This window comes from Trichosurus vulpecula, chromosome 9 (assembly GCF_011100635.1).
Source record: "Trichosurus vulpecula isolate mTriVul1 chromosome 9, mTriVul1.pri, whole genome shotgun sequence".
NCBI lineage: Eukaryota > Metazoa > Chordata > Mammalia > Diprotodontia > Phalangeridae > Trichosurus > Trichosurus vulpecula.
In genome coordinates, this window is record NC_050581.1 from 87,512,259 (window position 1) to 87,584,347 (window position 72,089).

General features: G+C 40.7%; 1 pseudogene; it reads right to left on the reverse strand.

Annotated features, from left to right (window-relative positions):
• Positions 1 to 18,433: 18,433 nt before the first annotated feature.
• LOC118832179 lies at positions 18,434 to 36,925 on the reverse strand (annotated as a pseudogene).
• Between the last annotated feature and the right edge of the window lie 35,164 nt (positions 36,926 to 72,089).

Sequence of the window (72,089 nt, forward strand, 5' to 3'; positions counted from 1 at the left end):
TTTGCCATTTCCTTCTCTGGGGTCCCTATTTTATGGGAGAGGAAACTGAGGCAAGCAAGGGTTAAGTGACTTGGCCAGGGTCACATAGCTAGTGTCTGAGGCTGGATTTTAACTTGGGTTCTTCTAACTCCAGGCCCCACACTCTATTCACTGACTATTGCCTGTAGGCTGCTTTTAAAAGCAAGGAGAGGATGGACTTTTGGGAAGGTGTTATTTTGGGAAGAATCATTATGTTATGATCCTTGGGTTGTGCATTTTTGAAGGCAGGGTAGCAAAGAAGTCAGATGAATCTCTGGGAAGTCTGGCTTCCCGGGTGGCTTTCCTTGCGAGCTGGGATTTGTGTTCCCCTTTGTCATGTCCACATTCCTGGGGAAAGGATCATGCAGTAGCCTGTGCTGCAAGATGCTTCAAGTCTTAGATACAGGATACCCAGAAGGGGTGGACTGTGATATATTTGCTTCACAATCATTGACAACCCCTTCTGAGTCCTTCCCTTTTAAGTATCAGTGATGATTGAAACCAAGATTTTCTGAATTCAAATGTAGTACTTATTCCCTTATACCAGGACCTGATGGTAGAACTCAAACTTCCTTTAAACATTCAACAAATGTCTATTGAATATTTAGCTTCTGCAAGGACCTGTGCTAGATTGCTATAAAATATGGAGTGTTTCAAAAGTCTCATTACAGTTTAAAGCTTTACACTTAATAGCTTAAAACTGCTCTAAGACTTTCAGGACATCCTGCATTGAGATGACACATACTTTTTTTCAGTCAAGAAGTGGGGAAAAGATGTACTTGTTCAGTTATGTCTGACTGTGTGTGACCTCATTTGGGGTTTTCTTGGCCAAGATAGTGAAGTGGTTTGCCATTTCCTTCTCTAGCTCATTTTACAAATGAAGAAACTGAGACAAACAGGGTTAAGTGACTTGCCCAGGGTCACATAGCTAGAATCTGAGGCCAGATTTGGACTCCAGGTCCAGCACTCTATCCTCTACACCACCTAGCTGCCTCGAGAAGATGTACACAAATAACTAAAATGCAAGAAAGAGTGGGATTAATGCAAAGGAGAGGCCTAGGGCTACAAGGAATTGGAGGAAGGAGACTTGACAATCTTTAGTGTTAGTGCTTGCTCTCTCTTTAATTTATTTTTCATTACTTTGTATATCTATCCCTCATGCAATATAAGTTCCTTGAAGAGAGACTATTTCATTTTTGTCTTCATATCCCCAGAATGTCGTATGGTATCGGGAACATTCTTTTTTGGGTCCAGACCTATGATTTCATCATTCTGGTATGGAAAATCCCTCTTCCCATGCAGATAGATAATTCCTCTGCACACTATAGTTTTAGAGGGTTGCCAAGCAATGGCAGAGGCTTGTAGGTCTTTATGATGCCAGCAATTGCTTTCTGTCCACACTGTCATACTGGCTTTCTGAGAAGAAAAAGTGTTTAATAAAGGTTTTCTGTAGTGAGTTGAGTTGGAGGGAGCCTATCTTTAAGCTAACCAGTTATTACTGGCAAGCAGTGTTTGTTAGTCACAGCCAGACTAGAGGATGACCCGGCTATATGTAGGTGACCAAGCTCCATAATTTGGAAGATAGTTAAAGACATTTATCCTCAACACAATCAACTTAGACATTTATAGGCAATTTTTTTTTATACAGTGCTATGCTATACATTGGGTTACTTCCATAGACCAATGATCCCAACAATTTCATCACTCCTTCCAATGGCATAGATAACAAGCCATCTCAGAATCCTTCTCTTGTGTGATTCTTGGCATGTCCATCTGTGTATCCTCCACAGGGGACCCACATAATGTGTTGGAGGCCACTCTCTATGTGGGCATTAATGCACCATTCATACTGTCCATTGGAGTAGGAGTGTGGTATAGCAGAAAGTCTGTTAGATTGAGAATCAGAAGAGTCCTGAGTTCAAATTCCACTTTTGATGTTTACTAGCTGTGTGACCTTGGGTAAATAACTTAACCTTTCTTATCCTTAGTCTCTGTAAAATAAGGATAATAATTCTGGCAGCACTTACCTGTCCCAAGGTTGTTGTGAGAATAATATAACATTTAGATCAAGGACTTTGTGAACTTTAAAAGGATATACAACTGTTTGCTATTATCTCTCACTATATGACTGGCAAACTTCAGATGATTTTAAAAAATCTAACTTTTTGCACATATTGCATTACCATGGACATTACCATGGATTATTTATATTTACCATATGATTTTACATTGTGCTTCAGGTAATGTGCAATTGTGATTGTTCAGAGATTCAGTCTGCCCTGGTGTAGGACTGAGTGTTTTGTTTTTTTTTTGACATGGCCGCTGTGGGAATTTATTTCTGCTTGACTATGCTTATTTGTTACAAGTGATTTTGTCTTTCTTTTTCGATAGTGCAGGGGAGTGAGAAGGAGGACAGGAGAGAAAGTGGATTTTTGTTCAATGAAAAAAATTGTTTAACTTAAAGAAACATTGGTGTTAAAAAATGGGTATTTGCTTCAGAGGGCAGCTTGGGGTCATAGAAAATACTACATGGTTTTCCAAAGGTGATCCAGCTTGTTCTCATCCTCCTGTTCATTTCTGAACCCCTTTCATTGTCCATATGCAATGAATGCCTAAGATATATACCAAGGTTTTTTAGTTGTTTTCCGTTGTGTCTGACTTTGCGACCGCGTTTGGATTTTTTTGTTTTATTTTGTTTTGCTTTTTTTTTCTTGGCAAAGATGCTGGCTGGACTGGTTTGCCTTTTCCTTCTCCACTTCGTTTGATAGATAAGGAACTCAGGCAAACAGAGTTAAGTGACTAGCCCAGGGTCACACGGCCAGTAAATGTCTGAAGCCAGACTTGAATTAAAAAAGATGAATCTTCCTGACTCCAGAACCAGTACTCTATCCACTGCACCACCTTTATGTACTAATGTACCACCTCATAATGCTGTCCACTGAATTACATATCATAGTCTGAGCAATTTTTACTGTGTAGGTTGTTAGGTTGACCTTAGGGTAGCTGTGGTTCTCATTTAGGAGGCTTTCTGGTATTCCATGACTCGATGCAATCAGCATAATGCTATCCATAAGCAGGAGAATCTGGAAGACTGCCCCAATCCATAGAGAATCCATTTCATTTGGTTTTTGTGCTGGACAGCCTCCATGACAGCAGCAAACACCTTTGAAGAGCCAGTGTATCTTTGATTTATGTGTCTCTTGAAATGGATAATCAGAGGGTCATTGAACAAAGTTACCTCTGTTGTATCTTTCAAGAAATCATATATATCCCAACATGTGTTGTGGACACATCCTGTTGGAGGAAAGCCTTTAAGTTTGCATCTTGCTCTAACAAATGGTTTTGTTTGTTGTTACAATCAATACAAGCACAGTGAGGTTTTGTATTTCCTTTATCTTGTGGCCAATTTTATGACTGGGAAGATGTGTTTGAGTATACGATATTTTATGCAAAAGCCTTCCTGGTCCCTTCTGTAGCAAACAAGTGATTCGCAAAAGGGATTTACATAGAGACAGGTTGAACGAAAGGTCTCCCTGAATTTTAGACATGTACTGACTTCTGCTTGAACCTGGCCAGTGGAATTCTCCAATTTGTCCTTATGTGTTGTACAATCCTGAAGTACTGAACAATTTGATGGTTCCTGTCGTGCAAGATACAATTACTGAACCAGTTCCCAGACAAAGAACTCAATTTCATATAAAAAGTAATGCTCTGAGGTAGCCCAGTGAGGCTTCTGCCCAGATCAGACTCATGATGTTAGAAGTTCCCCATGCAGTTGGCATACTCTGCATGGATTTGATAAGGCCCCTTCCCTGTTTTTTGAAGTGTAAGATCTCTGCATTCAATCTATCAATTCAACAAAGCGTTTTTTGCTACTAAGATGTAGACTTCATTGCCTTGATGTTCCCCATGATCCCTGAGCTTAGATCCTCTGCTGTTAACAGCTTCTCATATTTTCCTCCAGGATAGCCTTGGTAGGTTTGTAGAGAATTCTCATAAAAATTTCATGGACAGGAGAAAGTAAGCATAAGGGCTGGTAATTATTGATGTCCTCTTAATTGCCTTGTTGGCAGGTAATAATGCTACAGGGGATTTTTTTTTCCTAATCATTTGATATTTTCTTTTCTTTCATATATGCTGAGAATTGACCCCTTCAATGCTCTAAAAATTTTGACGATGCCAGCATGGCTTTCTTCGTGTTCCTGATCTACTACTGCTGATTTTTTGTTCTTTGTCTTTTTAGTTGCATCTCTACTTTTTCACTGAGCATTTTGGGGATCAAGATGATCAGTGACTCCACTGATGAAAACAAGTTGTTTAGAAATGCTGACAGATCTGTTCCATTTTTGACTCTTGCCCTAATTCCATTTTCATCTTTAAATGGTCTGGGGATCATCGAGCCTAATTGGTTCTCATGCTAAAATTTCTGAAAACTTGGTGGTTTTTTTTTGTTCCTCTACTATTCCTCATGGTTCTGTGAATTGGTGCTGTTCATATCTTTCACCGTCTTCCATAGTGTTTCGCCAGCGTTTATATTCTAAGCAGGTGTTTTCTTTGGCTTCCAGGTCTCTACTTGGCAAGGAGGTCAAGGATGTGCTAGGTGAGGCATTTTCTGAGCTTATTTTACCTCTTCATAGAATTTATTATTTTACCTTGGTTAATCTTCTGTAGGAGTTTATGATGCCAATGTTTTTTCCTTTTGCCATTTCATATTTCTTGTTGTTAGTATCTTTTTTGAAGATGTTAGATCAGAGTTGTTGCAATTGTACTCTGATGATCTCATTTTATCCTTCTATTTTGGTGTTGATTTTTATTTTTGTTCTAAAATGTTGATGGTCTGTCTGCACACAGTCATATGATTTGGATTCCCTGGTTTCCTTCAAGACTTAGTTCAAATACTACCTTGCTCAGGAGGCCTTTCCTGGTCTCCCTAGCTGCTATTGCCTTCCCGCAGTCACCTTGGATCTATTCTACATGTATCTTCATCTTCCTCATTAGAAGAGAAGTTCTTCAAGGGAAGAGATTGTTTTTTCTTTTTCTTTGTATCCATAGTATTTAACACAGAGCCTGGCATATTATGTGATTAATAAATGCTTGTGGATTGATTTGAAAATCACTCATACATCCATAAAAAGCAGTTTCCTACCAGTTAAGATACAATTTCATATTTTGTGATTTTTGCATGGCGCTCGCCAAGTCCTCCACCTCCTTGTTCTCTTCTTAAAGAAAATATTTATGTTGCATACATCTGAATGTCTTATAGACTCTATACATCTTTAGCCTGTTTAATAATAGTTAGCATTTATACACTGCTTTAAGGTTCACAAAATGCTTTACAAATGTTATCTCATTTTCTCCTCACAACCACCCTGGGAGTTGGTGCTATTCTTATCCCCTTTTTACACAGAGAAAACTGAGGCAGACAAAGGTTAAGTAGCTTGCCCAGGGTTATACAGCTATCATGTAGATGAGAAGGGGTTTGAACTCAGGTCTTCCTGACTCTAGGAAGTCCACTGCTCTATCCATTGATCTATCTAGCTGTTTAGTTTCCTTCTCCTGAACCATATATTCCAAAATAGTTTTACCATCCTTTCCTATGCTCACCTTGGTATTGAAGCCACTGAATATTAAAATACATGCCGCTACTGCTCCACTGCTAGTACCTACCCCCAAGAATACATCCCATCTACTTTGTATATACCTTGTATATACATAAGTCTCTATGTGTTGTCTCCCTTATTAGAATGTGGACTCTCTCCATCAGAAGTGTGTAGCACTGTGCCTGGCACATAGTAAGTGCCTAATAAATATTTGCCCATTTTTGCCTCACCTTGCCACTCTTCTTAACTGTGCCAGTTTATACTTGTGGAAAGTTGGAGGCAGGGCCATTGTGGGAAGACATCCATGAAAACAAAAGTAGTAACTTGCTAGTCAAGTGGCTGAAATATTGTCTTGTCTTACCTTCTAACTTCTTACTTAAAAGCCTCTGTCACTAACATTTATACTGAATGGGGTCACAGTCTTTGTACTGGGTAGCAGAAACCTATTTATAGAAAATGCCTCTCCATGGACTTGGGAATGAAGAAGAAATGCTTCCAGTCTATGGTTGAGACCACACTATCTAGGGAGATGGAGGTCACCCACTCAAGCTTCCCTTTTCTGTGTGTCAGCCAAGTTCAGCCTTTTTACAGGGGTACTGTGTTTCTCCTAAAGAAGCAGGACACCAGAGTACTGGAAGATTCTGTTTCTCTATAGAGCCCCAGGCTTCCTCAAGGCAGATATTGATTATTTGCCGCATAGAGTTTTAAATCAAGAAAGATAAAACACTTTAGATGTTAACATTCTGTCTTTTTTTTAAGCAAGGCGGATTGAAGCATTTCTGAAAATGACATAGACTTAGCTTTTAGGATATAAAACAGAAGTCACCTCAGCCTTTCCTGCTTGCTTGAGGGTAAATAATAAAGGAAACAAACCCTTGAATTGTTTTGTGGTCTTGTGGGAATGCATAAAATGATGGTGAATGGTTTACAACACCATCACAAGTTGCTCCCATCAAAGCTGGTTCCCTGTTAAGCATTCTGAGTAATGATGGACACATACATTGCATCTATATGATACCAAGTAGGTAGAATTGGACGGGAAAACAGACCAATTCATTTGTAAGACTGAACTGAAAAAAGTGCATGATTTCAGCCTCCAGTCAAAACGAAAGAATGTTAACTTTGGAAGGGACCTAATTATCCAAGGCAGGACTCCATATTCTGACATAGATGACTGTCCAATCCCAATTTTTGTTGTCCTAATTTTGTTAAACTGATTCTCTTTTCCTTTCTTCCCATATTTTCTGCTACCTAGCATTCACTACATCTAGGCTGTTGGTATACTTAGCCCCATGTTTGGATATTCTTGCCTCATATTGGCTTCTCTAACATGGAACCTCTATTTGGGATCTCATGTATCATCTAGTCAGAGTGTTATAGTTCTAGAGCAGGAAGGGACCTCATCTTACAGATAAGGACAGTGAAGCTCAGGGGAAGCTAGGTGACTTACCCAAGGTCACATAGGGAATATCTGAGATAGTATTTGAACCCAAGTATTCAGACTCTGAATAAGAGCTAATACTCTTCCCACTGTACCGCATTGCTTCCAGGCATGATGAGGAAGAATAGCAATGACCCTATTGAACCAATTTTGGCAAAAAAAATTTAATTTACTCTTTTAAAAAAATAAGAAAAGAAAATAAGATTCCAAGTTTGGGAAGACAGGAATTAAGCTTTTCTGAGCTCCCTTTCGAAAGACACAAACTCGTTTCATGTGCTAGTAAAAGAATCTATACATCACTTCATGGTTGATTTTCAAGTATTATAGACAAACTAGGATTCAAAACTTAGGGACCTCCAAAGGTACTGGACTGTGTCAGGTTGATGAATTATGTAAAGCTTTATTTCCTTGTGTATTATTAATCACCCCCTAAGGAAATGAAGATGCTAATTAAATTGTGATGATTCCTACCTCCGAATGCCAAAATAACAAAACCAAATTAAATCCTTGAATTTTCTAGAGACCTGTTACCACTGAAGTGATGTTTTCAGTTCTACCTGAAGGATAGATTCTTTGGCAGACTTCTTTTAGTGTAGCCAAAAGTTTTAGCCATAAGAATTCAGATGTTTCCTCTACCACAAGGTCCAACCCCACCGCCAGCACCCAAAAGGGATCTCTTCCCCTCAAATTGTCCAACTGGATCTCTCCTGCCTCTGGCACATTTGGCTTAGTTGTTTATATGTCATATACTTAACAGGGAGGTTACAAGTTCATTAAGGGCATTGGGCTATATTGTTTTTCATCTCTGCATCCCTAGCACTAAAACTGGTACCTTATATGTAGCAAAGACTTAATAAATATCTTTGAATGTACTTACTATGTAGTATCATGTCAGTAGGGTTATATAGTTATCTGAGCTGTTGTCTCATCCTCTTCCAGATGAACAGAATCCAAGAGTTTGAAGGGACCTCAGAAGTCCTAGCCAAGAATTCTCCTCCACAGGGGACCTTGACCTTTTTTGTGTCATGGACACTTTGTGAGTCAACTGTTTTTAAATGCATAAAATAAAATTTTGTTTTTGTTCATTTTTCAGTCATGTCTGACTCTTTGTGACCCCATTTGGAGTTTTCTTGGCAAAGATACTAGAGTGGTTTGTGGTTCTTCTTCATCTCATTTAACAGATAAGGAAACTGAGACAAACAGGGTTAAGTGACTTACCCAGAGTCACACAGCTAATAAATGTCTGAGGCTAGATTTGAACCCAGGAAAATAAGTCTTTCTGACTTCAAGCTCAGCACTCATCTACTATGTCACATAGTTGCTGATAAAATAAAATACACAGGATCAAAAAGAACCCGACATATTGAAATACAATTTCATGTATACATGTATACATGTACGTGTATTGTTTCTGTGTTGGCCAGAAACCTGAGAGTCTTCCCCTGCCAGATTGATTATATACATATCTATATCTATATGTTTTTTTACTAGGTATAAGAGGCCATTCTCTGCCTCATTTCCTACCTAGCCTTAATCACTGAATGGGGGTTGCCTCAGTCAAATGGAGACCTGTTAAAGACCTTGGCTTAAAAGGGCAAAGATCTTCCACTGCATCTGGGGCCATCTCCAGTCATCCTGATCTGTATCTTGCCACTGGACCAGATGGCTCTGGAGGAGAAAGTGAGGATGGTGACTTTGTACAGCTCTCCCTCACTTAAATCCAATTGACTTGCATGTCATGGCATCGCCTCCCTGATGTCATAGTCCTTTTGGAGAATGAAGGACAAATAACAACAAACAGAGGATATATAATTAAATTGGTATAGGAATTTCCTATACCAATACAGATTGTAACCACTTATAGTTTAAAAAACATATATAGTATATATACATATATATACACACCCATACACATATGTATACATGTATATGCATGTACAGATCCATAGACCTGTCAAAAAAGAGATAAAATTACTGTTGAATAACTTATATTTGACATAGCTATCTTGGCTCTTTGTGATTACTGCTCCCTTTTCTAACTGTTCCCAAGCCATCCTTTTAATTATGTGTTCTAGAGTTATATGCAAGTAGACTATAATATAGTTGAGAGTAGGGAATATTTCTTACTGAAACCTTTTATCTTGCTCATTGCTGAACATGGTGCTCTTATATATACCCTTAATAAATACAGCGTGTCCCCAAAGTCTTAGTGTGATTTCAAGCGATTAAAGCTTAAAAGTTAAGTTACTAAACCTTAAAACTACACTAAGATTTTTGGGAGATCATATATATACACGTGTATGTGTGTGTGTGTATACTTGTATTGAATTGCGAATGAAGCCACAAGTATTCTTTCTTATGTTCATATCTTATGTATGAGCCCAGCTTCATAGGCATGCCTGATATTTGAGACATTTAGACTTTCATTTTTTTTCATTCTCTCCTCACCATAAAACAAGCAGAAATCAGTAGAGAGGGCAGCAATAACTTTAATAATTATCACTCACAAGAGCAGGGACATTCTCCTCTTTCAAAATTTCTTGTTTCTCTTTAGAGTGATGTCATCTGTTTCAGCACCTGACTGTGTATCATAATCACTTTATTTCCCTTTAATAAATGAAACATCAACACCTATGTAAGAGGAACATTTCCATCAAGGGTCATTGATTTGCTGTGTGGGGAGTGTTTAATATACCCCTGGAGTCAAGCAATCTTTGGCCATTCCAGCTGGGCCCTGAGGAAGGCTGTCCTAAGAGCAGGCTGAACCAAATAGTGGGCAGGAGGTTGGCTCATAGCTGGAGGCATTCTTCTAATAGTTGGGTCTGACTTAATGGCAAGATTAGGGCTTTCTCCCCTACCCTAGATGGAACCCCATGATTTCTAATATATTCTTTCCAATTACTCAGGAGACAAAGGGCAGCAGAAACTATCATGAAGTCACAGGATCATAAAATTTAGCACTGAAAGGGAGCTTAAAAATCTCTTTATCACTCATTTTATGAATGAGGAAACTGAGGCCCTAGGATAGCTAGAGATAGCATTCATTAATGTGCTAGACTTACTATGTGCCAGGCACTGTGCTCAAGTATAAACAAGACTGCCCTCAAGGAGCTTATACTCTAGAATGGAAATAGAGCATATTAAACAACTTCCCCAGGGTTATAACTGTGGTAAGCAAGAGAGCAGAGATTTGAACCAAGTTTCTTCTTGGTCCCCCATTCCATGGGACTGTTTTGATATGAGATCCTGTCAGAATTAGGTCCTTCTGGTGACTTAGGCACCATAGCATAAAAAAATGAATTGGCATTAGAGTCAAGAGACCCAGGTTTTGACTCGGTTTAGGGTTGCCGGGACCCTGAAATGTCAGGGTACAGGGTGGTGTTGCCTGGAATGAATTCACACACTCAAACCTCTTCCAGTCAAGTGGCAGTTTATTGCAACACCAATAGAAACAAGTGAAGTTCTAAGGGAACCTGCAAATTAATGAGGATGAGGTGGATGCTTATATACAGAAGGGACAGTGAAAGTATCTTGGTGGGATTAAGGAGTGGTAAGTAGCCTGGAGTGGGCCAGGTGAAACAGTGAAAGGACTGTCAAGTAAGCTAATTAGGTGATGTAGGTGGGCTGGGGTAGGCCAGGTGCTGTGGGCAGAGGCACCATGATCTAGGCTGTTGAAATGTATGGGAAAGTTCAAGGACTGGGTTGTTTTCAAAGACATGGTCTTTTCCTTTTAGGGGTCCAAGTCCCATCTGCCCATCAGTATGAATCCTGGTTTTGATGCTTAATAAACCCTCCAATTTATATTGCATTTTGGAGGTTCTAAAGTATATTCCTCACAATAATCCTGTGATGTAGATAGTTCAAATATTATTATCCCCATTTTCCACATGAGGATATTGAGAATCAGAGAAATAAATTGAGTTGTTGAGGTCGGTCAGAATCAGGACTCAAATTCAGGTTTCCTGACTCTTGGTCCAGCGTTCTTTCTATTACAGCATGCTTCACTTGAATCTCTCTGAGCCTCAGTTTCTTTACCCATAAAATGAGTGTAATACCTCACAAAGCACTATAATGCTTGCAAAGCATTTTTAGATATATCACCTTATTTGATAATTATAGCTGGCATTTATATAACAGTTAAGGTTTGCAAAGCGCTTTACCTTTGTTTTCTCATTTGATCCTTACAACAACCTGGTGAGGGTAGGTCCTATTATTATTCTCATATTGCAGGTGAGGAAACAGACACAGATAGTTTAATGACTTGCTCAGAGTCATATAGCTAGTAAGTGTTGGAGACAGAGCTTGAATTCTAGTCTTCCTGACATTCAGCCCAACTCTCTATCCACTTATATCACTTAGCAGCCTCACAACAACCCTGTGAGTTAGGTTCTGCAGATATTACCTTCATTTCTGAATGAGGAAACTGAGGTTAAAATCAGTGTCTGTTTGAACTCACCTAGGCTTCTCTTTTCCTCAAGTCCAGCGCCTTTTCCACTTCATACTTCACACTTACGACAACAAAAGTTGTTTCCCATTGTCCATTATTGAATCCCATTGGCTGCCCTTGGAACCCCACTGGAATAATAATGATGATGATATTGACAATAATTACACTATGTACCTTACGGGATTGTTGTGAGGAACCCACTTCATAAAGTTTTAACTATTATACAAATACATGTTAGTATTATCAAATAAACCTTGTCTAAGATGGAAGCCCAATTTATCAAAGATGGCACCGAAGTAGATAATGTTAGAGAGAGACACAAGTGTATGTGAAGAATGATGTTTTGCACCCATCATAGAATGCCCAGATCATTGTACAGGGTGTCCCTAAAGTCTGGACATGTAGGAAAAAATGCATATTTTGAAATATTTGGAATATTAACAGACTTTAGCCCCCTTGACTTCTTTTTCTGGAGTATGCTAAAGGAGAAGGTGTACTCAATGAAAATCACAGATGCAACATACTTGATTGAATGCATAAAGAGTGAATGTGCTTAAAACTGATGGCAACGTGGAGTTATTGCATCGAGTTCACATGAATCTTGCAAAGTGCATCAACCTTTGCGTCACAAATGATGGAAATCATATTGAAGATGTTATTCGTTAATAATCCAACTAAATAAAAATTTCATTCATTTCATTTCTTGAAAAATACACATTTTTGCCTGTGTGTCCAGACTTTAGAAACACCCTGTATTTTGGTATTACTGTTACCAATACACTCTTGTGTGATTTAGGGTAGGTGCCAACCCTCTATTCCAGAGACCTGGGAGATATTTCTTTCCAGTGGAAATCTTTTTGTATGCATGAGCCTCCTAGAGCATACCTCTTGATTGGCAGCCTTAGAATTTTACAAATGAGGAAACTGAGGTCCATAAAAGTTAAGTGAATTGTCCAAGGTGACACAGAAAGTGAACAGCAAGAGCTGAGATTTAGAGGTCCTTTGACATTGAATTTAATGCTCTTTCTGCCAAACCAAGTTCTTATGGAATCATTTCCTTTGAAAGAAATATGAAAGAAAGCACATAAAACACTTTTGTGATGTGTATGATTCTGTGAAAATGAAAGATTAGTCAGAAGTCTTTTTTGATTTTCTGCTATTAGGCTATGTCTTTCTTCTCAATGATATAATCAAGGAAAGAGCATGGAGAGTGACTTTAATTTGGGATGATATTTAATTTTATAATTCATAAAGAAGATAGAAATGATAGGAAGCCTGTTCTCCTTTGATCCATTCTCAGACACATAGAACAGAATAGTTGTCCATCAAAAAATGTAAATGAATCTCATGGGAAACAGGATATCAAAATTATTTGAAAAAAAAGAGAGATCTCTGCCCAGAACTGAAAGCTGGAAGCAGCTGATTGGACAGTATTAAGGGGAGACAATGATAACAAGATGTCATTTCATAGCTGAGCACTCAGAAGTCCAGAATATTCTGGGAGTTAAAATAACTTAGACAAATTCTCCACTTCAGCCTCAATTCTATTAGAAATGGGTTTGGACTTTTGGGGTGAAAGTAAGCTCCTCCCAAATAAGATGGCTCCCACACAATATGTGAAGATCGTATAAAATTTCGTGATAGAGGCAACCATAGAGATAACTGTGTTTATAGGCTCATAAACTTAGAGGAAGAGGCTTGAGAGGTCATCTAGTCCAACTTCCTCAATATACCAAAGAGGAAACTAAGACCCACAGAGATTAAGTAACTGGCTCAAGGTCACACAGAGGTGGAAGTTAAATCCAATCAACAAAGATGATGATGATGGTTGGAGTTTACATAGCATTTAAAAATTTGCAAAGCATTTTACATATGTTATCTTATTTGACCCTCACAACAACTCAGCGAGGTAAGTTGTTATTACATTTTACAGATGAAGAAACCCATTTTACAGATGAAGAAACTGAGACAGAGAGAAGTATAGGTTCAGGGTCACACAGCTAATAAAGATCTGAGGCAGGATTGGAATTCAGATTTTCCTGACTCCAAGTCCAGCATTCTATCTACTGGCCTACCTCACTGCCTAGGGAAGATTTATATAAACTGACCTAGACTGAAATTAGAAGAATCAGATGAACAAAGTACAAAATGCTCATGGATGTTCCTAGAGCATGAGCCCCTGTGCGGGCATATCCTATAGAGATTCTTTGTCATTCTGGAAACTTGGCCCACACCCTATGAATGTCAATGACAATGACTAAGACGATATCCATGAAAAGTTCACTAAAAGGCAGTTACTCCCTGAGTAACTAAAAAATCCAATAATGATCCCAGATAATGAAATATATCTCCGCTGACTAGGCAGAGGGGTAGGGAGTTAACAAGAATTAGCCTGTAGTCTAGGGGCAATATAATGGTCCTCTGGTCCATGTAGTTTCTTTCTTTACCATTTTACGGATTCAGATGAAAAGTTGATACTAAAATCAAAATATCTGGCTTAATTTATATTTTGCTTACTTCCAGTGAGAAAAATTATTTTCTGTTCATAACTCATTACTAATATTGGGGTCCAGGTTTTTTTTCTCTTTCTACTTCCTCATTTAAAAAAAAAAAAAGAAAAGAAAACTAATCCTTCCAGGTCAATCAGTCTGATGAGACTGGCCTAACCCTCCAGGAACATTCTCCTCTATCTTACACTGGCCCCAACCAACTGGGAGAGCTTATTTCTGATTAAAGGGTAAAGAGAATCTAATCTAGGTGAATTTGGGGCTTGTCCTTCAACTTAAGTGGTCTAGGCGGAGATGGATTCTTTTTTCCAGATAGCTAGAGGCAACTGGTCTCATGATCAAGTCAAGTTCTCAGCAGGAGTAGCTGAAGACTTTTAGACCACCTCCTTATAATATGTCTACCCCCCTCAGGGTTGATTTCTCCTGTCAACAGCATTCCTTTTTCTAAGAATATTTAAGGCATTCAATATTTCCATTAGGTGTCTTTGGTTACTGAGTGGAAACCATTGACCTCAATTTATAGATTATTTGCTAGCCTAATTAATAAATTGATTATTAATTACCCAGAAATTCTCTTGGGCTTTTTATTCATTTGACCAGCTAAGCCCCAACTTCCTTCACTCCCTTTTTCTCTGTACAGGCTAAGCACACAATATAAGCCTTCATGACTATTCCTGGTTTCTTTATATATGAAGAAAAAATCAGGATACAGAAGGTTTTGGTTTGTTTTCTTAATAAGAGTATATAACAGTACCCATTGTTAGACTACCTTGAATAGTAGAAGTTGGAGAGAGTATAGATCTTTTGGAATTTCCCTCAGTCTTTGAAGATGTTAAGGCAAATCAAGTTATCAAGCATTTATTAAATACCTATTGTATGCTGAGCTGGAAAAGGAAATGTATCTTTGCCAAGAAAACCCCGTAAAAAGAGGGTCACAAAGAGTTGCACACAACTAAACAACTTGACAACAACACAGGCCAGGCATTGTAATAAGCACTGGGGATACAAAGGTCAAAAATTAAAAAAAATTTTTTTAAATAGTCTTTGCCTTTAAGGAGCTCCTTCCAACTTGAATTCTTTGTCCCAAGTCCCCCAGTATGGTTTTTCCCTTCTCCCTTATAGCTCAGCTCTTTCCCCCACTCTCTCTGTTTACCCACTGTCCCCTTGGCAGTCACTGCCACACAGCTCATTAAGTCTTGTAAGGGTCTGACAACACCACCTCCTCACTGCTGCTGCTCCCCAGGTCCTGCCAACCTAGTGCTTTTCTTTGACATTTGGTGGTCTCGAAAACTGTCTTTTTCAAAGCTTTTTGAGCATGATTCAAGTCCAGCTCAAAGACTGTATTAGTTCAAAATTTCTTCTCTGGGCTTAGAGTAATGACATCCTCTGAATGACAAATCCCAGCATATCAATCAGTTCTTAAAATGCTATTACACTTGGATACTAGCAGCATATATGGATTGCCCATTGGTTATCTTTCATTTTTGCTATATAACAAACTCATCTTGTTTTTCATGTCATATTTTTATAGAATTATAGATTGGAAGCTGGAAAGTCTCTTAGAGGTCATCTAGTCTGACCTATTCATTCTGTGGATAATGAGACTGAGGACCAGACAGATTGTGACTTGCCCAAGGTCACATAGGTAATAAGCAGTAAAGCTGAGATTTTCTGATGACATCTTTTATGGAGCTTCTCCTACATAATTCCTCCTGTTGCACCCTGCTCACACCCTCTGTGTGTCTATTCCCCTTTGGGTGACCTGCAACTTCAGTTCTTTGGAAACTTTGGTATTGTATAACTCACAGCTATATAGCATCACTGGAAGTATATTGGTGTTATAAAGGTGAACCTCTGTATAAAAGCAATTCAGGGTTATTAAGAAAAACTTCACATTTCTTGCAGACAATCCAGTTTGGTCTTCTCTTCCTGTTCAGTTCTGGGCCCAATTTTGCTCATTTATAACATGCTGATAGATGAACTCTATAGGTTCCCTTTTGTGTAGTAGTCTGAACTCTGGATTAATTAATGGTGGATCTGTTAAGAACGGAGAAGAAAGAGTTCTAATGTCAATCATACCATGTGATATGAACTTAACATATTGTGTGAATAGCTGGGATATTTGTTCAATACACTTGAACACTTCTAATCAATGAAAATATGATTTGAAATAAAATACATCTTGCTTTCGTTTATAAACCCTGGGGATATTAAAAAATAACTCATATTTCTATAGCATTTGAGACTTTATAAAACAGAAGCAAAGTCACTTATCCATGGCCATATGTCTAGTAAGTAGCAGAAATAGAATTTAATTTATGTTTTTCTTAGCCACAAATTGAGTATTCCTTCCATTTACCATGCTGCCTGTATTAATTAATTCCGATTAATGTCGGACAGCATTGCATTATACTGGGAGGGGTGGGGTGGGGAAGTCCACAGGAAAAGGACAGATCTCTTCTCTTTGCTAGGGTGCTTTTTGGTTGTTCAGTTGTTTAGTCATGTCTGACTCTTCATGACCCTGTGGTCATGGGGATTTCTTTGCAAGGATACTGGAGTGATGTGCCATTTCCCTCTCCAGTGGATCCTTTTATCACGCAATCAGAGGTTACATGCCCAGAGGTTACATGCCCCCAGGTCACACAGCTAAGAAGTATCTGAGCCTGGATTTGAACTCCTGTGATTCTGACCCAAGGCCCATTGCTCTATCCACTGAGCCACCATGGGCCTCTTAAGTACTCTCAGGAGTACTTTACTCTATTAAAATTAACAGGACCATAGATTTAAATGAAGGCAGCTCTCCCCAAAGTCCTGATTCACACAATTTTTGAATTTAAACAGCAATACAATTCCTATCCTTCTTTTTATTAAAGAGCTTAATCTTTCTGAAATCTAATTTTTGGCTTCTCTGTTTGACTTTGTGAAAACATGTCTTGTGACATTAAGGTACCTGTTATGACTCACCAGAATTTCACAAACCAAAGTTTTATTATGGGACTTGTCTGCAGGATCTCAGATTCAATAACTGGTTTTGAAGATAAGGTTGAGAATGGTCCTTAATTAGCAGGGCAGCTAGTATTGGGTACAATAGGGTGAGGGATGTCTAGAAGATTTGATTTCGATGATTGAGGCACAACTGACACAGTTAGCATCACTAATGTCCTCCTCTGTTGGTTCAACATAAAACTGGCTGGGTTCTAAAGGCTTTGCAGCGGGATCCATACCGTGAATCTCAGTAGGATTTGGTCACTCCTACCAAGCTGGAAAGACTTGGAGCATGAGTTGGATGATGGATTATGTGTCCTCTGAATTATGTGTCACTTAGCTAAATACAAAGAAACTTATCAACAGAATGGTGATCAGAGGTGAGGACAATCTTTGGCCATAGAAAGTCATGAATAAAGTGTGGAAGGGTGGGGCCACATGTCCCAATGGATGTGCTACCCAAGTACTGAGGTATTTCTTTGCTGATTGTCAGAATGAAACGTTGTTCCTCAGAGGAAAACATCTACTTTAGGGATGATGCAATTTTCTTCTAGGAGGCTCTTAATAACTTTTATGTTTAAAAATTTTTAAGAATTACAAAGCACTTTTTTCACAACAAATGAGGCAGTATTGTTTCCATTTTACAGATGAGAAACTGAGGCTCAGAAAGTTAGGATGACCTGTCCAATTTCACAGCTAGTAAATGTTAAAATGGGACATAAACCCATATCTCCTAATGACTCATTTCCATTTACTATACACTCTCTTGAATTAGGCACAATGCTAAAAATGCCTATGAAGGTAGTGACTAATGTACTCCTAAGTTCAGAAAACTCCAGAATTATTTGCTAAGGGGTGGAGACTCTATTTGAAAAGATTTCATTGGATTCATCAGAAAGCAAAGTGGTGAAAAGCTTCTGAAAGTTAGGAAAGAAAAATAGATAGACTTACTGCTTATAACACATTTTTCACTGGGGCTGAGTGTTAAATGACCACCATATTGAGATGAATAGCTCCAGTCAAGTATGAAGAATGACCCCTGAGATTTCTACAACTAAGGCTTCAGTCACGGTAAGTGAAGGATTAACTAAGGTACCGACTAATATATGAATAGGGATCATAGGCTCATAGACCAAGAATTAGAAGGGATCTCAGAGACCATCTTCTCCATCCCCTACATGTATGTATCAAATCATTAAAGATATGATCCAAACAATAGGAATTTAGGCAGACTTTTTGCAGAAACTTTTTCAATATAAAACAAAAGATTGAAAATATTTCAAACCTTCACTATGTCCACTTTTTGTCTCTTCATAAGACACATGCTAGAATGTTAGATCATGTAGTGGAGTCTTTGGGAACATGTGCTTATGTGGAATAGAAATATGTCAAATCCTAGAATGCTCAACCATTCGTGGAGCTTGTCCTCAAGACACTAGAGCAGTCTGTGGCATTTCAAGCCCTCATACATCTTCTTACTCACAACATTGCCACTGACATCCTCATACCCCTGCTCAGTGTCCAGCTGCCACCATTCAGAAGCCTTCTGCATTTTCAACTTGGCCCACAAATAGAGAGCATCTTCAATCTGGGTCACATCAGCAAAGTGAGCTGTATTTAGAATGTCCAAGCACCTCACGGCATGAGCATGATGCCATTCTGCAAAGTGCCTCTGAGAGGCCTTGGGTGTTCAGTAGGCATACTTCCCACAGATCTCAAAGTTATCGTTGATAGTGATACCATGTAGTCGATACAGCCAGTAGGGAATGGGTTTGCCATCCCAACCCAAGGGCAGGTTTCTTGGGTTGTAGGTAATTTGTTCTCTTCTTCTTTATTTTCACTCTCACTTATTTGCTCTTCCTCTTCCTCCTCTCTTTCCTCTTCTGTCCCTGTTTGTGTTGCACATTTTCATGTGCGATGGTGGTGCTCCCCAAGAATCTACATACTTGTAGATCTGGGCTTCAAGAAAAGCAATGTCTTTATTTCTCTCAGTGTCCCTCTTGGTCCCTTTTCATTTGGGATTCTTATTAAATGGAGGAGTCAAGATTCCAGGGGCTTGCCTTTAACTGCTTTAGCCTCTGGGCTCCCTTTTCCAGTGCTCCAGCACATTTTGGTCCTAAAACCAAGAGCACAGGTTTTAGTCTGTCTAGGCACAAGGAGGCCAATTCCTCTCAGGAGGAAAATGCAGAGAGGTCAAGATGGGTTCCAGTGTGGGTAAAGGAACTGATTGTCTCTTTTGGCCAGCCCATTTCTTCTCAAATTCGTTCTGAATCTTCTCAAACAACTCATTCTGGTCTTGTAGGGGCTTTACCCTGTCCATGCAGACCTGGAGGTACTCAAGCAATATCTCCAGGTGCCTCTTGTACTCTTAACTTTTCCCATCTCAGCCTGGGCATGGAACAACAGGAGACAGGAATGGCCTGGGTAAGGATGGGGTGAGGTAGATCATGACAGAGAGAGCCCACACACTTTGTCATGGGGAACAGAGGGCTGTTGTTATGCCAGAGGCCGTAGCAGGGTTTTTAGGCAAGAGCATCTTAAACAGCCTGCCAAGGCCTCATCTCCACAGGAGTGAGGCAGTGGCTCCCCTAGAAGCATGCCTCAGGGCTGCCTGCTGGCAGAGAACTTGTAAGGAGACAAAAACTCCCCCTCTCCAGTTTTTGGTTTGTTTTTCCTCTTAGTTAGCTTTGGCATCTGACCTCATTTAATTTTTTTTAATGGTAAAACATTATGCCTCCTTGCTCCCAAGATGCCTTCTAGCACCAGGACCCTGTCTTGTTGGTATGTCCCATGGTATGGATAGGGCAGATCTACAAGCAGGAAGGGTTCTTTAGAGGGTCCTAGGACTGAGGAGTCAGAAGGACCGATGAGCTCTTCTAGACCAAAAATTCCTTATTGTTTTTGTGTCTCAAACCCCTTTGTCAGTCTGGCTAAGCCTGTGGACCCTCCTCAGTAGAATATCTTTAAAAGCCTAAAACATAATACATAGTGTTACAAAGGAAACCAGTTATATTGGAATATATTTATAAAAAATAAATATTTCTAACACGAGCTCACAGACACCAGGTTAAGAATCCATGTTCTAGACAAACTCCCTCAATTTACAAACTTCAGAACCCTTGTTCTTGTGACTTGCCCAAGGTCACACAGCTAGCAGAGCTTCCCACCCTCTTCTGACACCAAATGCAGCACTCTGCACTCTGCCCCAGTGTTCCTTGCATGGAGTGACTGGAGAAAATCTATCCTGTGCCAGTATAGCAAGCACATGGTCTGGACTCAATCTCACATTCCACTGCTTGCCTAGCTGTGTGACCTTGTGCAGATCATTGAACTTTTCTGAACCCCAGGTTGCTCAGCTGTGAAATGAAAAGTTTGGACTAGATTGTCTCTAAGGTCTTCTCTAGGAAGGATCCTTCCTCTCCTCTCCCAGTTAAAAACAACTCTTCCAGTTGTTCTGACAAAATATCTAACATTTTAGAAAATCCCTTACTATGCTTAGGTTGAGGAATATCTTCTGGACAACAAAGAAGGCTGGCAAGGTTGGGAGGAAAAGGTCACTATAGGAGGGGAAGAGGGCATTGAATAGATGGGGGGTAGGTGATATTCATGGGTGTCTCAGGATCTGGGTTGTGCCTTATGGTTCTGGTAAGGTTTTAGCACCATCCAGTGTGGCCCTACCCCCACCTCCAATCCCCAAGGGATGTAAACCCCCTTAAAGGTAGATATTATTTCTCTTTTGTGTTTGTATTCCCCACTCCTATCACTAGTGGGGGTATAGTGGGTTTTGTGTGTGATTTTGTTTTGGCCTAGACATGTGACTTCATGAGTATAGGGAACCCTTTACCAATGCATATCTACAACAACTTGAAATCTTATGAAATTGCTTGAAACACAGAGAAATTAGATGATCTGCCCAGGGTCATATCACCAGAGGTAAGACTTGAATCTAGGTCTTCTCTACACTGAGGCTACTCTCTTTCCATTATCCCATACCTCCTTTCAGTCTGGCCCCTAGTGAGTGTTCAACCAATGCTTGTTGAATGAATGTTGAATGGAGAGCACGGGATGACAGAACTATAACAACAGATCCAATGGACACTTCCTGTCTTTATTTTACAGATGGGAAAACTAAGGTTCATAAACTTGCCCAATTAAGTACCAGGGCAGGAGCTAAAAGCCAGTTCTTCTATTCCCAATCCCGAGTTCTTTTCGCCATCTCAGTTTGTGACAAAGGGAATATAGAAGTTCTTAATCATCTTTTTAATACATATACACAGGTGAACTTCCCCAAGGACACATTATAAGTGACAGAACCAGGACTGCAACTCCAGACCCTGACTGAATATTAGGTAGCCCTGCTTTCCTGACTTGTCCCCAATGATGAGCCCCAATATATTCCTTCCCTTCTTATTCTGCAACTGTTCCCCTTTGCTGGCAGAGAAGCAGCTTATCTCTGCCACCTCCCTTCTCTTCTTTCCTCTAAGAAAAAAATAGCCAGGACAGGTACTCTATTTTTTAAGAACAATCTATATTCTTTGAGTATTCTGAATTAAGTGAGATTTTTTCCAAGCCTCTAAATTTGCCCATCTTCCCTCCCAATACCTTCAAACCCACCTTACAGCCTTCACCTTAGGAGAAGCAGTACCATTTTTTTTTCTCCTGCTTTTATAACTCACATCCTGATGAATCAAGCTGGATTGGGTTTCCCACATTTCACAAGTTTTCCTGCTTTTAGATTTCTCTTGTCTATCAATCTCTCATCTGAAAACTAGCTGCAAATTGTCCTTCATTCACAGAAACGCTTTTCATTCACAAGTTCCCGGGTGAACCCACTGTGATAGTTTTTATCTGGGCATCTATATTTGCCTAGGCATGGTGGAAGAAACAGAGTGGGAATGATAGGGAAGAAGACATCAGAAAGAGACCACAATCAAAAGAGTGATGTGTGAATCCTAGACGACTGATCTTACCATAGAGTAATGGACAGGTTAGTACCCTAGGGAAAACAGTGATGAACAAAAGACTAGTGACCCTAGTCTTCCTTCTTTTTTTTCTTTCCTTCTCATATCAAAGGATCATAGATTTAGAGTTGGAAGAAATCTTAGAATTCATTTACTCTAATCCGTTCGTTTTGCAGATGAGGAAACTGAGACCCACAAGGCTTAAGTCACACAGTGAACTGGGATTCAAACCCAGGTCTTCTGACTCCAAATTTAGTGCTTTTTTCCTTATACCTCCTGTGGTACATGAACCAGCAGCAGCAGTAGCAGCATAAATTGGAAGTCAATCATTCCTTCCAACTCTCACCCCACCTAGACCTCTAGGGCCTTCAAAAGCCCTGAGGGATGGAAGAAGGATTTGAGAAAACCAAACCTTAGCTGATCAGACCCTGGCTAATAGGGAGGCTAGTGTTAGTTCAACCGTAGCAGGGAGAAATGGGGCCATATTCTTTCTCGACTTCTCTTTCCTTATTGTTTCTGTGTCCCAAACCCCTTTGTCAGCCTGGCTAAGTCTATGGACCCTCCTCAGTAGAATATCTTTAAAAGCCTAAAACAAAATACATAGTGTTACAAAGGGAACCCGATACATTGGAATATAAAGTATTGGCTGATGGTTCTGGCAAAGAAGGTGACATGGAGTCCATCAAGAAACATGTTACCCCTGCCTGGTATGAAGGGGCTGGCTCCTTCCATGAAGCAGTGAAAAATGAGCTTGTTGTTTATCAGCAGAGTCAAGGAATTATTTATTTTTACCACCTCCTGTAGTAAGCCCAGTCATTTCAAAACGAAGGTGAGGCTCCCTTAGCCAGAGGGAAGAGAAGGAGAGAGAGCCTACTTGACCTCCTAAGAGCCATAAAGAAATAGACTTCCTGGCACATCTGGAGGACAGGTTGGGGGTAGGGGATTCCCATCATGGTACAGGATGGCTCACCATGACCGATGAGAGTTTAAAATATTTTAACAAAGTATAAAAAGACTCCAGGGAATTCTACTTTGACTGCAAAAACACGCTAAACTCCTTAGCCTGGGATTCAGGGTTGCAAGCTGGCCTCAACCCACCTTAAAAAGAAAAGTTTTATTAATGCTTAAAAACAAACAAAAAAGCCTTTGGAATAACTTACCTTACTCTTTCCCTATCACCCAGGTATACCCTGCCATAGAATTCTTTCTTGTAACAAGGAAATGTGACAGCTAGGTAGTGCAATGGATAGAGGGTCAGGCCTGGAGTCAGAAAGACTTGAGTTCAAATGCAGCTTCAGACATTTACTAGCTGTGTGACCCTGGCCAACTCCCTTAACCCTATTTGCCTCAGTTTCCTCATCTGTAAAATGATCTGGAGAAGAAAATGGCAAACTACTCCAGTATCTTTGCCAAGAAAACCCCAAATGGGGTCATAAAGAATTGGACACAACTGAAAAAGAGCTGAACAACCAATAAGGAAATCCAGTTAAGCAAAACAACACCTATTGTGTCTAAAGGTCTACGCGTCATTTCATAATAGTAGTCCACCACCACTTTATGTGGGAAGGTGGCTTCATCAGTCGTCTTCCAGAGATGATTGATCATTGCATGGATCTGAGTTCTGCTATCTTTTAGTGGTATTTTTTTTTGCAGGGGGGAAGGCAGGGCAATTGGGGTTAAGTGACTTGCCCAAGGTCGCACAGCTAGTAAGTGTGTCAAGTGTCTGAGGCTGGATTTGAACTCAGGTCGTCCTGACTCCAGGGTTGGCGCTCTACTCACTGCACCACCTAGATGCCCCTAGTGGCATTTTTCTTCACATCATTGCCTCAATCTACCTTTCCAATCTTACATCCTACTACTTCCATATGGGAACTCTTTATCCTCAGAGTATATCTTGAAATTCTTTCTTTGGTGCTCCATTCCTCCCTCGCCCCTTGCAGACTCATACCCATAGTGAATGAGGGAATGAACAAATGAAAAAACATGTAGTAAGTGCTTACCATGTGGGAAGCATTGAGTTCAGTTTGGAGATACAAATAAAAAAGCAAGCTAGTCCCTGCTTTCAAGGTATTTTATATTCTAAATGGAGAGACAACACAATCTCCCACAGTGGCCTTTAGGGATAGTCTCCTTTGATCACCATAGCTAAAAATATTCTTTCTCTTCGTTGACCTTCTATAATATTTGACTGTACCACTTATTTGGAAGTGTTTAACAATAATAATAGTAAAAGATAATAATAGTATGTAATAGTGTTGCTCCATTAAAGTCCTAGTAACATGCCTCTTCATGGCAGAGAGGCGGCAGTGCGTTCTTGAAGGCAGTGCCTTTTCGTTACACCCCACCATCTCTCGTTGTAACAGCTGTGTCTTATGAATCTCTGAATCTCCCGCAAACACCGTGCCTTACTTATGCTAGGTGGTCTCCTAGTGTGCTTTCACATTAGGCCAGCCTTGGTAATAGAACTGGATTAGGTTGGGAAGCTTAGTTTGCGCTGCTTGTAACAAGAGGAAGTAATTCAGGGTCAGTGAAAGTGACTGAACCAGTGGCAGTGATCCATTTAAAGACCTTGTGTATTTAGGGCAAATATACCGAATGATTGAGACCCGAGACTTCTCTTACTATAAAACAAACTAGCTGAAAATTGGAATGGTCAATGCCATTCCAAGGAATTAGGGACATTTTCAGGTAGATTGGGTAAATTGAGTAGAGGTGTGAAGAAGCATGAATTAGAAGTAATGCATTTGGGGGTCAAAAGCCAACTGTGCTTGGACTCTAAACGACAGTATACACACTGCTCAGTAAGTAGGTAAGGAAGCATTCATACAAATTATTGAATCCTCACAACAAGCCTGTGTGGTACATGCCATTATTATCCATTTTGTAGAGGAGGAAAATGAAGCAGGAAGAAGTTATCATTCCCATTTTGCAGAGGAGGAAACTGAGGCAGGCAGAGGTTAAGTGGCTCGCCCGGGGTCACAGTTCTAGCAAGTAAGGCCAGATTTGATCTCAGGGCTTCCGGAATCCAGGCTCAGCTTCAAGGTTTGCAAAATGCTTTACAATATTATCTCATTTCACCTCCCAACAACCCTAGGAGGCATGTGCTGTTATCATCTTTATTTTACAAATGAGAAAACTGAGGCTCAGTGATTTGCCTTTGATCACTTGGGTAGTATCTGAAGTAGGAGTTGAACTCAGGTCTTCCTAACTTCCTATCTAGCACTCTACTGTGACCTTTAGCGGCCTCTATTATTTTATGGAATCCTAGGATTTAGATCTGGAAGGAGTCTGAAGCTCAGACAAGGGAAATGACTTTCCCAGAGTCTCATAAGCAGAGAGCCTCTGAGCTTCCTCTTGATGTCTCCCTGTCCTGAGCTGGCCCCCTTACAGGAAGCTGTCAGCCTGGGCATGGAACAACAGGAGACAGGAGTGGCCTGGGTAAGGATGGGGTGAGGTAGGTCACAACAGAGAGAGCCCACACACTTTGTCATGGGGAACAGAGGGCTATTGTTATGCCAGAGGCCATAGCAGGGTTTTTAGGTAAGAGCATCTTAAACAGCCTGCCAAGGCCTCATCTCCACAGGAGTGAGGCAGTGGCTCCCCTAGAAGCATGCCTCAGGGCTGCCTGCTGGCAGAGAACTTGTAAGGAGACAAAAACTCCCCCTCTCCAGTTCTTGGTTTGTTTTTCCTCTTAGTTAGCTTTGGCATCTGACCTCATTTAATTTTTTTTAATGGTAAAACATTATGCCTCCTTGCTCCCAAGATGCCTCCTAGCACCAGGACCCTGTCCTGTTGGTATGTCCTATGGTATGGATGGGGCAGATCTACAAGCAGGGGGAATAGGAAGGGTTCTTTAGAGGGTCCTAGGATTAAGGAGTCAGAAGGACCTTCGAGCTCTTCTAGACCAAAAATTCCTTATTGTTTCTCTGACCCAGACCTTTGTTAGTCTGGCTAAGTCTATGGACCCTCCTCAGAAGAAAATCTTTAAAAGCCTAAAACAAAATACATAGTGTTACAAAGGAAACCAGTTATATTGGAATATATTTATAAAAAATAAATATTTCTAACACGAGCTCACAGATACCAGGTTAAGAATCCATGTTCTAGACAAACTCCCTCAATTTACAAACTTCAGAACCCTTGTTCTAGTGACTTGCCCAAGGTCACACAGCTAGCAGAGCTTCCCTCCATCTTCTGACACCAAATGCAGCACTCTGCACTCCGCCCCAGTGTTCCTTGCGTGGTGTGACTGGAGAAACTCTATCCTGTGCCAGTATAGGAAGCACATGGTCTGGACTCAATCTCACATTCTACTGCTTGCCTAGCTGTGTGACCTTGTGCAGATCATTGAACTTTTCTGAACCCCAGGTTGCTCAGCTGTGAAATGAAGAGTTTGGACTAGATGTTCTCCAAGGAAAGATCTCTCTAGGAAAGATCCCTTCTCTCCTCTCCCAGTTAAAAACAACTCTTCCAGTTGCTCTGACAAAATACCTAACATTTTAGAAAATCCCTCACTAAGATGAATATCCTTAGGTCTAGGAATACCTTCTGGACAACAAAAAAGGCTGGCAAAGTTGGGAGGAAAGGGTCATTATAGGAGGGGAAGAGGACACTGAATAGACAGGGGAGGTGGAAGCAAGAGTTGCTTGCTTTTTTTTTTTTGCCTCCAGTTGGTTCTTGCTGGTATTAAGGGCTCATCTTTCTCATGTTTTTCGTTTCATGTTAACGAGAATTTCCATTCATAAATTGAAGAAGTCCCATTAAGGATTCTGCATTTTCTGCCTGTTACTGAAAGATCTTCTAAAGTGAGATAACTAGATAATGGATAAAGCACTGGGCCAGAGTCAGGAAGACCAGACACTTACTAGCTGTGTGACTCTGGGCAAGCCACTTAACCTCTGACTTTCTACTTTAGCTTCCTCAGTTTTAAAATGCAGGATTGTTATAAGGATCAAAATAGGTAATATTTACAAAGAGGGCCGAGTACAGTATCTGGCACGTAGTAGGCTGTTAACAAATTCTTATTTCCTTTTTTAAATGCTATATTCCTCAAAGGAAAGTGCTAAGTTCTGAATGGATAACCAACCTCAGAGTCTGAAAAAAAAACTCCCATTAAAGTTCCCCCCCCTTTTTTTTTGGAGTGGGGAAGGCAAGGCAATTGGAGTCAAGTGACTTGCCCAAGGTCACACAGCTAGTAAATGTGTCAAATGTCTGATGCCACATTTGAACTCAGGTCCTTCTGACTCTGGGGCTGGTGCTCTATTCACTGCACCACCTAGCTGCCTCCTAAAGTTCCCTTCTAAGACAGAAAAGTAGTGTGAGGTTGTGGAAACAACACTGGATGTGGAGACAGAAGGTCTGGCTTTGTATCTTGCCTCTAATGGCACTATGATCCTAGGTAACCAAAATTTGTTGAGCTCCTCTGCTGTGCTAGGCAATATGGATACAAAAAAGGGCAGATGAAATAATCCCTGCCATAAAGGACCTTATATTCTCTCGGGTGAGACATCTATGATACAGACATTTTTATTGGCTAGGGACACGTGAACAGTTGGGGAGATCAAGAAAGGCCTTATGTAAGTGGTGCCATTAAACCCAAGCTGCAAAGTAAAATGGGGGTTTTAAGAAGGCAGAAGTAAAGAGACAGAGCATTCCGTTCAAGGAGACAGCCAGTGATTGGGGAGTCCTGGGGGAGGAGGAGAAAGAAGAGCAGTTTGGTTGAACTAAAGACCACATGAAGCAAAGTAATATAAAGACTCTAATAAAGTGAGAAAGGTAGGGTGGAACAAAGTTATTAAGGACATTAAATGCAAAATGGAGGAGTTCGTATTCTGTAGCTGATAGAGAGTTACTGGGTTTTATTGAGCAGAAACAGATCTATCCTTTAGGAATATTGCTTTGGAAGCTGTATGGAGGGTAGACTGGAGAAGGAAGAGATTACAAGTAGGGAGACCAGGTGGGTGGCTATTGTCAGAGCCCCAGTGAGAGATAGAGATAAGGGTACAGATGGGAAATTTGTATAATTACATCCTTGGAAGTGGTTCAGATGAAATGGGATTTGAAGGGTATTTTTCAATGTTAATTATAGGTGGGCAATCTCTGAGTGGACTGAGATGTCTGAGGGGTATGGGCGGATGAATACTGGGAATGTCCAACTGGGATTATGGAGCTCCACTTAGGCTTGAAAAACTAGCCTGTTAAAGTGAAATTGCCAAAACCATGCCCTTAAGGGACTCATGCTGACTTGGGATTTTCCATCAGTTAACAACATGGTAGGAAACTAGTACATTCTTATTGATTGTCCAGTGGAAGATGGCCTATTGAGGACTGGTTTGCTGTTATGCAGTGGAAAATGAAACAACAGCATCCAATTGCATTTCAACTTAATAAGCACTTACCACTAGAGAGCAAGGCATCAGTGCTATGTGCTGAAGATACAAAGACAAAACAGAACAAACCATATAGTTCCTACCCTCAAGGTGCTTACATTGAGGAAAAAACCACTTATTTTGTCTTTGTATTTCTAGTGCTTGGCATAGTGCCTTGCATATAGCAGGTACCTGATAAATCCTTGCTGACTTGGTTTAAATTAAATTGGGGATGGGATGTGTGTGGATATGACATTTAAACAGATAAATGAAATATAATTTGAGGAAGGAAAATGCACTAACAAACAGGTGATTATAAATAAACTTTGCCTTGGAGCTCTGGTGAGAGGATGACAGATAATATAAAGGAAGGAGTTGGAAAGGAGAAACTTTTGATTATATAATTACACTCCTTGTGGGTGTATCAAGCCACACCGGCGATAGACCTTAAAGACAACCTTAACCTGAGTCTGTGTGTTTCTCTATTACTCCCAGCCTTCTAGGGGATATGGTAGAAGGAGTAACTAGAACCAGTCTGAGGGCTAACATATGCTTACTTTCCAAAGAGCTCACCTTGTATTTCTTCATTTCTCTCCCAGCACAAAATACTAGGAACACTGGCGCTCTATGTCAATTGACTGACCTCCTGTTTATTCTAAGCCTGTAATATGTAAAGTAATAAATGCGATGTTCAGAGGAAACTGTAGGGATTAAACATCATTATATGGAAGAACAATGTGGGCCTGGCACTTGCAGTAGATGAAGAAAAGCAAGAGATCATGGGAGAGATGGGTGAAAAAGAAAAGGAAGGCTGGAAACTGATAGTAATGGATTCTAGAATTTCAGAGCTTGAAGGGACAAGAGATCCAGTCCAATCCTTTATTTTATATGTGAGAAGCCTGAGCCCCTGAGAGGCAAAGCACTTTGTCCAAAGTGGCCGAGTGGAGACTAGGATCCAGGTCTCTTGGTTTCCAGTTGATACCTGGATATGTCTGGGAAAGCTGGGGATCAGCATGACAAATGCTTGCTTGGGATGGATAATAAGTTGGTTAGAATCCTGGAGGGCATCTAGTTTTTTCAGATAGCTTGTTGGAAGAGGACTTTGGGGAGGGATTGAACTTGTATGACTGACAAATAGAACAGTGACTGAGACATCTCCCAAGCTGGATAAGAAAGGTTACCTACCTACCAATCTATCTTCAACCTATCTTACTACCTATCTACCTATCTATTTAATAACCTTGTCAATTTTTAAACCATTTAAAATAGTTTTGTTGCACTCAAAACCTGAACTGAGTATGGTACTGTTGATAATTTACTATGAATGGGGGTAGGAGAAATAGAGCAGGGAGAAGTGACAAGAGACAAAGGGCTACAAAATTGTAGGCTCTTTTGAGTATAGAGGGACCTTGTCTTATTCATGATTACAGTGAGACATGGCCCATGGTAGACACTTATATAGTAGTTGAATTGAAGGACTAAGCTCCTGAGATTGTAACCAGAAATACCTCCAGCCTCCCCTCCCCAAATCCCTGGACTAGAGCAGTGGAAACATGCAGTTTGGGCCTTTTCCCACAAAGGGCTTGGGATGTTCCAGGAACATTAACGGAGGATGTTCTCTGCTCATTCTCTTGAGGGCTCAGGCTATGTGCAGGGAGCAAGGCTTCCCAGGGGCATCCCTATATACCCAGTTGGCCCATGGCTGTGAGGGAGGGTGGCATCATATGGCTATGAGTGCAGAGAAGTTAATATCTGCAGGCAATATCTGAATGTCAAGTTAGAGGGAGATTGAGTTTTTGTAATTTCCAGCAAGACAAGCTCTCAGCTTTAACTCATCTATTGTTGGAGAATTGGATCCTGCCTAAGGAAACTGCTAAGAGGCCATCCACTCCTCTTTGCTAGTAAATCACCTGACAACAAAGATCAAGGAGTCTCTGGCCTCTGGAACGCCATCCTACAGGCTTAGCTACCTCCCTCCTTCTGCAGGACTGTGCCTTTGACATTGGCACTGATGGAGGATCAGCGTTGGAAGGGACCTCGGAGACCATCTAATTCAGTCCATACCTGAGTAGGAATCCTCTCTACAATGTCATGAATACATAATCTTCCAGCTTGTACTTGAAGATGTCCAGGAATAGGGAACTCAGTACCTCCCTAGTTAGCTCAGTCTACTAGGAGGATTAGGAAGTCTTTCCTGACGTCAAGCATAAATTTACTTTTTTTTTTTTGTGGTCACTTCCACCCACTGCAGATAGATGGCACAGTGGGTAGAGCATCAGGCCTCGAATGAGGAAGACCTGATTTCAAATCCAGTCTGAGACATTTATTAGCCCTGTGACCCCAGGCAAGTCACTTAACCTCTGTCTGTCTCAGTTTCCTCATCAGGAAAATAGGGATCATAACAGCCCCTCCCTCCTAGTGTTGTTGTGAGGATCAAATGAAATGAGACGGTAAATGTAAAGTACATACAGTAAAGCTAATAATTGTAAAGTGTAAAGTAAAAGTGGCTTTACAGTGCCTGCCATCATATAAATGTTAGCTACTATTATTGTTAACACTTGTATTAATATAAATGTTAAGTACTATTATTATTAAAAATTGTAACGTGCTTAGTGCAGTGCCTGGTACATAGTAAATGCTACATAAATGTTATCTATTATTAGTTGTTCTGCTCTCTGGGGCCAAGCAGAACAGCTCTTCTACATGGCAACCCTTCGAGTGCTTATAGACAGCGGTCATGCTCTCTGGTAGTCTTCCCCTCTCCAGGTTAACCCTGGATCCTCCTGTGGCCCGACCTTGGGGACCTCCATCAGCCTGGTTGACCTCTTCTGCAGCCTCTCCAGCTTAACAATGTACTAGATGAAGTGTAGTTTCCTAGAATTGAATGTGATATTCCAAATGTGGTTGGAGTAGGGCAGAGTATCAGTGAGGTTATCATTCCCCAAGTCAATTAACAAGCGTTTATTAAACACCTACTATGTATCAGGCTGTTGTTGTTGTTGCTTGTCCTTCATTCTGGAAGAGGACCTCAACATCAGGTAGGTGCAATTAAATTGTATTTAAGTGCTGGAGGATTGTGCAAAGTCACCAACCTCACTTTCTCCTCTGGAGCCATCTGGGTAAGATATAGATCAGGACAACTGGAGATGGCCCCCTCATATGTCAGAAACTATCCCAGGAGGTAAAAAGACAAAAATTAAACAGTTCTCGCCCTCAAGGAACTTAAATTGTCCTAAATCCGTATAGTCTAAGATTTCATTCTTTGACTCATAATGAGCTTCTTTTTTGTTGTTCGGTCATTTCAGTTGCGTCTGACTCTTTGTGAACCCATTTAGGATTTTCTTGGCAAAGATCCTGGAGTGGTTTGACATTCCCTTCTCTAGATCATTTTACAGGTGAGGAAACTGAGGCAAACAAGGGTTAAGTGACTTGCCCAGGGTCACACAGCTGGTGTCTGAGGCCAGATTTGAACTTAGGTCTTCCTGACTCTAGGCCCAGTACTCTATTCACTGATCAACCTAGCTATCCACATAATAAGCATACACTTTACCAAAGCCCAGGATTTATTATTTTTTATGTAAATTGCTGTCTACCCAAACATTCCTTATCTTGTATTTGTGATGTTAATTCCACCCCCCACTTAATAGTATTTTATTTTTTCCAATTACATGTAAAGATAGTTTTCAACATTCACTTTTATAAGATTTTGAATCCCAAATTTTTTTCTCCCTTTCTCTCCTTCCCCCTCCCCAAGACAGCATGCAATTTGATATAGGCTGTACATGCACAATACCATTAGACATATTTCCACATTAGTTATGTTGTGAAGGAAGAATTAGAACAAAAGGGAAAAACCACAAGAAGTGTATTTCCCTCCATCCTATTCTCACTTCTACCCACCAATCTATTCTCTCTCTCCTTTCACTCTGTCCCTCCTCAAAAGTGTTTTCCTTCTAACTTCCCCCTCTCCCAATCTGTCCTCCCTTCTATCACTCCCCACTCTTTTTTCTTATCTCCTTCCCTCCTACTTTCTGGTATGGTAAGATAGATTTCTATACCCAATTGCATGCGTATATTATTCCCTCTTTGAGTCAATGAATCACTCCACCTCACCTCCCTCCTCTTTCCCTCCACTGTAAAAGCCTTTTCTTGCCTCTTTTATGTGACATAATTTATCCCATTCTACCTTTCCTTTTCTCTTTCTTCCAGGCATTCCTCTTTCTCACTCCTTAATTTGATTTTTAAAATATCATTCCTTCATATTCAGTGATGGTGATTTTCTTTTGAACCAAAATATAAGACCTTAAGTTTTTCCTTGTTAAACTTCATCTTCATAGGATCATAGATTTTGAGCTACAAGAAATCTTAGCGGCCATCCAGTCCTACTCTCTCACTTTATACCTAGAGAAACGGAGGCCTAAAAAGGTTAAGTGACTTGCCCAAGGTCACAGAAATACTAAGTGGCAGAGGTAGGATCTGAACTCAGGTCCTCTGATTCAAACTCCATTGATATTTCCAATACATTGTCTATTCCTAGGGCAGCTAGGTGGTGCAGTGGATAGAGCACTGGCCCTGGAGTCAGGCGGACTTGAGTTCGAATATGGCCTCAGACACTTTACTAGCTGTGCGATCTTGGCCAAGTCACTTAACTCTGCCTCAGTTTCCTCATCTGTAAAATGATCTAGAGAAGGAAATGACAAATCACTCCAGTATCTTTGCCAAGAAAACACCACCACCACAGCTTTGGGGAATTTGGAGAGGATTTTGACTCTGATGTCCAGTGTGTTAGCTTTCCCTCTCAGCTTTATATCATCTGCAAATCTGAGAAGCATGCTACCTATCTTTAATTCATTGAATGGGAGAGACTTTACTTGTATATTAGTAATATAGTTAAGTAGTAGTAGTACTTTATTTTATGAATCACTCCATCCATGAAACAACCATATTGATACTGAATTATCTATTTGCCCTGCTTTTCAGATGAAGAGACGGAGGAACAAGTAATTTGCTAGTAAAAAGGCTCTGGATTTGGGAGTATCTTATTCAATCTGTTTTCTTTGCCCATGCAGACTCTGAAGCTGAAAATAGAGGAACAGGCCTTGCCAGGAGCAATTTGCCTCAATTATTCATGGGAAATCTATATACTTCATTATCAGTTTTAAGCAAAGCAACTTAGTTGTTACTATCGATCATGCAATTTATTATCTTTATTTAAACTCTGCAGGCAATAAATAAATAAAAAGCGGACTGACGGAAAGAGAGTTTTCAGACAAAAGTAATTTCCCTGGAAAGTAATTTAATCCTTTTAAAATAGGTCCTACACACTTGGACAGGCCTCAGTGAGAATATTGTATACTTGCACATGATAAATGAAGAAGAATGTGCAGTGTGGTGTAATAGAAAGGGTAGGGGACAGAGGAGAAGTCAAAGATCAAGGGCCAGGAGACCTGAATTCCAGTCTTTGTTCTGCTACTCTGTTTAGTCTTATATCTTGGAGAGAACCACAAAAACTCTTCAGCTCCAATCCATCTATTTATTTGTGAAATGTTTGAGTTCTTAACAATTGTAGTGTTCTAAAGAAGAACGAGGCACAATCCTTCCCCTCAAGGAATTTACAATCTAGCAGGGGAGATAAAACATGTATGTAAAAGTATATAATACAAATTAGTATTATAGGTGCATAAAATGGGTGGAGGGGGGAGGGACAGGAGGGAGAGAATTTGGAATTAGAAATAAAATTTAACAGAAAAGAAAAAGAAAGTTGATAAAAAAACAAAGTGTGATAAGCATTCTGAGGAAGAAGAGCCCACTTTTAGTTGGGGAAAAAAGAGAAGCTTCATGGAGAAAATAGTTATTTTTTTTCCTGGGCCATGAAAGATGGGCAAAGAGAAGCCTTGTGATGGGAAACTATCTGGATATATGAGTAGTATGGACAAAGGTAGGGAGGTAGGAAAGCATGGGGCTAGAAGGTCTGTTGTAGTGGAGCAAATAGTGGAGCAAAATAGTGGAGTTTTGCTGCGGCTTAGGGTAAATGAAGTAATAGGAGATGAGATTAGAAATGTAAATTGCAAGCAAATTGTGGAAGGCCTTGAGTATTACACTAAAGAATTTGGACTTTTCTTTGGTAGGTGATATGAAGGCACTGAAGACTTTGGGGCTGGGGGTGGGGATTAACATAATTAAAGTTGAATAATGGGACAGTGATTCTGGAAGGGGTGTGTCTGATAGATTGGAGAGGGGAAGAAACTACAGATCAGAGAAGTGGTTAGGCAGCTGTTGTAGCAGCAGTCTGATGAATGCCTTATCCAGGCAGGTAAGAATGGAACAGGGGCCAAAAATAAAAGAAATGGTAAAAGGAGAATAATGCTTGTTATTAGCTGTGTGACACTGAACAAGTGTCTTAAGTGCTGTTTGTCTCAGTTTCCTCAATTATAAAATGAGCTCCAATACCACCAACCTCCCAGGGTCATTATGAGCACCAAATAAGATAATAATTAGAAGCACTTAGTTCAGTGCCTGGTATATAGTAGGTGCTTAATAAATGCTTGTTTCCTTCCTTCCTACTCATATACTCACAACCTTAGTGCAGTCCTTTGCTGCTTCTAATACTTCTAACTTGGGCCTTTGCTACAGCCTCCTTATTGGTCTCCCCTCTTCAGTCTTTTCCCTACTTCAATCCATCCCCATACAGCTACCAGAGAGATTTTTTTTTAAAAGTACAAGTCTGACTGTGTTGCTCCCCTATACAATGAACTCCAGTGATTCATTATTGCCTCTAGGATAAACTATAAACTCTGCTTGGCTTCTGAAGCCCTTCACAATATGGCCCTGACCTACTTTTTCCAGACTACAAACATATTACTCCTCTTTCCACTAGCTGGTTCCAAGGGTCAGCAAACTAATGGCCAGAGGGACCAAATCCAGCCCACACCTGTTTTTGTACAGCTTGGAAGCTAAGAATGGTTTTTACTTTTTTTTTAATAAAGTTTTATGGTATTTAGAAATATAACAACTATCTTTAGGTCATAATCATATAAAAACAGGCCAAGGGACAGATTTGATTCTCCTGGCTGTAGTTTTGCTGACCACTGGTTTAGATAAATTATTCTTCTGGCTACTCCTCACAGACATCTTCTTGTTCCAAACCTTTGAATTGGCCATCCTCCATGCCTAGAACATATTCCTTCCTCACTTCTACTTCATAGAGTCCTTTATTTCTTTCAAGACTCAGCTCAAGCCCTGTATTTTATGTGAAGCTTTTCCTGATCTCCTCCATCTTCTTGTACCTTCCCTCTCTAAACTATATGTATGTATTTTCCTCATATATACATACATACATACATATATACATATATACATATATATCTATATATCTATATATCTATATATCTATATATACACATATTGTCCCAAGAGAATGTAAGCTTCTTAACAGCAAAGACAGTTTCCTTTTTTATGCGTAACACAGTGCCTTCCGCATAAAAGGTGCTTAATAAATGCTTGTTGGTTTATTTCAGTTTATATTTTCTATGTTGATCTTAAAAATAAAATCTAGTCTACTTGTTTTACATATGAGGAAACTGGGAATTAGAGAGATCATTGACATATCCAAGGTGTCACAGCTAGTTTCTCTCAATTCCAGGTCTTTTGACAATTGAAATAAAACTTTTCCCCTCAATCGCTGTCTCCCCTCTAAAATGACAAGCTTGGACTAAATACTAAGTTCTTTTCTAGCTCTAACGATTTATGAGTTTATTCAAAGGGCCTTGCACAAAGCCTTTTTTTTTTCCAACTCAGTGAATATTGATTTCATTTCTGATTACTTCTGAACTCTTAATTGTGGCGGGTAAACCTTTAAATGTTGACTTTTACTCCCCTAGACAAAGTAAATTCTATAATCCACTTATCTTAACGCTTTCTAAGACCCCATTCTGTAGGTCTTTTTGCTCCTGTGCTTCTGAGTTTCTTTATCTTAGGAAGAAGAAGCAAGGAAATGCTACCTCTCTCCTTCCTTTGCAGAAGTGTGGGACTAATGTATGGACCACTGCATATACTGTCAGATTTGGTTGATATTTTCCAGAACTACTTTTTTTTTCTTTTTTCTTTACTATAGCACTTAGCTACCTGGATAGGGGAAAGGAAAGACTGTTATTGGAAATGAAGGTGACATAAAAACAAAAGATAGCAATAAAGACAATTAAGGCAATTAAGAAAAGAAGAAAGGTATTGAGTTATATTAGAAAGTCAGAGATAGGAGTTTGAATCCTGCCTTGATGTTTACAAGTTGTGTGGCCATAGGCAAGTTACTTAAGCCCTCAGATCTTCTCTTTCCTCCTCAATAAAATGGGGATAATATTATCTTTCATAGCTAGTATACTGGGATGTTGTAAAGCTCAAATGAGATAATATGCTTAGAGTACTTCATGAACCTTAACACCCTATATAAAATGTCAGCTTTTCTTGGAATTGACTGCCATCCTTTGCTAGGGTTGGGACATTTTCTTTTTCTTCATGCTTTGTTATGACTTCCTCACCTTGAATTAGATTGGCCGCCTCATCCTTTTGGTTCCTCAGTTTGCCTCCAGCATTGATTTCCATGGCTATGTCATGGTGGATTTTCTCGCCCTTAGAGATTCATCCTTCCCTCACTCTCTCCAAATAATTGTCTCGGATTTTTTTTCTTCTGCATCAGTGAGGATCTCTCGTTTTTTTTGTGTAGAGAATTTCTTTCATTTGTGGAAGTTATGTCCTTGGCTTGGTGTAAATATTGGTTTCACTTTCTTCCATCATCTCTCCTGGCGATTTTGAGGGCTTTTAACGTATTTCCCCAATGGTACGTGGAAGTCAATTGATCAAGCTCCAAGTTAATATTTTTTACCCCCTGTGTAACAAATGCCTTTTTTCCCCCTCAATAATGCAATATGATTGCCACAGTCTGATCAGCTATGACCACTCCTGGGCGGCCATCTCTAGTGACTGGGGACTGACCTCGGTCATCAAGGATCAGAAACGTGGCTGAGGCCAAATCTGCAGGACGTGCCATTCTTGCCCTGCTCTCTGGTTGCATATACTTTGTAACCTGGCTCCTGAGGAGTATAGAAAGGATCATAGATCACAAAAGACCCCCAGAGAAACACAGAAATGTCATGCAAGCTCCTGCCTACTCACCCAAGAAGTACAGTATCCAGACCTATACACGACAACATAAGGGGAAATAGGAAGGGAAAACATCAGACGGACCACCCAAAAGCTAAGCCGCCATATGCTTCTCAGAGTTGCGCCCACCCTCGACTCCTCTTTTCTCCCAGACAATGAACTGTCACCTTTATAGAGTTTAGGCCAGTCTGACTAAGGTACACCAGCTTGGAAGATAGTGCAGGACTGAGATAGATGGTATTCCTGCCCTAATGGATATGTGTGGAGCCCATGATGCTAATTTGTACCCAGCCCTAGTTAAGCACTTACGCTCCAATACTTGGTGTCATCAATGAGTTTTATAAACAATTAATGAAGGAGCAGCTAGGTGGTGCAGGGAGTAGAGCACTGGCCCTGGAGTCAGGAGGACCTGAGTTCAAATCCAGCCGCATATAATTGACACACTTGCTGGCTGTGTGACCTTGGCCAAGTTGCTTAACCCCAATTGCCTTGCCTTCCCCCCTCCAACAAAAAAAAAACAATTAACAAAACATTTCTTAAAATTTTTCCAGAAAATTGTTCACCAGTCTAAATTTCTTGGTGTTCCAGCCTCTTTCAAATATTCATGACTATCATGAGAGAACTCAAGCATTTTTGAAGTACAAATTCTCCCAAAACTGATAGGAACAAGGAAGAAAAGGGATGAGTAGATAGTGCATAGGATTACTTTATCTTTACTAGTTGTATGACCTTGGACAATTCACTTTCCTCTGGAATGGAGTTTCTTCTTTGTAAAATGAAGGGATTGGATTAGATGATTTCTAAGTCCCCTTCCCACCTGATATTCTATGTTTCTATGATTCTCCTGAAGAAACATTATAATTTAACTTAAAAGAAATTAAGAGAAAAGGGAGAATTATGCTAAAAGAGGTGGAGAATGGGAAATATAAGGGGATTCTTTTCAAGTGACCATCCTTATTCATGGAGCCAAATGATACTTAGTTTAAGGCTACCCTAACTTTTACAGATTATTCTGAAATTCTTGTTCAAGAATATTGCATTTGAAGTCAGATAATTTGTGTTCAAACCCTAAATATGATACCTACTGCCTGGGTGACCTTTGGCAAATAACTTTTCTAGGCCTTAGTTTTCTCATCTATCAAATGGGAGAGTTAGGCTAGATTATTTTTATTTTCCGTTCCAGCTCTAAAATTAATTATCTTTGATAACAATGAGCTCTAGTTGTCACCAAATTATTGTTAAATATAATAGTGGAGACTAGTCTAATGCTGTGAATATGGGGCCAGAAGTTAGAATCATGAGGATTTGGTCCCAGATACTAGTCCTAGACCTTTAAGCAGGTCATTTAGTGCCCCAGGCCTCAATTTCTTTTAACACATGGATCAAAAAAACCTGGACCTACCTACCAACTGAAACAGAAGAAAAATAGTTCTCTTTAAGATGTTTCACTTGACTTGACTCAGTATTCCTGTTATATAACCCCGCTTAGGAAGCCAAAGACAGCATTCCAAATAGAGGAGAGAGTCCTGACATCTTGGGAAACCTGATTCATTTGTTATAGTTAATTGCTACCCAGACATCTTGTTGCCTTCCTAGGTCTGAATGAGATTTCCCTGCTTCAGGAATTGAACTGTTTTCCTTCCTACAGAGAATTATGGCCTTTCTGTCTTTGATATGGCCTGAGAGGTTGTAGATGGAAAGTCTTTCTTTTTTCACAATTCCGAATTTGATATTTCTGATGGGCTCAAGGAAACAATGTTAAAGAGGGATATCCAGGAGACCATGTCACTTCTGAAGCCAAAAAAATTAACGCTGTGTTCCCTTGCTCAGAATGCATTTGTTTCTCATTGCTTAGAATTGCCTTTTAAAATAGTTCACAATTAGGCACATAAAAACTACTAGGTAGGATAATGGGAAAATCAATCTTCTTTCAAATTGGATAACATGAAAAATATAGTAGATAAATCCAGGCTTATCTTGGGATCTAAGTTTATTTAATAGTTAGAGGAAAGAAGATGAGTAGCTGAATAAGGCCATTTTCCCACTTCTTTATGGCTGGCTTAATTTAAGGACCGAGAGAATTTTTTTTTTTGTGGAGAAGACCTGTTGTGTCTTGATGAGCAGCTGAGAGCTGTCCAGCCGGGAGCATGGTAGAACCGTACCACTGGGGACATATCAGAAAAGATTCTGCAAGGCCAGTTAGGGTACCATTGGAAGACATGATGTAGTAGGGGAAAAAAAAGCATCAAATTTGGAATCCAGAGATCACATTTCAAATCCAAGGTTAGGTTGCTTACTACCTGTGTGACCTTACATTGAGGTTTTCTTCTTTTAGGGCTTCAGCGTCTCCATCTGTAAAATGAGAAAGGTAGATTAGATAACCTCAAAGATCCCTTCAAGCTCTGAAACCCTTCCTGTGGGCCTATGTTGAATTGGAATGAGGTTGTCATGGAATCGAGACTTTGATTCAAATGTCTAGTTTCACCCTGGTCTTGGCACAGGCACCGTGAATAGAGACTAACATGGACCCACGGTCTCTACCCTGGCATTTGTCAGAGATGCACAAGGCATATTGGAATGGAAAGAGCCCGGTGTTGGATTTGTAGACAGGATCTGAATTTGAGTCCCACCTCTGATGTTCATTAGTTATATGATGGACTACAGTTTCCTCATCTATAAAATGGACATATTTCTACGTTCATTATCTCCTTTAAAGGGTCCTTGTTAAAAAAAAACTTTGTAAACTCTTCAAGGGCTACATGAGCTAAGAAAAGGCAGTAAATTGATTTGTGACTTAGTTATGTAAAAAAAGAAAAAAAATGATTCATCAAATCTACGTGAAGGGTGAAGGGGAAGGAAGAGAAGTGCCAGGCACTGTTTACAAATGTTATTTCATTCAATCCTCATAACAACTCTGGGAGGTAGGTGCTATTACTATCCTCATTTTACAGTTGGGAAACTGAGTCATACAGAAGTTAAGAGACTCGCTTAGGGTCACACAACTAAGTGTCTGAGACTGAATTCGAACTCAGGTCTACTTAACTCCAGGCCTAGCACTCTGTCCACTGTACCATCAGCTGTCTCATAGCTGAGACATTTTGAATGGGGCCAAATTTCACTGCACTTGGGGTAGACTTCTGGGGATGTCACTGTTCTGGTAAGCCAGAAGAAGAGCAGGGTCAGGGGCAGAGCTCACTCCAGCTTACTATTTGATCCTAATCATCAGCCCTGCAAAATAGGTGTTAAGTTTTGTTATTTCCAATGCCAAAGCCTTCTTTAAAAATCTCACCCTGAGGCAGAGCCCCAGCCACCACAGCGCTAGGTATGGCCCTGGGAAAATGCAGCTTGGAACTAACTAATGGAGAGACTATGATGTTGTAACCAGAATGGCTTTTGTTTTCTTTGAATGACTCAGCTTACCTCATTGAGCCTCTGGACACTGTGGCTTGCTCTTCCGGGGCAGGAGGCCCGGGGAGCATGCCGGGAAGCAGACAACTTCCTGTGTGATGAGTCATGGGGCTGGCTGAGGGGAGGTGTTAATGTCTATGCTAGGGGGAGGGGCCAACTCAGGAACCAATCGGCCCTGGTCATTTGGGCGGAGCTTGATGATGTCAAAAACCCTATAAGAGGGGAGAGGACAGCTTGAAGATTCTCTTTCCTTTTTCGGTTGGAGCCAGCGACAGTTACATCGTCAGTTACAGCGACCGTTACATCGTCAGTTTCAGTTGCAGCTTCAGTTACAGACACAGACACAGCTGAGGCAGGAGCTGCCAGTAGCAGAGCTGACCTACGGGAGGAAGCTGAACAAAGACTTCAGGCCAGTGGGTAATCTTATTACCATCGAGGGGGAAGCATGATTTTGCTTTACGCAATCATGCTTCTCTGTAGCCTCCTGGTTACTCTTGCAAGGCGTACTTATTGGGCCTGGAAGATTTTGATCAACATATCAAAATGGGGCTTCTGGTTCATGGGTTGGTTACTGTGGAGCCTAAATAAATGTTTTGATTCTTCTGCCTTCTACTTTGAGAGTTTCTTATATCCGGCGGTTCCGAACCTTTCAGACATGTTTATGATCCTCTTTGAGATTATAAACTCTGCCCTCCTGATACATTTGGCGTCACGAACAGGATGGGATCGCTAGGTATAAGATCTCTATTTAGAAGCAGAACAATTCCAGAGGAAGAGATGAATATCCCAGGATGGGAGGATCCATTTTATTCCTCCCTAGCAAAAGAATTGGCTAAAAAAGCTGGACCCTGTGAAAACTGGGAACCAAGGCTACGGAGAGGAGATCCTAGGGATTTGGAAAAGTGTTTACGAGAAGTTGGGATTCAGTCAGGGGCATCACTATCTAGGCAAAGCTGGATAGTGTTATCAGCCTACCGGCTAGTATACGAAAGATTGAGATTAAGTGAAAGACATGGGGGCACTCCTACCCCACAGGAAGAAGAGGAATCTCAGATAGCAGGAGACCAAACTGACTCAAATGAGAACTTTTCTATTAATGTGGCTAAGAGCAACAGGAGACCAAAAAAGCCCAGAGTGCATTTCAACCCAGCCCAGAAAGAGCCTGACTGCCTGCTTCGTCCTAGCCATGGTGGCAGAGGAAGTGAGTGGGGAGAGAATGAGACAATGTTAGGGGCTGAGGCACAAAACACTACTGGGGTTCAGGATGTGCCTCACACAGAGCATAGGAGATGGTTAAATGATCAGACAAGGGCTCGACCCATACAAAGGAGGAAGACAGAAACCCGAGGTGAAGATTCAGTTACAAGGGAAATTCAGGAAGATTTCTCACCGCAAGAGGTCACAGATATTTTGAGTAGATTCAGCCAAAGAATAGGAGAACCATTGATATCTTGGATGGTAAGACTCAGTGATCAAGGGGCCAGTGGAATATCAGTAGATGGGACAGACTGCATGAGATTCATAGGTATCAGCCATGATCCTCTAGTTCAACAAGCTTTTAGGGAACATCATCAGCAAGGAGATGGTGATAGCAGGACTACTCTGTTGGCATTAGCCGCTGTGGGATGCAATAAGAGATATGATACTGATTCTATGTGGCCCACTGAGCACAGACCCTGGTATTCACTTAGAGATTGTATCATGAGACTAAAGGAGGAGGTAATGAAGACTGCCATTATGATAGGAACTGCAGACAAATATTACAATGATCCAATGGGACTGCCTCATAGGAATTTAATAATTAGGACAGCTCCCCCTGCTTATAAACAACTAATTTTGAATTTATTACTTGGAGAAGTAGGGAGCCGTCTTACAACAGTGATAAATAAGATTTTACAGTTACATGACTTAGGTGACTGGGGAGGGGATAGATCTCCTCGAGAGAGAAAGGTGAATAACCAGCAAACTTGGCGCCAAAGGAGAGTAACAAGGAAAGAAATGTTTACTGCTTTATTGAGAGCAGGGGTAGGTTTTGAAATGATAGATGGAATTCCAACCAATGAATTATACAGAATGTATAGAGGACTTGATAACACGAGAAATAGGGAAATAAGAACTGCTCCTGCAAGCCCACAAGCCACTCAGACTGAAGGTGACCTTGTGTGATTAACGGATGAAAACTTGTACATTTGGGGAAAGGCTGAGAGGACAATCTTAGTCTCTATCTAGGGTGGGATCCTCTTGGCTTCCTCATTATGTTCCTTTTGAAAAGAAACATTTCCCACCTGAGTTTGGCTCTGATGTTGGATCTTTGCATAACTGAAATCTCAACCAAACTTGAGATGATTTTATTTGAAGAATTATAGTCCATACTTGTCTATTCTTTTTGTCCTTTGTTTTGGCTAACCTTGTTGCTAGTTTTGTTTCCTTCAGGCTTAAGCACCCTGCACTTTCCGGTGACTGCCTAAGCATGTAGCATTCTTGGAATTCCTGCCAGCTTGTTAAAGAAATGACCTCTGGAATGGGACTTTTTGGGGGCAGGGCCATCTCTACATCCAATTTCAGCATGAAGAAGCTATGGAAAATGAGACCTTCACCCCTCACCCCAAGATTTTGAGCCCCAATCGTTCAAGGGGGGTGGAAATGATGATAGTGTTCTGTTTACTTATTTTGTGTTATCCTTGCTGTGTTGTTTTATTGTTATGATATTATTGATCCTATGTAATGGATACAAGGATTTAGGGGTGGACATTTGAATTATTAATAATTATTTTGGGGATGATTGATTGAAGAGATTATTTTGCTGGGATCTAGGGGTGGATCGCATTTGAATCGTTAACCAATGTTTGGGAATGTCACTGAATGATATGTTTTGCTTTATAATGAATGATATGTTTTAGTTTCCTTTGTAATTGGATCACAATGTATGTTCTAGGATACATGGCTGATTAGATTATGTATCCTATAACAAGGGGTGGAGTGTAACCAGAATGGCTTTTGTTTTCTTTGAATGACTCAGCTTACCTCATTGAGCCTCTGGACACTGTGGCTTGCTCTTCCGGGGCAGGAGGCCCGGGGAGCATGCCGGGAAGCAGACAACTTCCTGTGTGATGAGTCATGGGGCTGGCTGAGGGGAGGTGTTAATGTCTATGCTAGGGGGAGGGGCCAACTCAGGAACCAATCGGCCCTGGTCATTTGGGCGGAGCTTGATGATGTCAAAAACCCTATAAGAGGGGAGAGGACAGCTTGAAGATTCTCTTTCCTTTTTCGGTTGGAGCCAGCGACAGTTACATCGTCAGTTACAGCGACCGTTACATCGTCAGTTTCAGTTGCAGCTTCAGTTACAGACACAGACACAGCTGAGGCAGGAGCTGCCAGTAGCAGAGCTGACCTACGGGAGGAAGCTGAACAAAGACTTCAGGCCAGTGGGTAATCTTATTACCATCGAGGGGGAAGCATGATTTTGCTTTACGCAATCATGCTTCTCTGTAGCCTCCTGGTTACTCTTGCAAGGCGTACTTATTGGGCCTGGAAGATTTTGATCAACATATCAAAATGGGGCTTCTGGTTCATGGGTTGGTTACTGTGGAGCCTAAATAAATGTTTTGATTCTTCTGCCTTCTACTTTGAGAGTTTCTTATATCCGGCGGTTCCGAACCTTTCAGACATGTTTATGATCCTCTTTGAGATTATAAACTCTGCCCTCCTGATACAGATGTATGACTAAGAGCTAGAGTTATGTCATAAAATTAACAAAGGACCCTAAGCCTTTTGTGTCCCTAAAAGAATTCATGGTCAGTGGCACACTCCCTGTGTGGAAGGGAGGAGCCAGGCCCAGTGAACTCTCTTTTCTTTTCTACTCAGGGCTATTGATGTAAGGTTAGAGGATTTAGAGCTGGATGGGATCTTTGAGAGCTCCTAGTACAAACTCTTTATTTTTACATATAAGGAAACTGAGGCTCAGAGAAAATAGTGACATGTTCAAGATAGTAAATAAAAGTGCTGAAACTGGAACTCAGGCCCTCTGCCACCAAAGCAAATGCTCTTTCTGCTATGCCTTTTTGCTTTATAGATAAGCGCGTACATTTGTTGCTAGTGAGCATATAGATGATCCTGTATAAGCCCATTCCTCCTTTGGGAAAAGGGGGAAAACACAAAGTGTGTTGGGCTATTTACTGTACCATCATTCCAATGGGTAAATGTTGCTGAGTTGAGAAGTGAGGGAAGTCATGTGGGTGCCAACCCAGAACTAAGCTGGTGTTTTATTTCTAATTGTCCAACCAATCCAGAACAGCCCCACAAAATCCACTGAGATACTAATGAAAAGGAAGATTTTTTTCTCCTCAACTGCACTTTACAAATGAGAAGGTTAGAGCTTAGAGAGGCTAACTGGATTGGTGGAAGTTACCCACCAAGTCAAGGATAGGGCATTAACTCATGTTCGCTGGGTTTTGATTCATAGCTTCACCACCAGCCTTAGCTACCCATTGCCCAAAGCCACCCCTTTCTGTTTCTTGTAAAGGCAGGCTCTTTGGCTGCTGAATTTGTCATGCTTCTTTAGATTTGCTTGGAAATTAATAAAGGTCTCCTTTCCTAATTGCACAATCAAAATAAATTATGTCCACAAATTAGAAGGCAAGGAAATTGCATGTGCATTTTGGGTGCCCCGATAATGTCCCCGCAGTAAATTGTTTTCATATAAATTGCATGCTTAATTAATTGCTTTCAAAATGCCCCTGTATTTTTGTGCAAATACATCTTTGCTGGCAATTCATAAAAAGTAGAGACAAATTAAATGGCCGCTCCACACATAAAAATGTTGCCCTTGGTGTATCCCAACTGTGCTCAGTCAGTTTTCCTCTTTTCTCATCTTGTGCAATGAATTGGGATGAATCTTTCCTTTTCTGAATTGCCACCGGGTGTCTGATTCAACAGATTTTTGCCTTCCCCTAAATTACAGCAGAGGCCAGGCTGTGCTTCTAGCTTCTATTGGGTCCTGTGCACTCTTTGAGCACACTCCGATGGGTCAGAAACGTTACTAGAAGAAAATTCTTTCTTTCTTTTTTTTTTAAATGTAAAGGATTATTAGATGACTCGGATGAGACTTTTTAGACATCTATTTCAGTAGGTGGGGTTTGAATTTTGGTTTACATTATTCATGAGTATTCCATTGCAGTTTTGAAGTTAAAATCCCCGAATAATTTGGCTTTTCTATCAAGTTAACACATACAAGCATGCCTCAGTAGGCAAGAGTTAGTGTTCAGAAATGACCCTAGCATGCTCTGCCTGCTCTAGACACTTCTCCTTTGGTTTCTTATGAGGAATATTTCAGATACAAAGAAAGGGTAGGAAATGATGTTTATTAGCTATCAGACTGTTCACTAACAGGCATTAAATCTCCTTTAAAAATATTTCTTGAAAGTGGCAACAAGTGTTCTTCAAATGGAAAGTTTCTTCCCACCACAGCATGGGGAAGGAGATGGGGGTGGGGGAAATCACCAGATGCGTGTTGTTTTGACTGAATGAGTGTGAACAGAAAAAGCCAGAGATCCAAGCAGAGCTATTTAATCAGTTTTCACAGCTTGTCACTAGCTAGTGATCCTTGCAGCTGGAGTTGGAGGACTCAACTTTATGAAAAGGAAAGAAAATGTGTATCTAAATGAGGCAGTGCTTATGTCACTGTTTGGTGAGGTTGGGCTGGGGCAGGCCTGGTCAGGCCTGGAGAAAGTCAGCCTGGGACTTTGCTCTGGGATGAATTGTCCTGCAGAAAGTCAAGTGACTGGAGGCCCGAGTAGATATACTTTGTGGATTTCTGCTGCTGCAGAGCAGAAATGCCAAGTAGTGGGTCATCTGCAGGCATCATGCCTGACTTTACTTGTAGGTTCTCTGGGGCTCAGGATGCAAATCTAGAATGTAGGATCTTCAACAATTGAATATTTTTTGGTCAAGGAAGCTTGATTGGATTCTTCTCATGCTTTGTTAACCTCAAAGTGCTATATTAATGTCAATTACTTTAACCCCAGAGAGTTGCCTGATATATAAAGAAGTGAATTATTTGGCCAGTATCATACAGCTGGCATGTGCCAGAGGCAGGATTTGAATCTGCCTTCCTGACGCCGATGCCAGCACTACCATCCTATGCTGCCTCTACAGATTTTATGTAGCATTTTGTTGTTTTATACTGCTGTAATGTCTTTATAAATGTTGTTGTATATTACATTTACCTCTGTATGCTTTATATTCACATGACATGGTTTTGACTGATGACTAGACCCAGAAGATGTGGGTTTGAATCTCATCTGTTACTTACATCATAAGATTTAGAGCTAGAAGCTAAACCTTAGTATTCTACTACAACCTTCTTAATTAACAGATAAGGAAAATCAGTCCCAGAAATGGGTTAGATGGGTTGTATTGCCCCTTCTGCCTTGTAAATCCCACATTGCAGTCTGCTTGATGCTAATTGTTAATGTTTTATTGGACTTTTCCCCCCGAGACATGGGGACTCTAGGCCTGTGATATCATCATAGGATGAGGAACTCCCAGTGGAGAAACTACCTCCACAACTCAACTGTACCCTTGCAGTCTTAGAGAAGTATCTGGGGCATGGAGAAGTTAAATTACTGCAAGGCCACATAGTCAATACGTGTCAGAGGCAGGATTTGAACCCAGATCAGCTAGACTCCAAGGTAGGCCCTCTGCCCACAATGCCATACAACTAAGCCTCTTTCTAGCCAGAACTCTACCAATAAGGAGACAGTGCCGTACCAATTGGCTTTGGGACAGGAATTTAATTAGCACCACATTTATTCTTCCTGCAGAATCTCAGAGGTCACCCAGACTAACTTCTGCCTGAGCTGGGATGCTGTCTATAATGTCCCCCTCTACCAAAGTGATGATCTAGCCTCCATTGGAAGGTCTCCTTTGTAGCAGCTCTCTGACTGACTCAACTGAATTAACTCCAAAAAGTAACTTCTATTTCTTGGATTCTGTGAACACCAACAAGCTGGTGAGAGAGCTGGAGGCCAGGCCAGAGAAAAACCAGTTAGAAGGAATGGAGATGTTTAGAAGACTTATGGGGTATATACTTGTTGACTTCAAATACCTAAAAGGCTATCTCATGAATGACAGATTCAACTTGTTCTATTTGGCCCCGACGGATGAGCTAGGGACAGTGGTTGTAAAGGTTACAGAAAGACAACAATACAGGGTCAAGCTTTCTAATAAGAAAGCTTTACTAGCTGTGTGACCCTGGCCAAGTCACTTTACCTCTCTTCCCCCCTGTTTCCTTATCTGTAAAATATAGATAGTAATAACACCTACTTCCAGGGTTGTTAGGAGGATCCATGAATGGGCATTACCTCACTGAAAGTGAGAACCTGAAAAGACCTTAGCCTGAAAGGGCCAGGGTCTCCCAATGCATCCTGGGCCATCTCCAGTTGTCTGGTGAAAAACAGGCCACTGGACCCAGATGGCTCTGGAGGAGAAAGTGAGACTGGTGATCTTACACAGCCCTCCCTCACTCAAATCAAAGTCAACTGCAAGTCATGTCATCATCTCCCTGATGTCACGGTTCTCTTCGAAAACAAAGGACAAACACAACAAAGAACATACCCATGATTTACTACAACCTGTTGCCTCTTCTAAATCAGTATTGGGAGGTGGCTGCTTAATTTCCTCACTCTCATTTCTCTCTTTCTCTCCCCGCCCCAAACCCCCATACATCACTCTATGGATTAAACTAAGGATGAGAATAAATCAAGCAGTAAGCATCTATTTTGTTTGCTGTCATTCCAAATGACAGAATATTTTTTGGTCTTTGGTGTCTCTGTCTTGGATTAAGCCTTGTAGCCAACGTAGAATGCCTCTGAGATTAGGGCTGAGAAGCTGACCTTTTGAAACTAACCAGGACTCCCATTTACAATTTTATCTGCTCTGTGGGCTACTGTCACTATCATTTCCTCACACCTCAAGGACCAAGAATTAGCAGCATTATTGGAGAAACCAGGGCCATCTGTGTTGGTCAGATCACTTCTGCACTGTTATGTGCAGTTCTGGGGGCCATGTTTTATGGAGACATTAACAAGTTGGACTACATCCAATGGAAGAGTGGTAAAGGCTGGCAAGGAATTAGAGACGATTAACCTGGAAAAGTGACAATTTGGAGGTGTAATAGCTATCAGCAGAGTATAGTGAGAAGAGAACTGACTGAGATTCAGATCTGGGTTCAAATTCCATTTATGAGCCTAGCAGTTTGGCCTTGAGCAAGTAAGCTCACCTCTCTAGGCCTTCATCTCCTCATCTTAAAAGGGGTGATGATAATAATACTTGAAAAATTTATTTCACATAATAGTTGGGAGGCAAGTGCTTTGCACACCTACAGATATGAGCATATTATGTATTTGAAGGGCTGGGCTGTAGAAGAGGGAGGAGATTTATTCTGTGTGGTGAGGTAGTGAGACGGGATAAATTTCAGTGACTGAAATTACCCAGGAGCAGAGTTTTGCTTAGTGTAGGGCCTAGAACTGGAAGTGACCTTAGAGATCATCTACTCCAACCCCTCCATTTTATAGATTAGGAAACTGAGGTTCATAGAAGTTAATGTGGAAGAAATTTCTAACAGAACTATGTGGGTTGTGCTGTGACATAGTGAGTTCCCTAACACTGGAACTCTGTAGAGGCTAGAATATCCCTTGTTGGGGGTTGTGTGTTTCCCCCTATAGAATGGATGCTCTTTGTGGGTAGGGGTTGTTTCATTTTCATCTTATTACAGTTTCTGATGCAGATCAGGTGTTTAAGCAACACTCGTTTGTTGGGTGATATTGAAATGAGTATTCGGTTTTCTGGAAGTAGGTGACTTCTGTGGTTCCTTACAATTCTGAGAGTCTGATTCCATGAAGCCGTATTATTGCTGCAGTAGGTGTGCCAAGCAGAATGGGTGCTCAGGAAAGTCAGGGAGAGGAGTTGCCCATATTGGTTGCTAAGTCTCCATTTTGGAACCATCTGTGTAAATAAGATGCCGACAAGCAGCGATAATAGAGGGAGTGGAAAAAGCACGCTACAAGTGGGAAATTCATTATGGGGCTCAGTTCTCTAAGTCAACTTTCTGGGGCCCATAAATTAGTGCAGGGAGAATGTGAATGAGCAGAAGGCAAATTATTATTGAGTAGGCACATAGCTCTTGAGATGGGCAATCATTGTAAATTGGATTTTCAGCACAACATATGATGCTCCTTCCCTAGCAGAGATGGCACCACTGGATGTGTTTGCCATTGGCATGTGTGGGTGGAGCTGAACAGACTCTGTGTGTGTGTGTGTGTGTGTATGTGTGTGTGTTTGTGTATGTAACTAGTAAGGCTTTCTATAGGCTGAGGCAGGATTCCTGAGAACTGGAATTTGAGGTCTCAGCTGCTGCTGATAAAAACTGTCATCATTGGTAGTTTTGCCTCTTAGCTTTATTTTTAGCCTGAAGCCTTTGCTCAGAATCATCAACTTCCACTTTCGCCTCCTCTCCCTCCCCCCCCACCCCCCCCATGGAAAAAAGACTACCTCTGGAGTCAGAGGTCCTGAATTCAAATTCTACTTATATGACCTTGGGCAATTCATTTAAACTCTCTGGGCCTTAATTTTGTCATCTGTAAAATAAGTGTTTGACTAGATGGCCTCTGAGGTCTCAATCTATGATCTTTCAGCTCTAAATCTATGGTTGTATAAACTTCTGCATCCCAAAGTTAGGACACTTTGTGGGAAGGTCAGGGAATCATAGAATATTTGATATGGCAGGGACCTTAAAGATCATCCACTTGGACCTTTTCCAAACCTCTCTCCTTGGACATCCAAATTATCTCTTCCCTCTCTCTCCTAACAAGAGGATGTCCCTTCCTATTACACTCACAAAATAGAGACCATCCATTCCTCAATTCTTTTTTCCCACAGAACACTTTAAAACTCCTTTTCCTCATGCCCAGTTCTCTTTGCCTTCACTCTAGGCTCTGAGAAGTGGGTTCTCTCCTATTCAAGGCTAACTCTTTAACTTGTGTTCTTGATTCCATCTCCTAGTATTTCTACCAAGAGTTTACCCTCTCAATCAACCCTTCTTTTTCTCATCTTCTATCTCCCTTTCCCTTAGCTCTCGCTTTGCTATTAACAAAGATGCCCAGGGCATCCCCCTTTCTAAAACAAGCAAACAGAATCTTCCCTTGACCCTTCCCTTCCCTCAATCTAATCTCCTATACACCTCCCTTTCGTAGCTAAACTCCTACAATACAATATCTATATTTCCTACTTCCATTTTCTCACCGTCCACTATATTCTCAACCTTTTGTACTCTGGCCCCACTACTGCACTGTAACCACTCACAATTCTCTCTAGCTTTACCAATGATCTCTTAACTGCTAAATCCTTTTCTAAATCCTTATTCCTCCGGACATACTACAGCCTTTGACAATGCAGTAGTGTCAAACTCAAATAAAAATGGGGACCACTAAACTGTACATAAGGATCTCTTAGAGCTGTATATTGACTTAGTTTTAAAATGTGGTATCTATGTCTTTGCTGTTCATGAGTACAAATCCCAAAATCTGAAATAAGTTTTAGAAAAAAATGTATTAGGTGGTTGGTAGAGGAGAGTGAACCTGAAATAGAGTGAGTTGTATTTTTCTTTATTTTGTTAAGTATTTCCCAATTCCATTTTAATCTGGTCCCGGCCTATACTCCAGAGTGTTGTGGGGTGCATGTTTTGACACCACACCCTTTTGCTGGATACTCTCTCCCCTTCTCTTGGTTTCTGTGGCTCTTGTCCCAGGCTTCTTGGGAAGGTCATCACTGTACTCTTGCTTACAGGTGGACACGCTCGATGTTCTGTCCTGCCTTTATCTTCTCTATCTGTTGTCGTTGTCGAGTCATCTCTGACTCTTTGTGACCCCATTTGGGGTTTTCTTGACCCAGATACTGGAGGGTTTGTCATTTCCTTCTCCAACTCATTTTACAGATGAGGAAACTGAGGCAAACAGGGTTGAGTGACTTGCCCAAATCTGGCCTCAGATTACGTGATCCTGGGTAAATCATTTAACCTCTGCTTGCCTCAGTTTCTTCAGCTGTAAAATTGAGATAAAAATAGCACTTACCTCCTAGGGTTGTTGTGAGGGTCAAATGAGATAATGTATGTAAAAGTGCTTAGCACCGTGATGGGCACATAGCAGGTGCTATATAAATACTTGTTCCCTTTTCTTCCTCGTTTCTTCTCTGATTCTCCTTTTGCAGCTTCAGAGTGCCATATGCCAGCATCCATCCCCTGAAGCCCACCGGTTTTGCAGGTTAGTGGTGGCAGGCTTTGAATTTCTTCAGTGCCTGCTGATTGACCGATTGGTATCAAATTAGAGTTGAATTAAGCCATTAAATGCAGATGAATGTTGGAAATCAGGTAATACCCCTGCGGCTAAAAATGCTCCTTCCCAAATCCAAGTGGCTTTTTCTTTATTCTCTTTTATTATTTAGTGGAATTTCTATTTCTCTCTAGAAGGCGAAAAAATATTTTAATTTATTTTAGATCTTTTCATACCAGCAGATTCTTTACAGCTAAGTTTAAGTAGGCAGGTATGAAGGGAAAGCCCTTTTTTCCCCCTTATAGAGATAGGTAATTCATTTAAACAAAATTTTAAGGAGAGGAATCCAAGTACCTGGGGATAACCCTGGCAGAAATAGGAGGAAACAGGGTGGCAGATTTTTTTTTTTGTTGGCTGCCAATACATGTGAATCAGGGAATTTAATGATGCAAAATGAGTTTGGGAGAGAAACATAGCCACAGAAATGTGGATTCTAATATAGAAACTGGAGCAGAATGCCAATGCTGGGTAGTATATATGGTTTAGAACTTGGGCAGCTGAGCCCTGCAGGGCCTCCTAAAGGAAAAATCAGAAATAGAAGCATACATGCTCACAGCTGAAACTCCAAGGTTTCTTTGGGGAGCACAGAAAGCGGGAGTGTGACCTATTTTTTCGCCCCATTCCTGTTTCTGACACAAGCCTCTGTGGCTACTGTTCCAATCCACCAGCAGTTTGATTAGAGGATTAAAAGGGGGAGGGAGAAATGCAAGGGGATGGCTCTCCCAACTACAGCTGTAACACAAATTCTCTATTTTGTTGTTAGTAAAGCCTGCCAGTCCTATTAAGATATTATCTTGGCAAGCTGTATAACAGGATCTTTTAATTGCAAAGTTATTTTTTTCCCTAACATGTTTCTTTCATGGGTAGATTAAGAGGATCCTCAGTTTATCACAGCCTGAATTGGCCGTTCAGGTTTTTACTCCTTCTAATGGCAATCTCGTTTACTCCCATGGCTTCCACTGCCACTTCCATGCAGATAACCAGTATGTTAAGCCCATCATGTCCAAAACTGAATTCCTTATATACACCTTCCCCCCATCTATGACTCCCTTCTCACTTTGGAATACTCTTACTATGCCAGCCTCCTTCCCTCGGTTAGTTCCTCTTGGGGAGGAGAGTGTCATTTTGAGGAGAGTCCTGGGCCACCCGTCCCTCCTTCTTCTCTCAGCTTTGCTTCTGAATTTCCAGACTTTAACACCGTGCCCCTGCACGATTACTTCCCTATGGCCCTTTTTATTCCCTTTTTATGCGTTCTCTCTTTAGAGTGTAAGCCCCTTGAGGGCAGTGACTGTTCTTTTTTCTTGTATTTGTATCCCCACCATTTAGTACAATGCTATCGCATAGTAAGGTCTTAATTGTCGCCTTGCCCTGCCTCAAATCTAGTCCTCCTACAAACTTCCTTCTTTTGGTGGAAGCATCATCGTCCTTTTAATCATCATCAGGCTAAATTAAAAGCTTCATCATCATCTGTGACTCTCTAGTCTTCCTCCCTATATGCAGCTGTAGTTCAGACCTTAATGACCTTTCACCCGTGTAATTCCAATAGCCTCTTAGCTGGACTCCAGATTTCTAGTCTCTCCCCTTTCCAGTCCACCCTCCTTACAGCTTTCTTGCTGCCTATAAACACGCGTAGACTCCCCCATTCTACACACCAAAGACCCTTGCTAAAGGGCAAATCTGACTTGTCACTCAGCGCTCAAGGATCTTTGGTGATTCCCTGTTGTCTCTAGAATCAAGTAACAACTTCAGCTTAAGATTGAAAGCCCTCCACCGTCTGGCTCTAGCCTACATTTAAGGCTTATTTCACACACTCCATTTTCTAGTTAAACTGACCTATTTGCTGTTCCACAAACTTAGCATTCCATCTCTCACCTTCATGCCCGTTCACCGTGCCTGGAATATGCTCCGTCCCTCACTTCTGGCTCTTCAAACCCCTGGCTGCTCTAAAGGGTTAGTTCACGTATTACCTTGGGGGCTCTTGACTTTTAAAATGAGCCACCTCTTTTCAGGTTGTATCCCCTCAGCTCCTTGAGGGCCGGGGCAATTTTCCATCTCCTTTTGTCTTTGTATTTCCAGCATCTAACGCAGTACGTACTTTGTTCTTAGAAGGCGATCAGCTCATCTTTTTTTGGACTAGATTGGATTGGTTGACTCTCAAATCACTAGTTTTTCACCTATTTCTATCCTGAATGCCAGCCCCTGAGACATTCACACCTAAATATTGCCCTGGCCCCTCAAACTCAATAAACTCTAAAAGCTTATTATCTTTCCCCCTTAACCCTGATACGCCTTCTGACTTTACTGGCTGCCTATGACACATTGCTCACTCAGTTTTCTATGTTTAGAGCCTGTCTGACTCTTCCTTCTCACCTCTCTTATCAAATCAGCTCCCACGTCTTGTTGGTGCCGCTCGGCAGCCGCATTCAAATATATCCCCTTGCTCTATTCCCCCTGCCACCTCCCTCATTAGGGCCTTCATTACTACCCTCTAGAACTATTACAGTAATAGCTTCTCGTACCCTCCACTCATTTCTCCAATGCATCCTTCATACCTCATCCAGATTGTTTCTTAGGCACACATGACTCTGTTACTCTTCCATTCAAAAGTCTTCCATGGCTCCCTATATGCCACTAATTTAAGATTAAACTTTTTCATCTGGCATTTAAAACCATTCACAAATTGGGGCCTCTACTTTTCCAGCTTTGTCTCGTGGCTAGTCTACTATTTGTATCCCTGGGAAACTGGGCATCTGCTTTTATGCCTTTTATTTGCTTAGGTTGTTCCCCCTGCCTGGTATCTCTCTTATTCAACATCTTTGTGCCTCAATTTTTTTTTATTGACAAAACTTAGATCATCATTCGTACCTCAGATCTGTTGTAAGGATCCAAATGAGCTAACAAACGAATAAGGACTTTATGAAGTGTTATAGAAATGTAAATTATTTCAGGGAATAGGAAAGGATTCCCTGGTTTTCCCCATTCCCTCAAAATCATTCCACTTGCCTCTTAAAACCAGAAATTTCTTCAGTAGGGGGAAAAGCCCTTTATCTCACAATTAGTGAACAAAGCTTGAAATGTAAATATGAAAGAGAGAAGTAAAAATAGATAAATTCTCACTAGGGTTGTGTATGACTAGCATCAGATTTTGTGTGCAGAATAGGTTTTGAATGGGTTTGGGGCAGGGGAGAGCAAAGGGTTCCTGAAAAGAGGGAAAAGGGAAAAGACAGAGAAGGCATAGAAAGGGTAGCCTGGGGACACTCAAGATACACTTCCTTTATTTCACAATTTTGTTAGGCCTCTAGTCTCTAGCTCTGAGCTAGAGACTTTTATGTTATATGTCCCCGGGGGTCACTTACTGAAGGTTTATACATGAAGTACACCTGTCCCAGAGGTAAATTGTCTTTCCATACAGCCATTCTGTTCCCGGTCCCTGTATCCATAAAGGAAAGAAGGCAGCCTTTGGGTGATGGCTAAAGGAAGGCTGTCAGCAGCCCTTTTGGTGGGGATTAGAGGGATTCCCCTTCAGAGAGATTCTGCAGGCTGGCATTTGATGAGCAATGAGAAGTCCTGAGGAGGTGTAGAGAAGGCATCTCTTTTTGAGCTAGAGGATCCTGTGCCTCCTAGGGAGGCCAAAGAGATCTATTTCCCTCACCGTGCTTTGTTCAGTTGCCAATGAAAGGTGTTTGACATTCAAAACAGTTCCCTCCCAGTGTCAAAATAGGTTTTGAGGGTTCCCTGTAATTCTTGAGACCCAGGAAATGGAACTGGGCAATGAGGTTTCATAGTCCAAGGGGGGAACAAAATCTAAAATATAAAAATAGTTTAATACTACTTTAACAGCTTTGTGATCTCAATGTGGGTATTTTCTCCACTGATGGAAATTTTAACCCAACCTGCTGAACTCTTATCCATGTCCTCCTATAAATACATCCCAAGAGGTCCACTGGATGTACTGAGTGTGTTCTCTTTAATATGATGAAACTACCAGTGGAACACACCTGTGTCCACTGGTTATCCCCTGGTTCTAGTAAGGTTGTTAAATCTTATGTCTCTGATTTTGTTTTTAACATGACTTTTCCTTTGTAATTCCTTGTGTATAATGTGCCAGAGCCTGTTCGTGCTCATCACACACCTCTCTGTTGCCTTTTTGGGCTGTCTTGAACTTCAGTTGTTTGGAAGCTGTTTGCACATGACAGATAGCCATACAAAAACCCCACAGGAATGTTGTTATGAAAATTATGGGCTTTTATTTCAGGCAGAAACTTGGAATCATTAAAAAATAAAGCTTTATAATTTCTCAAATGCAATCCAGTATGTTCTTTCCCTCTGTTTAATAGTAGACCCAGATCATTGTTCATTTGCTGTTTCCGTCCAAGGTGCACGTGTACATGTATGTGTGAACATGTGTATATATATGTACATATAAGTATAGACAAGTACTACAGTTTGTTCATCCAAATGTATCTCAAAGTCTGGACCACAGAGTTTCTTTATTTACTTCTCTTTAATATGCATAGTTAGGTAAAACTCTTTTGAGTGATTATGGATTTAAATTTGGGTTCTTCGGTGTTTCAGGGCATGATATACTCAGCACAGGAATATCTTGAGTGTCCTGCATTTATAGGTAAGCCCTTTTTAATGTGGACTCTATGATGGATCTTTTCTATGACAGTGGCAAATACTTTGGTGAAACTTTATGCTATATTTTTTGCATCACTTGATAATGACGAATGAAGAGAGTGTTTGCAAACCTTCCCAATTTAGTAATGCAAAGTGCATTCTGCCGTAAAACATCAAAGAATTTGACAGGCATCCTAAATGCTGTATCTTAGACTCGAGCCAGAAGAGACCTTGACAAATCTAGTCTCATTTTACAGATGGGAAAACTGTGGCCCAGAGTGGTACCTTCATGCCAAAGGTCAAATAAGTAGTAAGGAGCAAAGTCAGAATTTGAATCTTGGTCCTCTGGCTCCAAATAGCACATTGTTTCTATTGCACCACATTGTTAGTTCATTGCCTAGCTGAAATTGGTTTATCCTAAAGAGAAAGATATTGTCTTGGTTTTTACAAAATTCTCTGGAGCTAAGTAATGCTGCTAATATCTAGGCTTGCTCTACATCTGGTGTGGAGCAAATACAATAACTCATGTTTCTGTACTGCTTTTAGGTTTAACTTGAAACATTTTCCTCACAAAGAGCAAATGAAGTATGTCATTATAATGCAAAGATTATCATTTCTGTTTTACATATGAAGAAACTGAGGCTTAGAGAGATTAAGTGATATGCTCAGGGTCACTCAGCAAGTAATTGTTGGAAATGGAACTTGCACTCAGGTTTTCTGACTCTGAATGTTTTTTTTTTCCCATTATATTAATCTGTGTCATGCAAAACAATTAAGCGTTATTTTGAACTCTGGGATTGCTGGTCTTTATAACAACCAGTACAATAGTGAGACAGAAAATAGAAGGTACTTGCATGATGCCTTTTAGTTGCTTCTTTCAAGATTCCTTGATCGATATCAGGTATCCTGCTGCCATGCCACCGTTAACATCTGGCCAGTTGAGAGGGCAAGAAGTTGGAAGGTCTGGGCTCTTAGGACAGATTTACTATGAAGTCATGACTTCTTCACCTCATTTCATCTCTGGACTTTGGTTTTCTCATCCATAAAATGAGAGAGTCGATTTGGATGACTTAGTCTCTTCCTACTCTAGCATTCTGCTTTACCTCTGCTGGACCAGCTGCAGACTTTGGCAAAGTAAACCCCAAAAGAAGACTCCTTTTCTTACAATTATTTCAATGGGACTCTTAATCAGCCACCTTTATTAATTGAGCCTCTCACAATGAAGCCTGTGTTCTCACTGCCTGGGGAGAAGAATGTTCTCTCATTTAGTCTTCAACCTGACTTTTAACTCACTATTATCTAGGGCTTTTTAACAATACAGTCTGGCAAATCTCTCTCCCTCATCTGCCACATTCTTATCCATTGCCAAGTCCTGTCAGTCCTACTGCTGCAATGACTCTAAAGTCTCTTCTCCATTCACGCAGCCACCACCCCAGCTCAGGTCTTTGTCAGCTCTGGTACCTGAATCATTGCAACAGCTTTATAAGTGGTATTCCTGGGGCAGCTAGGTGACGCAGCGAGTAGAGCACCAGCCCTGGAGTCAGGAGGACCTGAGTTCAAATCTGGCCTCAGACATTTGACACACTTACTAGTTGTGTGACCTTGGCCAAGTCACTTAATCCCAATTGCCCTGCCTTCCCCCCTGCAAAAAAAAAAATTAAAAAAAATTTAATAAGTGGTATTCTTTCCTCTATAGTATTGTAGTATCCAATCTAGTAAATATTTATTAGACATCTACTATGTGACAGGCACCATGCTAAGCGCTGGGGATATAATTAATAAAAAGACAGTCCCTTCCCTCAAGGAACTTACTACTCTAACTTGAGACAACACTCAAAAGGAGTGAGGAAAGTGGAGGTGAGGGCATCTTGTTCCATGGATCTGGAGCCAGGCTGCGTGGCAGGTACAGGGTGGAGTGAACCTGAAAAGTCCAGTTGCTGCCCTCTATACAGGAAGCCATTGAGAAGAGTTTGGTACTCTGCCCTCCAGCCCTCTAATCAGAGGGAAGAGAGGCTGGGGAAAGTGGTGTCAAGTCTGTGGTCAATAGCATGATAATGAGCTTAACTTGGGAGCGACATCTTGTTCCCTGGAGTCCAAACCAAGCTGGAAAATCAGAGGTCACAGGGGTTCATTGTATCGAGGAAACTGAGGCCCAGGGGAAATTAAATAACCCTCATCCAAAGTCATAAAGCTGTGCTTCAAACTCGGATCTCTCTTTAATCTATCTATGTATAACTTTCCTGGAGGGACAGGTCTGACCATGCCATTATCTTTCTCAAAATCTTTCAGTGATTCCTTATCACTTCTAGCATTAAAAATGCAAATTACTAAGACTATTATTTAAAGCTCTCTCTATCTGACCCCAGTTTATCTTTTTATCCTTATTGTATATTATTCCCCTTCATCTTCTTTTTCCTCTAAATTAAACTGGATTACTAGCTGATCTCTGGATCTGACCAGCCGTCTCCTGTCTCCACTCATTCTCATAGGCCAACACCTATGCCTAGAATGCATTCCTTCCTCATTCCTCTCTTTCAGATTCTCTCCTCCTTTGAGGCCCAGATCAGGTACCACCTCCATGAAGCCTTCCCTCATTTCTGCCACCTGACAGTTCCTTCCCATTCCAGCCATGTTGAAAGCAGTTTCCCCTCTTAAACACTTCTAGAATGATTTGATTTCTTCTCTTCCATCATCATACCTACCCTGTATTATATTTTTCAGTGTGCATTCATATGTCTTAAGAGATTTTGTGCTCTTCCAGGGCAAGGGGGTATCTCATTTTTAATAATGATAACAATAAAGTAATATTCATATAGAGCTTACTAAGTGCCAGGCACTGTACTTTTTACCCCCAGTGTCTTGCACATGGTAAGCATTTAATACATGTTTGAATTGAATTATAAATCTCCCATCTTGTCAGTGGTGAAGCACGTATGATGGGAGGGATGGGAGAGGACAATCACAGTTGCACACAACGCTTCTCCTTGCCCACGTAGAACAGAAGTTTTATTGAATTGTCTTGCATAGGTTAAATGACCTTTGTCTTAAAGAAATGACTTCCTGTATTTGTGTGTGAATGCTCTTTCCTGGAAAGGCAATTGTAGAGTAGAGACTAGAGAGCTGGCTTTCGGTCAGGAAGAGTTGGATTCATGTCCTACCTCTGACACAGACTATGTGACCTTGGAAAGGTCATTTAACTTCTAGTTCTCTAGCCAACCCTTTAAGATGATAATAAGTTGCAGAGAAGGTGTTCACTTGTGTTGGTAGAGGGAGTTTCCTCATCTCAGAGGTCTCTATCCCAGTGAAATCACAGATTCAGATCCTATTCCCCCTTCTTCCCTAGAGTAACTGGTTTTCCTGTATGTAGACACAAGCTTGTAGCATCATACTGCAAATTGGCTATTCTTAGCTTAAACAAGATGACTACCTAGATCCTTGAGGTACCAGTAAGGTTTTTTTTTTAGCTCAGTTGAAAGTCATATATAGTTACCAGAAAGGAACATATAATTACCAGTGTCTTTAAGATGGGTTAAAGGAATTGGGGATGGTTAGCCTGGAAAAAGCAGAATTAAGTAGGATATGATAGCTGTCGTAAGTATTTAGGTTTGCCACATGGAAGAGGGATATTACACTTGTTCTGATTGTCCCCCAAAGGGTAGAGCTAGAAGCAATGAATGGAAGGTGGAGAGGAACAGTTTGGGGTTTGATGGCAGGAAAAACCTCCTAGCCATTAGGGCTATCCAAAAGTAAAAGTGACTTGGGAAAAGAGATTCCCCCTCACTAGAGAGCTTCAGGCAAAGATGGATGGATGACCTCTTGTCAGGTATGTAGACATGATTCTTACTCAGGTAAGACTTGGGCTAGATGGCCTCTGAGTTTCCTTCCAATTATGAGATTTTGTCATTCTGTGGGAAACCTGTTCTTTTGTATAAATTTAGGGACAAAACTAACATAACTATCTGTGTAATTTGTGGGTTATTTTTCTTCTCATCCCAACCCCTTCTTATATATGATCTGATAGTTCCCCCCCATCAAAATGGAATCTGGTTTCTATTTTTCATGCAAATTTTGCCTATAATCTGGCTAGAAGTGGGAATAAATGATTTTTTCTTATGTTTTTTTTTCTATTGCAACTTTGTGTTGTGGGGGTGACCTGTCATCTCTTATGCCAGCAGAGTAGTACAAGCTCAGGCAGGTCCAATCAGTTGGAAAGCTTTTAAGCACAGGCCCAGAAGTGGAACAGCTCTCTGTTGTTCCAGGAACAGCCTAGATAAGTGTAGAGAGGTGCATCACCGAAAGGTAGGTCACCCATTGATGGATTTTTTTTTTCCCACTGTAGCTCATGAATGTCTATGAAAGCAAAGTGTGTTTGCAATCTGCTTAGGCAGAGGGAATATTGGTATCATTGGAATCATGGATTTTTTGAAGTATTATAGAAGTCTGTGATCCTTCTAATAGTGCATTAGATTTTAAATGTGGAAGTCTGAAGGTGCCAAGATCTTCAGGTACTGAATTTCAACATTTCAATCACATTGAAAGAATGACCTTTTATAGAATCACAGAACATTTTCAAGTTAGAAGGAATCTTAGAGATCATCCCTTTGAAGGGTTCTTTACCTGGAATCCATGGACCCCAAAGCAGTTTGTGGGTAGGTTTCAGGGGAGTCTGTGAATTTGAATAGGAAATAAATTGCATCTTTATTTTCATTAGCCTCTAACTGAAGCACTTCTTTCATTTACTAACATAGGTGACAAACCACTGTAGTGTTACCAGTACCTATGGCTTCACCAATAATAGAAATCACAGATTTTTCTATATGACATTATAGTTGTTACAGATTCAAAATATAATTCATGTTCATTGACTTTGAATTTATTATATTTATCACATGTTTCTATACTACCAATTTGTTTTTAAAAATGTTTTATTAACAATATTTTGATAGAATTGGTTTCCTTTGTAATCTTTTACAGTTTTTTTTAGAATAAAAGTCATTTTATGGTATCTGTAAAATTTTATTTAATTCATTTAAAAAATAATTCTGAGAAGGGGTCCCTCCATAGGTTTTACCAGACTGTGACACACCAAAAAGATTAAGAACCCCTGCTCTAGGTCAACCCCTTCATTTTAAGATGTGGAAGCAAGAGACTAAAGCAGTCTTTACTATCTGAACTTGAGTCCAAAATTTCTTTTTCCTAGTCCACAACTTTTTCCACTACGCCAGATTGCAGTGCCATAGAATCATAGATTTAGAATCAGGAAAGATGTTAGAGGCCATTGAGTCTAACTCCCTCCTTTTACAGATTAGGAAACTGAGGCAAACAGAGGTTAAGTGAATTGCCCAGGATCACACAGCTAGCAAGTATGTGAGGCAGGATTTGAACTCAGATCTTCCTGATTCCAAATATACCTCTCTATCCGCTGCCTCATACAATGACTATTTGACTATTAAGCATTGTACCATTTTGTGCTCAGAGGGATATTATCTGGGTGCTTGGAAGTCAACAATTGGAGAGGAAACAGTCCAGAATATAAAGGAATCAATATATGGCTTAGGTAGGCAATGATCCTGCCACGCATAGTCCAATGATGTGAAGAAGACAAGAGAAAAACCACTAGAAACGATCGATCTAGGAGCAAAGACACAGCAGTGTTTTGTTTTCTTTGGTTTTCTGGGGCAAAAGCAGTTTTAGTATTTTGAACAGCTAACTGAGGTGGAACATTAGAAAATGAGTCAAGTAGTTGGCAGTTACTAGCAATTGGCGTTCTCACCCTTGGAGTTGGATTCTGTCTTCCCATGACACCTTTTGGGGCAGGTAGGTGGCTCAGTGGATAGATTACTGGGACTGGAGTCAGGAAGACTCATCTTCCTGAGGTCAAATCCAGCCTCAGATACTTCCTAGCTGTGTGACCCTTGGCAAGTCATTTAACCCTGTTTGTCTCAGTTTCCTCATCTGTAAAATGAGCTGGAGAAGGAAATGGCAAAGTACTTTAGTATCTTTGCCAAGAAAAACCCAAATGGGGTCATGTAAAGTCAGATGTGACTGAAACGACTCAACAACAAAATGACACACTTCAAATACGTGTGGGATCCCAGAGACATTTATAGTCAAGAGAACAAGTAAGATGTGGTAGAAGAAATCTTTGCTGGTTTTTTGGTTGTCGTTTTGCTTTTTTCCTGGAAGTCAGGAGACTTGGATTCACATCCTGCTTTTACTTATTTAGAGTGTGACTGCCAGCAAATCATTTCCGCGCCCCCCCACCCCGCCACCGCCCCCGCCCATGGTCTTCGATTCCTTGTCTGTAAAATGAAAAAGTTTTGCATTACGTGATCTCTACTTCCAGTATTAAATCCTATGATCTTCCCTTTTTTTTTTTTAACATCTTTTACTTGTAGTTGTCCCCAAATAATAATGTAGTCTAACAGCTGAAATTCATGAATGAGAGTGGATGTCAGGACATCACGATTATAGTCCTAGATCCATCACTCACAGTGTGACTTTGTGCAAGTCGGTTTACTTTCCTGGGCCTCACTTTCTGTATCTGTAAGATGAGGGTCTTGGGTTCCTTAATTTCCAAGGTGCCTGTGAGTTCTAAATCCTAACAACTTCAGAGATAGATGTTGAATCATTTCAGAAAAGACAAAAGAGGAAGGCCCTGGGGTATGCAAAGAAGATAGAAAATTCTCAGATTATAAAATCTTTAAGGGTAGACATTTTCTATTAAGGGGGTGTTCCAACTGCCCCCTCTCCTTGGTAAGGTCATAGTTAATGACTGATAGCTTATGGCTGTATCTCCAGCTCTAGTATCCCTGGAAATCTGTCAACCAATGGGCATCTATTTAGTGCCTACTATGTACCAGGTAGAGAGAATATAATGACAAAAGTGAGTCAGTTCCAGCACCGTGCCACCTACCTAATTAAACCCCTAGCTTCTGGAGTTGAGTTTCTAGGCCTTGCTTTCCTTCTGTCCCTTGATTGTCTACCCTGGAAGGATTAGGAACTTGGTGAAATTGTTCCTACTTGATTTCTCTCTGAAATCTCTGCAAGGATGTCTTCCTTTAAGTCCCGATTAAAATCCCATCATCTATAGGAAGGCTTCTCCAAGTTCTCTTAGTTCTAGTGCCTTTCCTCTGTCAATAATTTCCTTTTTATTCTATGTATAACTTATTTGTACATATTTGTTGTCTCCCTCATTAGACCATGAGTTCCTTGAAGGCAGGGACTGTCTTTAGGCTCTTTTTGTATGCCCAGGGCTTGGTGCAGTGCCTGGCACCTAGTAAAAGCTTAATAAATGTTGATTCATTGATTGGTGCTGTTTTAATCTCCTGGAGGCCCTGCTTCTGGAGGCTTCAATCTGCCTTCCCCTGACTAGTGACAAATAGCTCTTTCTAGAATGTGTTCAGAGCCTCTTCTTTTCCAGGTGGATAGGCCAGGAAGCTCTGAGCCTCCATCCCTTCTAGCCTGGTTTGTCATATCTCCTATTACTTGGAGGTGAACTAAATAGCAGAAGTATGGTTTTGTAGCCTATGTTTATCTCTCTATCTGATTGTCTACCTCCATTAAGAAAATTCACATAAATACATGCCTAATTAGGCCTAGCAGAAATAATTGAGATTCATTCCTTTTTGGGGGAAATAATTTTATTCCTTATGTTTCTAGGATTATTGTTATGGATTCCATTTCTTATGAAATAGAAGATGGTATTGACAGATTTGTATGTTGTTAAGCTAACAATTCCCCTGGCTGTCCTTATGCTAAGTAGTTCAACTTATACGAGATTGGTATGTTCATTACTGAGCTCAGAATTTCCCTAGAATCGATAGTTTGAAAGTCCCTACTAAATACTTCTCTCTAGAGCAAAATTGTGTAGCTTATTTTGTGGCTTCAGCTATCACCTTGTGTCTATTTTGAATATACACACACATGTGCACACACACGCATGTGTGTATATGTGTGTGCACGAGTGTGCATGTGTGTGTGTGTAAATATACCTATGCCCATCCCAATCTGTCCTCTTTTTTTCTTCCTTTCTTTTTTCTCTCCCTCTCCTTTCTCCCTCTCTTTTCTCCCTCTCCTCTCTCCCTTTCCTCTCTCCCTCTCCGTGGAGACCTGGTAACATACAGCCCTTATGGGTTTCACATAGCTTCTTAAATTAGAGTCATATTATCAGAGGATTTAAAATTGGAAGGCATCTTAGAAATCACTTTAAGTAGCTTCTCGATGAATATTCATTGACCAGATTTGATAAATATTTGTTGCTGTTAATTCTACTACCTGGAATCCCTGGACTTCACAATATTCCTTCTGCTCTAATTGAAAGGCCAAGGAATGCTATGGACATGTATGTTTTTCTGGAAGAGGTATTTTTGTTTAAACTGTTTTTTTGCCTTTTCTACAACCATGTCCTTCCTAAAACCTTCACTGTCCCAAGAAATTCTGGGCTGGAGCAAATGGCATAATTACAAAATCATGCCTGCGTGAATGAATGTGCTGCCAGGGTTCCCGTCCTTCCTGACAGCTGACCTTGGTACCACAAATGTGTTCACAAGGCTAAGATTAATGAGTCAATTTATTTTTACACCAGCTATCTGTCCCATAGATGTTTTCCTTGACTTGATGATGTTAATTAATTTTAGAAAGCATTCAGTTCTTCTCTTATTGATGTTTGTGTGTTAATCAGGAACAATTATCAATAAAGGCTTTGGTGGCTGGTAGTGGGCTCAGGCGCCCCAAATGAAACTGAATACCTTAGGCAGAAGAGAGAAGCATAGACCAAGTTACTTTTCAGCTATAGCCCTTTCCAGAGAGAATGAGGCGATGGGTACTGGAAGGTGAGGGCCGATATTAGAAATAGAGTTTTTTAAAATGAAGGTGACTGAATGAGATAATCCACTTGTGACTATTAATGCCAAGCCTAAATTAAATGTGGACCTTGAGATAGCCCTGCTTCTTGCCAGCCAAAAATGTGCAAAAGTGAATCCTTGATGAATACAAATAGGGGGTCATATGATACCAATATGTCTGCACGGCAGCCCTGAAATGCAGCTTGCTTTTTTGTGGGGGTGGTGGGACATGCTGGTATACCCCACTTGAAGAACAACTGTAAGTAGGGTGGATTTTAACGTAAGTAACGTAGATTTTAGTGTGTATAAAGTGGATTTTTGTTATTCTTTCTTAGAGTTTAGTTTCTCAGATTCCATAGCCATAACGATCTCTTGTTCCCAGGTACTGGATATTAGTTCTCATGATAATGGTTCCAAACATCTCCACTATGCTTGTGCAGCATTATATAATGATAAATAATATAAACATTTGTGCTTAAATTGCAAATATCCACTGTGATTGAGCAGTGAGATACAGGGATGAGGTAATGTAAAATGGGAGGCTATTGTTAGCAATATGCCCTCTTTATCTATTGCCCTATAAAGCAGGTGGACACTGGTTAGTGAGTGGGGAACCCTTAGGTTTGAATGCACAAGCTGGAATGCCATGTGTGTGTCTCGACTGGCCCTCGTCAACGCCTGGGAGGAATCTGTGTTTGCGTCAACTGGTCCCCATTGAGGCTTGAGGGGAAAGGGGATGCGCAATCTGTGCCTATCTCGATTGACCCCATTGAGACATAGGGGTAGTTGTGCCCCCTCCTTCTTGCCAGCCCCTGTAAGAAGGGTGATTAGAAAATGCTGTAGGAGTTGGTATTCTCATTATCAGCAACCCTCTTGTGAGAAGAATAGACTAGAATAAAGTAAGATTATTAACCCCTCTGAAGCTGTCTTCCTGTCTGACCAGATCAAGAGTGAACCTGTGCTAGCAGCCCTCCTATGTGCTAGTGTTACCTGTCTTACAACAACCAATAGATAAAAAAGTCAAAGTGAATGAAACACATAAATTTGGGGAAAGACTATTTGCATGATCAAGGTGATCATGGGGTTTCTAAATTACCGTACCCTTCTTCTCCCGAAATCAAGAGAGGAGGGCATAGAAATATTTTCTGCCCCTGTGAACAAGCACAGTTAGTTTTAGTTTGTGTGTAGTATGATTTCTGATGTAGTTAGAGGGGCTTCCTGTCCTTAAAAACCCTCTGCTCCTGGTCACTAAATGGCTGAGATTTTTTTAAAAGCATGAAGCCTTTCATTTCATAGCTTAGAAGTGAAACATAATACTTCTAGAGTCAAAAAATCCTCAGTTCAAATCCTGACTTGATTTGCTTATGAGTCATGGTACCTTGAACAGTCTTTTCCCCTTTCTGGGCTACAGTTTCCTCACCTATAGCATGAGGCCGGTTTTCACTGCAATTCAGTTAACCTCTATTAAATATATACTTAGCCAGGTACTGTGCTAACCACTGAGAATTCAAAGATTAAAAAAAAAAACATGAAAACAGTCCCTGCCCTCAAGGAGCTTGAAATCAGTTGGTGGAAGGTGGGATGGAAAGCAATATAAACATGGAGAAATAAATATTATCTCTGTCTGTATATGTAAATGAATATATATGTGTATGTATATATATATATATATGTGTGTGTGTGTGTGTGTGTGTGTGTGTGTATGTGTGTATATATGTATATATATACATACATAGGTGCCCATGCACTCCAGGTAGTACAGTGGAAAGACTGCCAGGCCTAGAATTGGGAAGACTCATCCTCCTGAGTTCAGATCTAGCCTCAGACACTTACTAGCTGTGTGACCCTGGTCAAGTGACTTAGCCCAGGTTGCCTCAGTTTCTTCATCTGTAAAATGAGCTGGAGAAGGAAATGGCAAACCACTGCAGTATCTCTGCCAAGAAAACCCCAAATGAGTCACAAAGAGTAGGACTGAACACACACATATGCATGCCCATATATGAACATTTGTGACAACTGTGAGCAGAAGAGGGAAGGGGTTGAGAAAGGAAAGGTCTTGTGTAGAAGACAGCCTCTGGGCTTGGCCTGCAAAGAGAGGTAGGAGTTTCAAGAGATAGACTCCGGGAAGTAAGCCAAGGAATTGAGGAAGGATTTGATGGTTTTGGGGAGTGGGAGGGATTAATGGCACTGGCCACCTAAAGATAGGAGGCTGTGAGTGCTTAGACAAACTTGCCCTGTGCCTAGATTTTATTAGGCCTATCTCTATTCCCCAGAGGCCTGTAGACCAAAAAGGCTTTTATGATCTGTTGACTGTGCTAGCAAAGTATATTTGTTTGGATTTGGGGTTGTTTTTAGGGAAATCTTTTTTTCGGGGGGGGGGAGGAGAGGACTTGGCTTACACCAAATAAAAGTAAAAAAGTCACAAAAACATCCCTAACAAAAAATTTATTAATCCTTTCCACACTTAAGAATGCTGTAATAATGAAGCTTCTGTGAGCAGCTGTACTGGAAAGCATACAGCATTTACAATATAGGTTGTGTGTTTGTTTCTTATTTGAAATGCCTTTCAAGCCCTGGGCATCTCAGCCCTTCTAATATACTGCTTCTTGTCTTGCATTGGTGTCTTTTACAATGAAATACACGCAGGTATAGTCATTTCTTCATTTCTTCCTTTTACCCTGAGCGTATCCTACCTTGTCCAAGGTCACATAAGGAGTTAAGAGGCAAAGCAGTGATGCAAACTTGAGTTCTCCGACTACTAATCTGGCATTCTTTCCTTGATGACACAGTTTCCATAAAGCCTGGGATGCTGTGGGTATAAGAGGGTGAAAAAGGAAAAACAGATATAGCTAAGAGGCTGCAAAGAGATCTAGGCATCTGAGATTTCGTAGGCATATTAAGACTATCAGGAAGTAGGCTCAGGGCCAATGTTGGTTGCTTGGAAGGCTGAGGAGCCAGCTTAACAGCAGTGATTGAGGAAGTGTGCAAAGAGAAAGGGGAATTCTTTTTTTCAGATGTCGGAATAAGACTAAAGGCTTACTGTGCTCTTTGGGTGGGATAGGGTAGGAAGTGGTTTCAGTGAATGTGTATAGAACAGTGAAAGAGTGAATTCTGTACCAGGGCAAGTGGAAAGTTTAGGGGCCCCAAGTTGTGTATTGAGACTTGATGAAAGTGGGGCTGTCACCTGGATGTTCCTATACCAGAAGAGGAAGAGTGATGATGAAAAGGCTCTAAGATCAGATTCTGCCTTGTATATAGTGTATCTGAATTGTGGTCCTGTCAGCTCCCTGTGCTTGTTTTTTTTTTTTTTGAAATGGATTGCCTAAGAGAACTTGGAGTAACTGAGGTACAAATGTGCTGATAGTCATATTCCATCCAAGAAAAGACTCACATGTGTTGGTAATTAGGAAAAAGCCTGAAACAGAAGAAGGGCTCTGAGATAATAGGGGTGTGGTTTGAATCAGGAGCAAAGCAAGTATAAACTGAAAAGCCAGGCCAGGATGGCACCAGGGCTCCTGCAGATCGTCAAAATACAAGGGATTAAACAGCAGGAAAACCAGTTGCTTTAGCAGAGGTTCAGCTAGGAAGCCATTACTAGCTCAGAAGGCAAAGTGCAGGAAACATGGTAGAATTGATCATTTGTAGATTTCTCTCAAGTCTAGGTCTTTTACAGTAGTTTCTGGCATTTCCCACCCCTTACTCTGTGTTAATTTGCAAGAATGCCGGTGGTGGAGTTTATCATGCCTGCTCCTGACTTTTCTGTTCCCTCAGGTTGTGGACTTGTACACATATCAAAGACGTTCAGTCATTGCTTACTGATCATTATGTGTGTTTTCTGTCCTCCCCCAAGTCTTCAGGCAGATGGGTTGAAAGACTGATGCTGCTTTTAAAGGGACATTAAGGAGTTGATGTTTGGTCATGAGTTAGGTGTTAATTCATGCAATAAAGCAGAAGTATTGACATAATTATAAACATCAAGATGACAAGATGTCACTTAGAGAAGCATCTTGTATTACAGTGGTTTAGAGTTCATTCAGTGGCGCAGTAGAAAGAGCTCTAGCTTTGGAGTCAGGATTCAAATCCTGACTCTACTGTTACACTACCTGTACCTCACCTCCTGGAGGGTCTTAGTTCCTGCATCTGTAAAGTGACAGCATTAGACTAATTGACTTCTAAGGACCTTTCTAGCTCTAAATCTATGATCCTATGAGATTGTCTACTGAAAGTCTAGGCAAAGTGTCCGACATCACTTTAAAGAGGACACAAAGACTTGTCTTCAGGCATGTAGCTCAAGAGTAGTGGACCATAGGAGCAAGCCTGCTACCACTAACACTAATAGTTGTGTTAAGAACCCAAACGTTGTCCAACCTGAAGGCCTAACTCAAATGCTACCTTGTCCTGGAAGCCTTTCCTGATACCTTGTATTGGTAAAGACTTCACATCACACTTTATTTTGTACCTTTCTAATGCCCCTGTATAATTGCTGATTATATTGGTGTCTTATCCTCCAGAAAGATAGGGACTATATCCTTTCTAAAACTTTGTGTATTCCTTGGCACTAAATATAGTACTCTGTATACAACAGATGCTCATATCTGTCTGCTTGTTTATTGTTCAAAACTCAGAAGACCCCTTTAATTTTTTTTTACTGTAATTTAGTTTGTTCTATTTATTGGATGAGGGATTAAAATAAGAGAAAATGGAATGGAGAAAGTTAGTGGAGCTCACACATCCTGGGCACCTGCTATATACTAAGGACTTCAACAGGTACCATCAGGTTTTTTTTTTTGGTCACACAATTTATTAATCTCACTTTTTATTAAGTAACCCATAGTAGTTAGTGTGCTTCTCCCCAAGCCAAATGTCTCCCTTTTTGTTACATAGACCATTATTGAATCTATTTGAGAATCTAAGGATAATAAACTATTTAATTACCAGTTAATTTTTGATTTACCATATCAATAGCACCAAAGAAGAAGCCAAAGTTTGAAAAAAAAAGTTCAAAGAAATCAAAGTTCAATTCTGACATTACCTTGTTTTTATGACTATTTATAAGCCATTTAGCCTTATGGGATCTGCCCTCTTCTGTAAAATACAGAGTTTGTACTAGATTGCCAATACATCTCTCCTAGTTCTAAAGTTTAGTGATTATTGCCTCTGGAACAATATATAAACTCCTCTATTTAGCTTCTGGGGAGCTAAGTGCTGTAGTGGACAGAGGGCCAGGCCTGGAATCGGGAAGGCTCCTCTTCCTGAGTTCAAATCCAGCCTCGGACACTAACCAGCTGTGTGATCCTGGGCAAGTTACTCAGCCCTGCTTGATCCAGTTTCCTCACCCATAAAATGAACAGGAGAAGGTAATGTCCTTTAACTCTTTAATTAGCATGTAGGCAGCTTGGTTGCTCAGGACTCCGAGTAAGGAAGAACTTAGTTCAAACCCTGCCTCAGACACTCATCAGCCAAGTGGATCTGTCATTTAACCTCTAAGTCTCAATTTTCTCATCTATAAGATGGGGCTAACAATAATACCTACCTCATGGGGTTGTTATAAGGATCAAATGAGATCACTTCCCCACATCCCTTTGTAAACTATTATTATTATTCATTTCTGAAAAGTGGGCTTGTACTAGCCCTGCATGAATTTGACCAAGATAAAGAAGTGAGGTATTTCTTATGCTGATTTCTTTCCCAACTTTCTTTCTGCTGTTTTGCAATTCAGACAATGCAAAGAGATCTCCCCAGTCTTTCAGCCTCACTATTTATTTTGGTTATGGTCTTTAATAATGCGGAAAAGCAGACGAGTTGATAAGGCTGTTGAGGAAATGAGAGCCACATGTTTTATGGTCGGGATGTAACTAGTAATATAGCCAAGAGGAAAGTTGCTCTTCTACTAAGCAACGGGTATATTGTATCACATTGATCTATAGTTATTTCCTTCCTTCTTTAGCTGTAACACATGGGGGTGGGTGGTTCAGAATGCAATCCCTTAAGTAATAAAGATGGTGGCTAGAAGGATCCCTAAAGGACTTACTAATCTTGACTTTAAAAAAAATCCACAGTCAAGCCTAGACTTCAAAGACCATCATATAGAGAATGGCTGAGCAATAGTTCATATAGTAAAAGATTGTGGGGAGGTAGGGACATGTTAAGATCTAGAGAAGCCCTGTTCCTACAAGTCCAGACCTATAAGTGATGAGGGTTTGGGGTGAGAGGTGCTCGACACCCCAAAGTACCGACATACCGGGTCCTGCCGAAAGAATTTGACTCAAGCTTTCTCAGCCAAGGGAAAAGATAAAGTTTATTAAGAGTTAGCCAAATAAGCCTGCCCCAAGAGATCCCACCCCTTGC